Here is a 72089-nt window from a genome sequence, read left to right as displayed (position 1 = left end):
CTCTTGTTCTTGTTTCTTGGACCTAATTACTAGTTGGAATAAGACAAGGTTGTATTGTCTTGATTTAGTTCAATTAGTTCTGAAAGAACTTGAGTGGGAAAACTCTTGAGGTAAAAGGCAAGAGAGTGTGAGATCATTATCGGAAAAAAAAAAACCAATTAAGAGTAAAACACGAGTGGAGTGCTATTATTCGAGTGTAAACACGTAAGGGAGCGTGTGAGGTCTTTTCCACTAATAGTTTTTTTGTGTGCAGCGCGTACGATGTCTCATAAAAGTGATTCATCACCAAAGGGGATGGCAGATAACTCCTTTATGTTGCAGGCTATGCAACAACAGTTTGAACGATTGAACATGATGTTAGGGGAAATGAGAGATAGGATGGATCAACAAGATGAAGTAATTAAAAATTGAAAAACTCTAAATGCAGGCACACTGGGGAAGGCCCCGCGAACGACGTCCTACGTGGAGTTGAAATGCACCGTTTAGATTAAATGAAACGGTGCGTTTCACGTTTAGTCCGAATCCCTCCACTCCTTTAACAGTTTAAACGGCGCGTTTTTAATTCCTCTCTCATCCTCCACGGACTCAAACCCATTTCCATTCTCTCTTTCAGAAAAATCCGAAAAGGCGCTACCGCCTCCATTACTGTCGCCAGCTGCAGCAACACCACCATCACCAAACAACCCACCAACGGCACTCAAATTGGAGGAGCAGATCCACTTCTATACATGTTAAGCTCACGTTCGAGATCATCAGCATCTTACCGACTACGTTGCTCTCAGAGCAACAGTCCTATCTCCTTCTCGAACCATCCCCAATCGATCCTTCGTTACCTCCAAGTATCGGTCTCCTTCCCAATTCACCCAACATTCTCGAATCCTCAAATTGATGGGTTGTTTGGCGAAACTAAACATTACCCACGAAACTTTACCCTAAAACAATCCCAAAATCAAAAGTTTAACCACCGAAAGCTCCCCAAACAATTTACTTACAACTCCGTAATTCTCCCTTTCTCCCATCCTTTCAATTCTATCTTTATTTCTTCTTCTTCTTCTTTTGTTTTTTTTTTTCCTTCTCTACAAATTTTGGTCCAACTGGATCATTCTTAGAGAGATAGACTGTCTGTTTGTGTGCAGTGTAAGAAGACGTTTATTTAACCTGTTCGAAAGGTTTGGGTATGGCACGAGAGAGAGAGAGAGAGAATGGGATGGTGAAGAAAAGGTCTACTGCTGGGTTGCAAGTTTAGCGCAGGAGATTACTTTACTAGTTTGGAAGTTTGAACGATGATAAGATGGGAGTTGAAATTACCAATACATCCCATTACATATTTTTTGAAACAATAATAAAATAAATATACATTGCCACATCAGTCAGGGTGCGCGTACAGGCACAAAATTGTGCCTGTACGTAGCAGCACTGTTAAAAATTTACATGGTGGGAGAGATAGGAGGAGACGTGAACCTAGAAGAGAATATGAGTATGAAGATGAAGGAGATGGTGAGGATGAGGAAGATCTAATTTCTGAAGTTGGGATGGGTAGGCATAGAGGAGTCAGGCGTGAAAGAGGATTTAGGGGAAACCCACGGGGTCGTGATGGAGTAGATAGGGACCTTGAAAGCATCAAAATGAAAATATCATCTTTCCAAGGTAGAACTGACCCTGAAGCTTATTTAGAGTGGGAGAAGAAGATAGAGTTGATCTTTGAGTGTCATAACTATTCAGAGGAGAAGAAAGTGAAGTTGGCAGTAATTGAGTTCACTGATTATACTATTATTTGGTAAGATCAATTAGTGACCAATAGGAGGAGGAATTATGAGAGGTCTGTCGAGACATGGGGAGAGTTGAAAGCTCTCATGAGGCGGAGATTTGTACCTAGCCACTACTATAGGGACCTCTACCAGAAATTACAAAATCTTACACAAGGGTCTAGGAGTGTGGAGGACTACCATAAGGAGATAGAGGTGGCTATGATACGGGTGAATGTAGAGGAGGATAGGGAGGCCACTATGGCTAGATTTTTGTGTGGTTTGAATAGGGAGATAGCTAATGTGGTTGAGTTACAACATTATGTAGAAATAGAAGACATGGTGCACATGGCTATGAAGGTGGAGAGGTAATTAAAGATGAAAGGGACATCAAGGTACACTTCAGTTTCTAGCACTCCTTGGAAACCAAAGTGGGAGAAAGATGATCGAGCTGTAACAAAGACAAAGACAGAACCACCTAAAGGAAACAATGAAGAAACTAGCAACAAACCCAAGTTGGCATCCCAACCTTCTAGAAATAGAGATATTAAATGCTTTAAGTGTTTGGGTTCAGGGCACATCGCTTCTCAATGTCCAAACAAACGTGTGATGATTATGCGTGACAATGGGGAGGTGATGACTGCAAGTGAGGATGATCGTGATGAGATACCTGAGTTGGAGGATGCTAGTGATGATGATGGAGTAGAATACCCCGTAACAGGTGAGTCCCTTGTTGCCAGGCGTGCTCTCAACACACAAATTAAGATGGATGAAGCAGAGCAACAAAGGGAGAACATTTTCCATACTAGATGCCACATCAATGGCAAGGTATGTAGTATGATAATCGATGGGGGGAGTTGTACTAATGTTGCTAGCACTACATTAGTTGAAAAATTGAATTTACCTACCTTGAAACACTCTCGACCATACAAGCTGCAGTGGTTGAATGATTGTGGGGAGGTTAGGGTGGATAGACAAGTGTTAGTTACTTTTTCCATTGGGAAGTATCAAGATGAAGTGCTTTGTGATGTTGTGCCTATGCATGCTGGCCATATATTGTTGGGGAGACCATGGCAGTATGATAGGAGAGTGATACATGATGGATTCAAAAACATGTACAGCTTTGTAAAGGAGGGCAAAACAACCAAACTTGCTCCTTTAACTCCAAGACAGGTCTATGAGGACCAACTGAAACTGAAAAGTGAGGTTGCTCAAAAAAGAAAGAGTGAAAATGAGAGTGATAAAAAAAGAACGAGTGAAAAAGAGATTGAGCAAAAAAGAAAGAGTGAAAAAGAAAAAGAGTCTGCTGAGAGAAAAGGAAAGGCAAAAGTGAGTTTCTATGCAAGAGAGAGTGAGGTTAAGAGAGCTTTCTTAGCAGATCGCCCTATGATTTTTCTTGTCTATAAAGAGTCTTATCTTAATCTTGATGAAACTAACCAACCTCTTCCTAGTTTGGCTGTTTCTTTGTTGCAGGAGTTTGAGGATGTATTCCCAGAGGAAATGCCTAATGAGTTGCCACCCATTAGAAGCATTGAGCACCAGATTGATTTCGTGCCCGGGGCTGCTATTCCAAACCGACCAGCTTATAGAAGTAATCCAGATGAGACAAATGAGCTTCAGAGGCAAGTTCAGGATTTGATGAGCAAGGGGTACGTGAGGGAGAGCATGAGCCCATGTGCAGTACCAGTGCTTCTAGTGCCTAAGAAGGATGGGACGTGGCGGATGTGCATTGATTGCAGGGCGGTTAATAATATCACGGTAAAGTATCACCATCCCATTCCTAGATTAGATGATATGCTCGATGAATTGCATGGCTCATGTATTTTTAGTAAAATTGATCTTAAAAGTGGGTACCATCAAATTAGAATGAAAGAGGGTGATGAATGGAAAACTGTTTTTAAGACTAAGTATGGGCTTTATGAATGGTTAGTTATGCCATTTGGACTTACAAATGCGCCGAGTACTTTCATGAGATTAATGAATCATGTCCTACGTGCGTTCATAGGCAAGTTTGTGGTTGTATACTTTGATGATATCCTAGTGTACAGCAAGGACTTAAATGAGCATATTGAGCATTTGAGATATGTGTTTAATGTGTTGAGGTGTGAAAAGTTGTATGCTAATTTCAAGAAATGTACCTTTTGTATGGAGGAAGTTGTTTTTCTTGGTTATGTTGTTAGTACAAAGGGTATTGAAGTGGATGAAGAGAAAGTCAAGGCCATTAAGGAGTGGCCAACACCAAAGAGCGTCACTGAGGTAAGAAGCTTTCATGGTTTAGCTAGCTTTTATCGGCGTTTTGTTAAAGATTTTAGCACCATTGCTGCACCACTCACTGAAGTCATTAAAAAGAATGTTGGGTTTCATTGGGAGGCTAATTAAGATAATGCATTTGCCACTATTAAAGAAAGGTTGTGCTCTGCACCCGTGTTAGCATTACCAGATTTTAACAAAACTTTTGAGATTGAATGTGATGCCTCAGGAATAGGGATTGGAGCCGTTTTGATGCAGGATAGGCGGCCGATTGCCTTCTTCAGTGAGAAGCTAAGTGGGGCATCCCTAAAGTACCCTACTTATGACAAAGAACTTTATGCTCTTGTTCGTACATTAGAGACTTGGCAGCACTACTTGTGGCCTAGGGAATTTGTGATCCACACCGATCATGAATCGTTGAAGCATCTCAAGGGTCAAGGTAAGTTGAATATGAGGCATGCTAGATGGATGGAATACATTGAGGTCTTTCCATATGTCATCCGTTACAAGCAAGGTAAGGAGAATATTGTTGCTGATGCTTTATCACGGAGGTATGTACTTCTTACTTCTATGAGTGCTAAAATGCTTAGGTTTGAATATGTGAAAGATATGTATGCCGATGATGTTGACTTTTCTGATGTGTACATGGCATGTGATAAGGCGGCATTTGGTAAGTTTTACAAGTATGATGGTTACTTGTTTAAAGAAGACAAACTGTGTGTACCTAGTTGTTCTATGCGTGAGTTATTAGTGCATGAGGCACATGGCGGGGGATTAATGGGACACTTTGGTGTCAAGAAAACCTTAGACATATTGCATGAACATTTCTTTTGGCTTAAGATGAAAAGAGACATCAATCGCATTTGTAGCAGGTGCATCACATGTAGAAAGGCCAAATCTAAGGTTTTGCCACATGGGTTATATACACCCTTACCCATTCCTAGTGAGCCATGGGTAGACATATCTATGGACTTTGTTTTGGGGCTGCCTAGGACAAAAAGGGGTAGAGATTCTATTTTTGTAGTTGTGGATAGATTTAGCAAGATGGCACATTTCATTCCATGCCATAAAACAGATGATGCCACAAGCATAGCTGACTTGTTTTTCAAAGAGATAATGCGACTCCATGGTGTGCCCAAGAGCATTGTTTCTGATAGGGATGTTAAATTTCTTAGCTACTTTTGGAAGGTGTTGTGGGGAAAATTAGGTACTAAACTCTTATTTTCCACTACTTGTCACCCACAGACTGATGGTCAGACTGAAGTAGTTAATAGGACTTTAACTCAGCTTTTACGCACTGTTGTTCATAAGAATTTAAAGAATTGGGAGGATTGTTTGCCATTTATAGAGTTTGCATATAATAGGACCATGCATACTACTACTTCATACTCTCCTTTTGAAATTGTTTAAGGTTGTAATCCACTTACTCCTTTAGATTTGATGCCTTTGCCTATTGATGGTAGGAGTAGCTTAGATGGACAAAAGAAGGCAGAGTTGGTGAAGTCCCTTCATGAGAGGGTACGGCTTCAAATTGCCCAAAAGAATGAAAGGTTTGCTTCCCAAGCCAATAAAGGGCGATGGCGTGTCACCTTTGAACCAGGAGATTGGGTTTGGGTTCACATGCGCAAAGAAAGATTCCCAGCCCATAGACGGACTAAGTTGCATCCTCGAGGAGATGGACCTTTCCAAATTCTTGAGAAAATTAATGACAATGCATATAAAGTGGATCTTCCAAGTGAATATAATGTTTCTGCTACTTTCAATGTTTCTGATCTTTCTCCTTTTGATGTAGGTGAAGATTCGAGGTCGAATCCTTTTGAGGAGAGAGGGAATGATGGGAACCAAGGTGGAGCTATCCTTAAAGATCCCTTGCAAATTCCAGATGGGCCAATTACAAGATCAAGAGCCAAGAAGATTAAGGAAGCAATGCAAGGATTGGTGCAATCCATTTGGGATGAAGCTAGGAAGAGCCCAACACTCAAGATGGGTTTCAAGGAAAAAGAACCAGTTTTGATCCACTTGATACAAGCTATGGAAGACATGACTTAGAGATTGGGCCTATTGTTGTTAAGGCTTTGAATTTGTTTAACGGTATTTTATTATTAGTTTAGAAGAAGTGGGCTTGAGGATGCTTGGCCCACGTATATCTTATTTCTAATGGACTAGGGTTATTTTTGGGAAGGCCTTGTATTTTTGGCCAAGGGTTTATTTGGAAAGTTAAAATTTTATGTCTTACTATGGTTTCAGAAGTAACTGTAGCGCGGCGTATGGCACTGTTCACGCTACAGTACCCGACGCATTGTTTATTTAGGGTTTTTGGGGATTGTCTATTTAAACCACTTGTAACCTCATTTGAGAGGCAGACTATATGGAATTGTGATTGAGAGTTGAGTTATCTCCTCTTGTTCTTCTTGAACTTCTGAACTTATCAAAGGTAAATCAAAACCTTTGTGGCGTTCTTCCTTTGTAATCTAGGTTCTTGAGACGGGTTCTTCAATGGGTCTAGATTTTGATATAATATAGGTTCTTTGAACGAGTTCTCATCGGGTCTAGATTCTCCATCCATATACCTGAGTTTGGCTTTCTTGGGGGTTATTTTTCCAGTATTGTTGTTGGGTCTCAAAGCAAGTCTATTGGGGTTCACATCACACCTTGTCTCCATCATGGCCAATGTACACTACCCCAAAGCACTCTCATGTATAGAACCAGCTGTGAAACATAGTAACACCATGGAAGTTCTGCACCAAGGTTTCAAGAGGCGTCGTAAAGTTGTTAAGATTCTAATTATTTTCTATAACTATTTGTAGTGGATCTGTAATAGACTAGTAAAATGGTGAAGATGAGTGTAGAGAATATGAATGGAAATATGGAATATTCATACGTTTAGATGTGTTCGAGGCCACCCAAATTCCTCCAAGAAGATGACAATTTTCATATTTTCCAGAATAATCCCAAAACCTCACCCTTGCCGTGGGACTTAACAACAATAGTAAAAATACTAAAAAACCCTCTTACTACTTGCAGACTATCACATAAGACTACATCGTTTAATTGTTAAAGCATAAACCAAAATTAGATCATTTTCTTAATATTAAGCAGGAAAATCTGGTTGTAAGTGATTATGTACACCAATACGTGCACTCATCTAACATGATCGATTTAAAAGTCAAACTTTAATGAAAATGATGCCAATTTGAACTTTGTATATGAAGATAGTAGCATTGGTACGCAGATTGGTATGCAAATTATACATAGCAAAACTCATATCAAGCTAGCTATGTCATTTTCCTGCCACTACTAATGCATTATGAGCCCTACTTCTCTTCACTTTGCTTTCGTCTCTTTCTTTCACTTGGTATCTTGCTTTTGTCGCATCTTAAGCTTCCACCTTTAATCTTCTATGATATACCTTCATGAACCTCATAACAAAAGCCCAGTCCCATAGACAATGCCGATCACTCCCTCTCCTCCACCAAAACCACCTTGATTAATCCATCATAAGTAGCCTTATTCTCCTTTGTTTCGATCGTCACCATGCACTAACGGAAAGCTTGCCGTAACCCACATTGCCCAACTCCTTTATGTTCTCTTCAGCCTTAGTATGGTTGTCCACAAACTCTAGGAGCCTTGTCCAACAAGAACAGCAGCTAGCAGACGTGAACATCAAGAGTAGTTCTTGTGTCGAAACCTAGCCAAGTGCAAGCTTTCACTGCTGTGTATAAGCCAGTCCAAATCAGTTGGCACTACATGCCACTACTACCTCCATCACTAGCCATCATGCTTCCGAAACCAACTAGCCCCTATTTCCATGAACCTTCGCAACAACTTCCCACAGCACCTCCCTCAAGACCACCTTGATTGCAACCTAGTCCATATGGTGAAGCTCTTCCCCAAATAACCACATTTTGCACTATCTCATATGCAGCAACAGTTTCTTTAAAATTGATAGAATATTTATTTATCTTGATTTTATTTTATTTTTTTATGCTTAATACAGCTTCGATATATTACAACCTGAATAAGTTTTCAATGAATCTAATTTTACAAAATGGAAAGAGAGAGATGCCATTATTTTTTTATTGTATGGATCTAGAATAGGCAATTCAAGTTGATGAGCCTCCCTAGCCTACTAAGTAGAATTTTGTTGATCAAATGACAGCTAATGAAAAATGGAAGCACTCTAATCACATGAGTCTCATGATAATGATGCATTATATTCCTACGGTGCAATGATTGAAGAGAAAAATGATAAGAAGTACTTGAGCCAAACAACAAAGCGATTTATTGCATTAGAAAAAGTAGAGATAAGTACGCTTACTAGCAAACTTGTCTCAATGCAGTTGTATAATGCCAAATGGAATATAAGGGAGTATATTATGGAAGTGCTAAATCTTGTTACTAGGTTGAGGCCACTAAAGTTAGAGTTTTCTTATGAAATTCTTGTGTATCTCATTTTAATTTCTCTTCTTACATAATTTGCTCATTTTAAGATTAATTATAATCCTCAAAAAGAGAAATTGAATCTTAAGGAACTTATTACTCAATGTGTGCAAGATGAAGAGAGGTTGAAACAAGAAATGACAGAAAGTGCTCACTTGACAACTTTTCCTTATGAAAATCCAAACATTAAGAAAAGAAAGAAGAATAATAAAGGTAAAGCTATTGTGGAAGTTGGGACTTCACAAACAATTGTGCAATAGAGACAGGATAAGGTTTCTACCTCTTATTAGTCATTGTCTCTTGGCTTGCAAAGAAAAGTGATTTTTCTATTTTTGTTTGCACTGAAATTAATTTTGCTATTGTGCTGCTTAACACTTGGTGGATAGGCTCAAGAGTTACAATTCACATAAGTGTTACTATGAAGGGTTACCTAAAGTGTCAAACACTTAATGATGCTAAAAGGTCTAATTATAGTGTGGAGGCAATTGGAGTCTAAAGTTAGTCTGTATTTTAATCTATAGACTTTGTTTTTTTTTCCTCAACAAGCGTGCATTATATTATGAAATAGATTAAAGGATACATATGAGTTCAAGGTGGATCTTTCCCACTTTCAATATAGAAGAAACATCTTTGAATGCGATCAAGAGCTATGAGGCCAAAAAGTAAATTGGTAACTACCCATTATGCCATTGAGTGCGCGTACCAATTTTGAGACCTCTATATTTTGGCTATCCTCCAATCTTCTCCAGGTAAGAAATTTTGACAAATGTCTTTAATGATTGGAGTTAATTGCCACAAAGGTAATGGAACTTCCTTTATTATAGCGTCTATAACAATTTGAGTGTCACCTTCCAAGATTGCTAACCTATTTGAAAGGATTTTTTGCCATTTGCATTGCCAAAAGAGCCGCTGAAGCTTTTGCTAATATTGGGTTGGTGGTTTCAATCTTTTCTATCCATACCTCCACAATGTTACCTTTAGAGTCTCGACATATTGCGAAAGAGGTAGAGAACTGATCCCTTACTGCAACATCAAAAGAGAAGCTTCATTGGTTTGAAGGGGGAAGTGTCCAGCTTAATATTTTGATGAGCTTTTGGCTTTTGTTTCCATGCTTGAGAATGACTTTTCAAACTGGATTGCTACCTTCCTAAGTGAGAGAGTTGAGTGATTGTGAACAATATCATTTCTTTGCTTCCATATGAAGTCCATTACTATCATTGCAAAAAATTTAAAAGGGATGTATCTCTCGAGTTGTAAGACCTAGTAAAGGTACTAGGTTGATTATCAGTTGTATCCAATCATTCATAGAGTTAATCGACAACAATTCAATATTTAATGGCCATCTGCTTTGTCGCCATATAATGCGTGTTACGGGACATTGCATGAAGAGATGAATTGATGTTTCTTCTTCCCCATTGCACAGTGGACAATTCTCATCTTGAATGCTTTGGATGATATTGCTTAATCTTTCCCTCATGAGAAGTATATCCTAAATTATTTTTCAAAGTAGAAACTTATGTCGATCATGGATCCTTAAACCTCTAGAATTTTTTGAAGTTAGAAATTTGGAAGTTTTAGAGAGGAGAAATATTTGGATCATTTGCATCTAAGTGGTAAGCGGTTTCAAGTGTGAATTTGCCATTATGATTTGGGAGCCAAAGCATCATGTCGTTTCTTTGGCCATTTTGAGGAATGGGGATTTGTTGTATTTGTGCAATGCTCTCGTCCTCAAACAAAGTTTGCATTTGTTCTATGTTCCATGAGCAAGGATTTGTTGTGATGTTGTCAAAAAAAATTTAAAACAAATGCACCTCATCCATTTGCTAAATTGGTTTTGGCTTGTAAGAATCCATAGTCGGGTTCCATGGTTCTATCCATACATTTACCTTTGTTCTGTTGAAGAGTTAGTAGCATTAACCTTTTGAAAGTAGAGCTCTCATCTTTAGGAGTCCCTTCCATAGCCATGAGTTTGATGATTTTGGAGTTGCACTCATGAAGTCCATAGAGCTAAGGTATTTTTTTGATAGTATCTCATGCCATAGCCCATTGCTTGTTTGGCTTAATTCCCAACCTGTTTTTGCTAATAAAGCTAAGTTCATATTCTCCATTAATCTAAGACTCAATCCCCCTTATATTTTTGACTAGCATAACAATTTCCATGATTTTAGAGAGAGATTGTGGGTTTTTCCTTTGGAGAAGCCCCACTAGAAATTTTTGAAACTTATGTTCAGCAACTTACGCGCTGATTTCGGAAGCATGAATATTTGCATTTGATATGTGGGTATTGTACTTGCAACTGTTAGGATTAACATAGTTCTTCCAGCTTGTGAAAGTAATTTGACTTTCAGCTTTCAACTTTGTCATTGATTTTTTCCATTAAGACTTTGAAGTTCTCTTGTTTTGCTCTTGTGAAAGAGGTTGGAAGGGCCAAGTACTTCATTTTGGAAGTGAAAGGTTTGTATGGCAATATTTGGCTAATCAATGCTTTACTCGCTTAATTTGTATTCCTTGATAAAAAGATGAAAGACTTGTTGAGGTTGATTTTCTATCCTGACCATTCCATGTATTTCTCAAGATCTTCATAAATGATTTTTGCATTTTGTTCATTGGTTCTTCTAAACACAATGAGATCATCGGCAAAAAGAAGATGTGAAATTGAGGAACAAATTATGCTTAGTCGAATATGTTCGAACTTTCCTTGAGCTTCTAATCTAGTTATTAATCTTGACAACACCTTTGACCATAGAGTGAATAAAAAGGTGAAATGAGATTGCCTTGTCTGAGTCCTTGTTGAGCTTTAAAGAAACCTCTGGGAGATCCATTAATAATAATAGAAAATGATGTTGTCAAGATACATGCTCTAATGAGGTTTATCCAGGTAGTGCTATATCCAAGGACTTCCATCATTTTAAATAGGAATTCTCATTCTACATAGTCAAAAGCCTTTTTCCATTTCAAACTTGATTGCCATCATTCCTTTTTTCTCCGATTTGTTTTTAAATTGGAAACATCTTGTGGGCAATCATCGTATTTTCTTTTATGTTTCTTCTAGGGACAAAAGTTGTTTGGAGTAGGGATATGATGCGATGAAGGGTGGTTTTAAGCCTATTTGCCAAGATTTTGGTGATGATTTTATATATGACATTTGTCAGACTTATTGAGCGATAATGTTGAGGTTGAATAAGGGATTTTTGGAATGAGTGTAACATTGGTGGGGTTCATTTATTTAAGAAGTTTGTCACTTTGAAAAAAATTCTGTATTGTGTTGATGACTCCCCTCTTGATAATGTTCTAGTAGTGTTGGTAAAAGAGAGCAATCATTCTGTCCAAATTTGGGCTTTTTAATTCATAATTTGTTTTAGTGCTGCGAGGACTTCATCTTCACTGGGTATAGCAATGAGGAGTTCATTTTCTTTATCCAAAATTTTCCTTTCAAAAAGGTTTTCAAGATGACATGGGAAGGTTGGATTTGAGGTAGCATATTTGGTCTGAAAATAATCTATAAAAGTAAATTCAATTAAAGATTGGTCCATCAACTAGTTTCTTGGGCCCAATTAAATGGAGTCGATTGCATTTCTCTGTCTCTTGATGATTACTGATAGATGCTAAAATCTGGTGTTGAGGTTCATAGTTGTCAACCATGAGATGCACGATTTTTTATGCCAGAAGACTTCTTCATTTTTCAACTGCCTCTGGAGATCTTATTGAAGTTGTTGTTCCCTTATCTGATTTGGTATAGATGGTGCACAACATTGTATTTCAAGAAACTCACGTTTTATCTTTTGAATGTTGACTTGGATTTTTTCAAAGTGGACTTTGTTCCAATGTTTAAGAGCATCTTTGGTGGCCTTGATTTTTTTTCAAAAAATGTAACTAAAGGTTGCTTTGGATTGTTTGCTCCATATTTCTTGAATTATAATGTGACTGAGTGGCTCATGAGTCCAAAATTCCTCAAATTTAAAAGATGAGGCCGATTTTATTGAGCCATTGTGTTTAGTAGTAGTGGATTGTGGTTCGAAGCCGAGAATGTTAGGTGCTGGAGCGTGGCATCCTGGAATAGCAATCTCCATTATTGGTTTACAAGACCTTAATCCAATTACTCTCGAATGAGTGCTCTACCTTGTTAATTCTTGATCCACATAAAGGATGGACATATGTATCTGATGTTAGTTAGCTCTTGACTTTTCATTAAGTTTTTCAATCCAAATGTCGATGAGATTGCAAAAATACACCCTCCAAATTCTTCTAATTGATTTAGTAAGTCGTTGAAATCACCTATACACTATTATGGTCCCCAGAAAGCCTTGATTATTTTTTCCATGTGTTTCGAAAAATTTGCTTTGAATTGTCATTGAGATGGGGCATAAACATAAGTAATTAGCTATGGATGATATGAAGGATCAAAGTAAATTAAAATAGAGATAGCATTCATAGTAATATTGATCGATTCAATATCTATACCTGGTCGCCAGACAAGCAAAAGACCTCATTTGTTTCCCAAGGTTGAAAATTTTACAAAATGATGGAAACTAAAACTATTTATAATAGTTAGGGTGCGTTCTGCAGGCAACATGGTTTCTTACAAAAAGATAATATCTGGATTATATTTCCTAATATTGGCCCTTAAAGATCTAATTACTTTGGGTCAGGCTAGTCATCTACAATTCCAAACCAGTGTATTCATATGTGGGAGGCATTTTGAGCTTGCCTCATTAAAGTTTTTAGATTTTTGGGACACAAGTGATTGAGATCTAAGGTATGGGAATGCCCTGGACTGTTCTTTGTTTTTCTTAATTTTCCCCACAGAGTCGGTTTTAAATTCCAAAAGCAAGGTGGCTAACTCATAATCATCTGGGTTAAGCTCTGGTGTTGGTGATTTTTTTCTTTATAGGTAGCAGGTCTTCTTGGGCTTGCATTAGGGGGCTCATTCTTTTATTGGATTCAGATTTATTCAACAAAATAGGTGTGGCATCTATCACTCCTATTGGACTATCAATGCTAATGGGCTCTTTAGGATTTTGAATTTGTAGCTTTGTAGTGTCTAGGCTATTTAATTTAGAACCAAAGGCCAGCTAGGCTTGTTCACGCCTAAATGGGCCTTGCAATATAAAATGAGAAAAAGGGGGAGATGGGCTCTAGTGGAAGGGCTAAGTAAGGTCTGACCCTATGCTTCATTTGTTAGGCGTTAAAACCCTTTTTTTTTTTTTTTTTTAGAAGAGCCGGTAGCCACCCACATAGCAGCCCCGTCCCAAGTTTATTAATAAGCCCTCATTTGTGGCGGAGGAATACCGTGATTACAACCCGTGACCTGGGGGCTACAAATAAAACCAAAACCCAGGCCTAAAAAAAACCATGAAAAAAAAACCACAACCACAAAGCAAAAAAACATAAAAAAAAAAGACGCAGAACCACAACCTGCAAGAAACAACCTGCACAGACAAAAAGTAAGATAGAAAAAAAATTGAGTGTAAAGAGAAGGACAAACCTGAAGATAAAAACCATCGATCGAAGCCCATTAACATCGTCTTTGGATTTTCCTAATGTAGGGAAGACCCCTTTTGTCCAGCCGAATATTGCCTCTTATGGTAGCGGGTAGATCAGATAAAGAGAACCATGAGAGGGTATGGCCCTTAGCACCCATTTTAGCAAGCCCATCCGCAACCGAGTTACATTCTCTATAGCAGTGAACAAGAGAAACATTAAGCCCGGCAAGACGACTCTGAATCTCATCCCAATAATCTTCCATGTACCACAGGCCACATCTCTGAGTCCTCAACCAGTTAAGCACAAGCATGGAGTCAAGTTCGATTTCCACAGATGAGACACCCAGCAGGCCTATATGTCGAAGCCCATGAAGTAAACCCATCAGTTCTGCATGGTTGTTGGAATTATGCCCAGTGGCAGCTGCAAACCCGCAGAGAAAATTGCCATTATCATCACGAATGATGCCTCCTGCACCCGAAGGGCCTGGATTGCCTAGAGAAGAGCCATCAACATTCAGTTTGACCCAACCTGGCTTAGGGAGCTTCCACTTGACTGGAATCATAAACTCTTTCCTCGTAACATTTAAAGGCATATTAAAGCAGTGCAAGACATCTTCGTCACGTCGAGAGAGCAAGTTGACATCCTTAAGCTTTAACCTGATCCAAGAGACCCAATATTTAATAGAACACCAAACCTGTTGAACCGATTCCATCAAGCCTTCCATACGGGCTTTATAGCGACGTCTCCATAAACGCCAAGTAATGATAGCCGGAAGAAGACCCAGCAATTGACCCGGGCGATTAGAATTTTTAGCCCGCCTATACCAGCACTCCACCCTCTGTTTCCAAGAACTACCTTCCATCCAAGGAATTCCAAGAACAACAGAACAAATACGCCAAATTTTTTCAGCAAATTCGCCTTTAGCAAGACAATGATTGAGATCTTCATACTTGGAATTAGAGCAGCAATCGCAACGAGAAACAATAGAAATACCAAGATTACGGATTCTGTCATCGACAGGAAGACAATTATGAATGGCCTTCCACATAGTAATCGAAATATTCTTGGGAAGAGCGGAATGCCAGACCCAATTAGCCCAAGGGAAGACAGGAGCTCTTATATGAATACAATTCCACGCGCTTTTAGTAGAGAAGAGCCCATCTGCTTTAGGAAGCCAAATCAATAAGTCCTTCCCGTTTTTAAGGCGTTAAAACCCTAAATGGCCAATTGGATCTGTCTCCACTGGGAGCAGTACAGTAGGGAGCCTTCCTCTACTAGTTCTCTGCAATTGAGGGGAAATGCTCTTTATTATGCGCCTTATCTATCAGTGCCTTGAGAGAGTAACTACCCCTTATTGATGGGAGTTGCATCCTTGTCCTAACTGATGATGGGATTGCATTAATAGTGTAGTATTTTAAGCCCTCACTATTTGATTAGGTTGGGGTAGGTGCTGACTAGTTAATGCTAGGAGAATGGAAGCCTAGCCACTATAGATCTTTGCCATGGGTAGCTGAAAAAGGAGTCGTCATCCCTCTGTCTGGTAGATTTTTCGATTGATTTGGGGTTCTCATGGAACCGAAAAGATCAAGGATTCCTTCATAGGTGAGATTCACCATTTCAAACTCTTTGTTTTTCTTCCTTTGTGTTTCAAAAAATTCTTCTACCATTATCCCTTTACCCTTGTTGTTTCTTTCAAAATGCTAGAGATCCAACACTTTTGCACTTTCATCTTTAGAAAAAGTACTCTAAAGTTCCCAGGTTAAAGGGATGAATTGGATCTGTAATGGTATTGTGGTTCGAGGGATGGGGGGGTTGGATTGTGTTTTTGTTTCTTGGCTGTGGATTAATGGGTTTACGGGTTGGATTATCTAAGAGTGGTTTAGGTTTGAGTTTTCAGCTCGCATCCATGTTCCGTATGGGAGATTGTTTGGGATGGATTTGAGTAATGTGCAGAATAATTGCGAGTGACCCAATCTTCCACAAGCGTAGTAGAAATATGATAGTCTTTCGTATTTGAACGCCACCTACGTATCTATGTTGTAATCTCTAGGAAGATTAAACCTTTGCTACAAGGGATTTGTAATATCTATGTCCACTTTGATCCTAATGTATTTCCTGCATGTGATTTCGAAGGCAGTGTCTTTTTCCACTTCAATTAGATTCCCCAATGCATTTCCAATCTGAGTAGCATTTTCTATTGGCATATGGCCTAAAGGGAGGCCATGAATTTGAATGTAGAAGGCTTAGTGGTTCAAATGAATCTATTACAATGTGGATCTTGAGGTTCATGGTTTAAGAATTAGCAAGTGTCCTTTAAAATTCCATGGACCTTGGTTGAGGATAAGTTGTTTAGCTTATGGGGATTGAAAGGTGAATTGGAATTGGTTAGCTTCTAGATCTTCAATTAGAAATTTCTGTATAAAGCTCTAAGCAACTTTTATGCTTGCATGAATGGCAAACTTGTTCAATGGATGTGTAGCTACTAGACAACCGACCAAAGCTGAAAAATACTTACGGCGTTATAAAATATTTTTTGAATGATCAAGAAGCTACAAAAAGTGACGGAAAAGCAACGTAAAAGTGTAAAATACATTGTAGCCGTGGGTCATAAAATACACACTTTTGAATGGGAACAAACCAAGATTTGGAATTGATAGGGAATGCTTAAAGGTATTAGTGAAGCTAGTGGAAGTGGTGGTTGGCCGTGGATGGCGGCAAAAACGGTGGTGGAAGTGAAAAATGGCCAAAACAGAGTTGAACTCGTGGTGGTTGCTCCGATGAAGGATCGCAGCTGGAAATGGGTGGGTTAAGTCGGCAAGGGATTGGCGATGAAGTGACGAAGAAGTGGTGGATGGAAGTTGCGCGACAGCGGTGTGGAGCACTTCAACGCCGTGGCTTGTAGGAACTCATGGGGCTTAATGGTGGGTCGGTTGGGATGAGATTTGGTGGGGAGGTGCACCGGTAGGTGGGAAGAGGATGGTGGGGGCGGTGCACGTCACTGCAGCGGTGCAGTGGCTGAACGAAAAAAACAAACGGAAGCGAAGAGAGAGAGTGTGTCACGCAGGGAGAGAGAGATCGGAAGAGAAAATAGGGAGAAAGAAAAGAAAAAGGAAAAAAAAAAAGAAAGAGGAAGAAGAAAAAAGAAAAAGAAAAAAAGAAAAAATGGAAAAAGAAATGAAATCAAATCCTCACATCTTGGGTCAAGAAACTAATCCAAAGAAAATAATTTTAAAAGCAATAAATTAAATAAAATAATTTAAACACAATATCTAGCTAAAATAAAATAAATAATTGGTAAAAACTAACAACAAAATTTAAAATCCAAAAAAATAGACTAAATTAAATTAAAAAGCAATTTAAACACAAAACAATAATTAATATTAAGAAAGCACCTTAAAATAAATTTTACAACTAAATAAATCCAATTAAAATTCGCTAAATTTAAAACAAAAAATCAATATTTTAATTAAATTAAAATACTCATTCAATAAAAATACACGTAAAAATGGGATATCACACTTTTACCTATTGCAATGGTTCATGATCGCACGTCAATAAGTGGCTGGCACCAGCACCTTGGCCATTCCTCTCCCAAAGTAGTTGCAAGACTAATAAAGTCATTTTCACTTCCTATTGTCAGAAACTCTTCTCTTTCTCATGCTTGTAACGCCTGCTCTATCAATAAATCTCTTAGATTACATTTTCATAAACATGGTTTCACAAGCTCGGCTCTCTTTGATCTAATATACACATATGTTTAGGGTCTATCCCCACAAACTAGAATTCAAGGTCACAAATATTATGTGATCTTTATTGATCATTTCATCAAATATGCTTGATTTTTCCCTCTACAAAATAAATCTGATGTGAGAATTACTTTTCCTCAATTTCACAAAATGGTTGAAAATCGGTTCAATGCTAAAATCAAGAATCTATATTCTGACAACGGAGGAAAATTCATTGCACTTCAATCTTTTCTCATACTTCATGGCATCACCCATTATGCCATAGCACCTCACACTTCTCAACAAAATAGAGTCTCAGAGCGATGCCATAGACACATTGTTGAACAGGAAAAACTCTCCTCAGTCAGGTAGGTCTTCATTCTAAATTCTGGTCTTATGCCTTTGCTGCAGCCACGTACCTCATAAATAGGTTGCCATCTCCTATTCTTAACCATAAATCTCCTTTTCAAAGCTTGTTCAATGGAACACCAAATTATCTCAAACTAAGATCCTTTGGTTGTTTATGTTTCCCGTGGCACAAGCCTTACAACAACAAGAAGCTTGGACCCAAATTTGTCCCGTGTGTGTTTATGGGTTACTCGACTACACAAAGTGCCTACCTTTGTTTTCATACACCAACTTAGCGTCTATATGTCTCTTGACATGTAACCTTCGATGAGAATTTATATCCTGCATCTCAAAAACAGGCAACTCCAGAGTCCCAAGTACCCGAATCAACTTTCTACTTTTTTGGAACTCTACTGCAACTTAAACTACCAGACACCCAACTTCCACCAGTGCCAAGTATCACACCACCTCAAGAAGAGAGATCTTCTCATCCTCTGATTCTAGACAATCTAGCAACCACCTCAACACATCAGGTAAATTCTCCACCCTATGTTGTTTCTCAAAGGACTCATAGCATGACTACTAAGTCCATGAACAACATTTTCTATCCAAAACAAATTCATATCGCCACCAAACACCCATTACCTAAATCGACTGAACCCACTTGCATTAGTCAAGGTCTAAAAAATCCACTTTGGTGCAGAGCCATGTCTGAAGAAATTACAGCATTGCTTAATCATGGAACTTGGGATCTTGTTCCACCTGTGTCTAGACAAAACCTTGTAGGCTGCAAGTTTGTGTTTCAGATCAATAGGAATCTAGATGGAACCATCAGTAGACACAAAGCACACTTAGTTGCTAAAGGGTTCCACCAAAGACCAGGCATAGATTACTCCCAGACATTCAGTCCAGTTGTAAAACCAGCAACAATTAGGCTGATACTCTGGATTTTTGTAATGAATGGATGGTCACTTCGGCAACTCGACATCAATAATGCATTTCTTCATGGCAGGCTTGATAAAATAGTGTTTATGCATCAACCTCCAGGCTTTGAAGACAAATCCAAGTCACATTTTGTTTGAAAATTATAAAAAAAAAAAAAAGAAAAGAAAAAAGAAGCATCTATGGCTTGAAAGAGGCCCCTCAACAATGGTACAAGGCACTTCGAGATGCACTACTCAGCTTCGACTTTGTGCACTCAACTATAGACATATCTCTATTCATTTTTTTTCATCTAACAATGTCTTATGCTATTGTCTTGTGTATGTTGATGACATAATTATAATAGAAAATACATCGACGTTTGTTACAAGCATTAAAAAAAAAAAAAAAAAAAAAAAAAAAAGAAAGAAAAAATCAGCAGCAAATTCTCTATTAAAGACATGGGAAATCTACACTTTTTTCTGGGTATTGAAGTTGTTCCTATCCCAAAAGATGTCTTTATTTCACACCACAAATACATTTGAGATTTTCTCAACAAGACTTCAATGGATGGGGCAAAAGAAATTCAAACACCTATGTTAACAAGCAAGTAGCTTTCTCTAAATGATGAATCCGAACCTGCAGATAGCAGTGAATATCGAAGAATAATTAGAGCAATGCAATATCTATGCCTAACCAGGCCTAACATTGCTTTTACAGTCAACTGGCTATCACAATTCATGCACAAATCGACAGATTTTCATTGGATTGTAGCCAAAAGACTCTTAAGATACCTCAAGAACACATTGTTCCATCGTAACCTCATCCAGCAGAACAATCTCTTAAAACTAGTCACATATGTTGATGTTGACTAGGTTGCCAACACTAATACAAGAGTCTCAACAACAACATTCATCACATTTCTTGGATCAAACCCAATTTCATGGTCTGCTCGCAAACAAAAAGCTATATCAAGATCATCAATAGAAGTTGAATTTTGAGCATTAGCTACAGCAACATCTGAACAGTTTGGCTTTATTCCCTCCTCAATGAACTCTATATAAAACTCATGCAATCCCCATAAGTCTTATGGGAAAACATTGGAGCTACTCAATTCAGCTTAAATCCTGTTCAACATACATGCATGAAGCACATTGAAATTGATCTCTTATTTGTCTATGATCTTGTCAAGAAGGGTTGTATAACTATCAATCATGTTTACACCTTAGACCAGCTTGCAAATCTACTAACGAAGCCCCTGTCATGGCAAAGATTTCAGAATTTACGTTCCAAGATTAGAGTTACTGATGGCACCTCCATCTTGCGGGGGAATATAAGGAAAGCTACAATTCCTCCCAAAATCAAGCAATCTAGCACAGCAACTCAAGCTACAAATTCCTGCAAATTTGACTCTGCAATATCAAATACTTAAAGTGTAAATTGTACAGCTCATAGTTGTAGATGTATTCTTATTGGGTAGTTATAGGATAGCTTTTTTTTTTTGCTTAACCCAAGCCTTTCAAACGTATATATATATATATACTTGCCTTGTAAATGAGATGTGTGTGAGTCACTACATTCAAATCAGTCACTCTTGGCTTTCTTGTTTCTCTATAGAAAGATACAATCGTTATACATTCTCTTATAAGGTTTATCTAGATGGTGTTGTATCCTATAACTTCCATCACTTTGAACAAAAGTCTTCATCCTACATAATCGAAAGCCTTTTCCATGTCAAACTTTATTGCCATCAGTCCTTTTTTCCCTATTTTTTTTCAGGTTGTGAAATGGCTCACGGGCAATCATCATGTTTCCTTTTACGTTTCTGCAAGGGACAAAAGTCATATGAAGTGGGGAAGGGTAGTCTTGAGCCTGTTTACCAGAATTTTGATGATGATTTTGTAGATGACACTTGCTAAGCTAATTGGGCGATAATGCTAGTTTTGACTAGGGATGTGAATTTTTGGGATGACTACAATATTTGTGTGGTTCATTTGTTTAAGTAATTTACCACTTTGGAAGAAATTGTGCACTGCTTTGATGACTTCACTCTTGATATTGTTCCAATAGTGTCTGTAAAAAAGAGTGGTCATTCCATCTGGGCCTAGGGCTTTTTGATTCAAAATTTGTTATAGTGCTGCAAAAATTTTGTCTTCACTAGGTAGAGCACTAAGAAGTTCATTATCTTGATTTGGAATTTTCCTTTCAAAAAGATTTTAAAGATGGCCCAAGGCAATTGGATTTGAGGTAGCAAATATGGTCTGGAAATAATTTTTTTTTTTTTAAGTATGGTCTAGAAATAATAAATAAAAGTGGATTTTGTTAAGATTGGTCCATCGACCAATTACCTAGGCCTAGTTTCATGGAGTCGATCGCACTTCTACGTCTTCTGATTACTGTTGATAAATGATAGAATTTGGTGTTAAGATCCGTGGTTGTTAACCAAGAGATTTGGGTTTTGGACACCATAAGGCTTCTTCATTTTTCAGTAGTATCTAGAGGTTGTGATGGAACTGTTGTTCCCTTATCTGGTTCTAAGAGTGAGACATTGTATTTCAAGGATCTCACTTTCTATTTTTTGAATGTTGACCTGGGTTTTCCTAAAGTAGACTTTGTTCCAATGTTTAAGAGTATATTTGGTGGCCTTGATTTTTTTGCATAAAATGTAAGCAGGGGTTTCTCTAAATTGCCTGCTCCATGCTTCTTGGATTATCATTTGACTAAGTGGCTCATGGATCTAGAATTCTTCAAATTTAAAAGAATGAGGCCAATTTTGTTGAACTCTTGTGTTTAGTAGTAGAGGATGATGATTCGAAGTGGAGGAGGTTAGATGTTGGAGTGAGGCATCAGGGAATATCAGTCTTCATTATTGATTTACAATGCCCTGATCCAATCTCTCTCAGATGAGTGCTCTACCTTATCTGTTATTTGTCCACGTAAATGATGGGCCTGTGTATCTGATGTCAATTAGGACTATGTTTGCATCATTGACTACTCTCAACTCATTTCAGTTGAGTTCAATTTTAAACCTCTCCTAACCAAATACGCAAAACTCACCTAGATGGACATAACTCAACTACTTTTACATTGTTCCATGATAGAACATGTCACTACCAAATTAGTAAGAGATTCCTCACATTGTCTCTTTCTTTCTCATGGTTTCCCTACAACACCTCTCTCAACATCTCTCTCTCTCTCTCTCTCTCTCTCTCTCTCTCTCTCATCCTTCTTCTTCTCCAATGAGTCTATAATGCTAATAGACTTTCTATGCCATCTTTATGCCATTTGGAATGGTAATGTCAGTGGAATTAAAAAAAAATCGTGTCACAACTAACAGCCAACACAAATATTGGGATAAAATGTGAGCATGATTTTGTTGTGTTTTTATTGATAATTATTTTAAAATATTTTTATAAATTTTGAGTAAGAAAAAATTTACCAAAAAATAGTGGAAAATTATTTTTTACATGCATTGGGGGAATTTATGTTTATTTTTGTTATTTATTACTAACAGATTTAAATTAATTAATTATTCAATCATTACAACAACTTTTCAATCATTGGTGGGACCCATACCTTTTTCAATTTTCCATAAACACACCTAAACTCATCTTAACATCCAACACATCTAAACTCATTTTAAATAAGATCCACAAAGTTACTTTACCATCTCAACTTGCTAGTATTCACAATGAACTCAACTCGTCTCAGTTTATCTCAGCATCTAAATGCAACCTAAGTCTTCACTTTCCATTAAAATTTTCAACCCTCCACCATCTCTACACCTGGTCACCATACAAGTAAAAGGTCTCCTTTGTTCCCTAAGGTTAGAAAATTTACAAAATCGTGAAAACTAATACTATTTACAATGAGGTGTGTTCTGTAAGCACCATGCTTTTCAATAGAAAGATAATATCCTGATTATATTTCCTAATATTGGACCTTAGAGATCTGATAACTCTGGGTCAGGTCAATCCCTTGTAATTCCAAACCAGTTCTTCATATGGCTAGGGGAGGCAATTTTTAGCTTGCCTTATTAGCTTTTTTTGATATTTTGGACACAGGTGAATGGGATTTGAAGTACAAGGTGGCCCTTGATTGCTCTTTGTATTTCTTTATTTTCTCCTTAGAGTTAGCTTCCAGTTCCAAAAGCATAATGGCCATATCTGAGTCATCTAGTTGGGTTCTAGAGACTCTGATTTTTCTCCACACAAAAGGGTGGCTTTTTTGTATTTTTTTTTTCAATGGTTGCTGGTCATGAGAGGCTTGCATTGGTGGGCTTAGACTTTTAATTGTTTCGGAATTTGTCAAGAGTTGGGGGGTGGACTCTATCACTTATGTTGGGCTATCAGCGTTGATGGGGGCATCAGTAGTGGGAGTGGTTAGGATCTATAGATTTATGATTTATGGGACACTTAATTTAGTACTCGAGGCTAATTGGGCTTGATTACTCCTAAATGCGCCTCACAATATAAAATGAGAGAAGGGGTAGTTAGGCTCACTCTAAAGGGCTAAGTATTGTTTGGCTTAATTTGCTGTGCATTGAAGCCCTGCATTGCTGACTAGAGTTGTCTCCACTGAGAGTGATAAGGGGCTTTCTTCATTTGATTTTCTGCTATTGAAGGGAGGGATCCCTCCTGATACGCCACTTCTGTCAGAGCCTTGAGGGAATAATTTCCCCTGGTGATAGGAGTTGCAATCTTGTCTTAGCTGATGATGGGATTGCATTAATAGTAAAATTATTGATTCCCTCTCTAATCGGTTTGGGTGGGGTAGGTGTCGACAGGTTAATGCTTGGAGGATTGAAGCCATGCCACTATAGATCTTGGCCTCAGATTGAAGAAAATTAATCTACATCCTTCTGTCTTGTGGGCTTCCTTGTTGCATTGAGGTTTCCATGGTGTCGAAAATTTTAGGGCTTCTTTCACAAGTAAGTTCCAACCTTTGGGGTTCTTTGTTGTTCTTCCTCTGAGTTTTAGTTAACTCTTCCACCAGTATCCTTTCCCCTTTTCATTTCGTGTAGAGTGATGGTGATTCATCAATTGCAAGGTTTTTTTTTTTATAGGAGACATACTCTGAGTTGTGGATGATTGGAACAAGTATGATATGTGGTGTTAGTGGGAGTCGAGGGATGGGGGGTGGGTGTAGTTCTGCTTCTTGCCTCAGGAATAGAGGGGTTGTTGGGATTGCTTGAGAGTGGTTCAAGTTGGGATTTTCAGCTCCTATCCATGGTTTGTATGATATATTAGTTGAGATTGATTTGAGGAATGTGTAGAGTATTTGAGAACAACCCAATCTGTCGCAAGCATAGTAGAAATCCTATAGTCTTTCATATTTGAACGCCACCCACGTATCAATGTTGTAATCGCTAGGAAGAGCGAAAACTTGCTGCAATGGATTGGTAATATCAATTTCCACTTTGATCCTAATGAATTTCCTACAAATGATTCCGAATCGGAGTCTTTTTCAACCTCAATTAGATTACCCAGGGCCTTTCCAATCTTTGTTGCTTTTTCTTGTATCACGTAGTCTAGTGGGAGGCCATGAATGTGTATGTAGAAAGATTGATGGTTCAATCAAATCTCTTGCAAAGTGGAGCTTGGAGGCCACGATTTGAGTATTAGCAAATGTTCTTTGAAATTCCATGGGACTTGGTTGAGAAGTCGTTACTTATCTTGTAAAGATTGAAAGGTGAATAGGAATAAGTTAGCTTCTAGGTCTTCAATTAGGAATTTCTGTATAAAGCTCCGTGCGGCTTTGATCCTTGCATGGATGCAAAGTTTTGAAATCTTTTCTAGTGGAGGAACTAGAACAGAATATTTTGGTACCAATACATTTCTATGTACTGTTTTGGGATAGACATTAAATGGATAAATTGTATATATAAACTATATTCCAAAACAACATCAATACAAGTCTTAAAAACATACATACTTAAGAAACTCAAAATTTCATAACACCAAGCTAAATGGAATTGAATAAAGTGTGAAGTTTGTTAACCAGAACACAAAGCTGATATTGCTTCCCAACTCAACATGAGAACAAAATGTTACATACACATTTTTAGAAATTTGCACGAAAGAGAATGTTAGAAATTTGCACAAAAGAAAAAAAAAAAATTGCACAAATGTTAAGGAGAACAAATAAAAAACATGAAAGAGATGCATGCTTACATTGCTTCAAGGCTTTTAGCCTTTTGGGAATTTTTAGAAGGAGATTTTACATGGTAAGGGGGAGAAAAAATAAATGATATTTGTAGTCGTAGAATGTGCAAGCACCATGCAATCTCTTTGAAAAAAGTAAGTAAATATGGAGACCCACATGATAAAAAATTAATTTTTTTTAATAATGAACCACACTTTTTTTCAAAAGGATTGTGCAATGCTTATGTACTCCACGACTGCATGTAGTATTACTCAGGAGAAAATAGGGTAGTTGACTAGGGCATAAAAATATCATTTTGTCCCTGATTTTTCAGCTGATTTACAAAAGGACCATTGATTCATCTTCATTCAGGCGTTCATATTAATTGGACCGAAATAACCATTCTGACCAAAATGTTGGAATCCGGCCGGGATTTAACCTAGTGCGAAACACAAACCTACCCCATGTCGGTTAGTATTTTGGTACGAAAAGCTTCGACCGTTCCGATTGGAACAAAACAGATTTTAAAACTTTGGTGTAGAGAGACTCTAGCTAGCCTTTAAATTTATTGAAGTTTTGTGTAATTATCAATACTTCCCTCGTTTAAACCCTAAAGCGTTTCTCGTTTACGTTAAAAAATCTTGAGGTTAGAGCAACTTGGGCCCTATTTTGAAATTTTTGTGTAATTTGTACCTCTTGGTAAAAATAAAATAAAATTAAGCACACATTAACTTAATTGGATATATATCTTTATTTGTATAGAGGAAATGTAATATTAATATTAGAATTTGACTACTTCATATCTTAAACCATTAATTTTTTTTATAATATATATTTCTATTTTTCAGAGATATTAATTTTCTTGTATATTATTCGTTTGGATATTGATCATAAAATACTTTATGATAAACTTAGTTGTAATTGTGAATAATTTACGTAGTTATTATCGTCTTATACATGAAATTATGTTAACTTGTTTAAATAAATATACGAGTCAGCTTAATCCGTTTATATGAAACAAGTCATGTCTGATTAACTCAAAAAGAGTTGATCATTAAATAGCTTATGTGAGTTATGTTGTATCACCCGTTATTTATATGAATCATGTTAGATTTGAAGGGTTTGACCCGTTTGGTTAAATGAGTTAGGATGGGCTAACTCATTTCGAATACTCATAACTTATTACGACAGACACGCACAAGCCCTTAACACAGCGCCTAAACTTGAATTGCCACTTCTACATCTAGGTGATGAATAATAACTATGATGCAGAGAGATTCGAGTTTGATAATGTCGAGTTGATAGATTCCACATTAATAGTGGTGGACTACTTTGAGAAGATAGACCAACGCAAATATGGCAGGAAAATATAAAGATTCTGGATGTTGGCCACTTCAAAATGGCTCCTACCATGGACTGATTTGCATGAACACCATCTATAGAAAGAATAAATAGTAAAAAATAACACTTTTTCTAATTAACAAATAGGCACTCCCTTGATAACATCTCAAAGATATTGGCAGTATACCCAAAGAACTCCATATGGCAGCAACGCCCGACTCCTCTAATTATTAGTGTTGTCTAAGTACACTAAATAGAACCACATAAGGGAAACGATATTTTCCTATAAAAGTTAACCCAAATGATAACTCAAGTCAAGCTTTATGGTAACCAATTGCTCAATATAATTAACGACAAAATAGCTATATTTGTAATGGAGTGTATCCAAACTAGATCTTTTTCTGGTCTGGTCTGAAACTCGGCAATCTTGGAGGTTATCCGCTCAGATTCAATTACGGATACTAGCTATTGACTTAGGTGTAACAACCCGCTAAAAATTCAATGGTGAAATTTCTATAGACTTTAGAAATCTCGTGAAAACTCTGTAAGTTTTCTGAATCAACTAATCGCATAGGTTTTAGTCTGTCTACATAGTTGGTGTTATCACTCACTATGGTGGCATAAATGCGATTTTAATTATTTGAAGTAATTAGAAGTGTTAAAATATGTTATGGTCTGCGCCACTAGACTCAGTTGGTTATTTAGGATTTTATGGTACAATAACTCATTTTCTTAATTCAGATGAAATACCTATTCGAAACTGTGAATTTAGTTTTAGGGGCACTTCTAGGTTGAGTTTTGGTAAACAATTTTCACTGTAGGTTAATATGAATATTTAGAATTTTTCAATACTAAGTTTATTATGCATTTCTTTGGAGTGAATAGTAACTTGGATAAGCGTACTAAGTGCAATATTTTCAAAATTACAGTGTGAAATATCCAAATTAAGTTAGAGAAGTTTTATTTGGACACTTTGTAAGATCTTAGCCACACATAGTGTATAGTATTAGACACTTGGTACAAAAATGAACCATTAGATAGATTTGTGAAGGAAATCAATGAGTGAGATCATGCCACCTAAGCAAAATTTTTTTTCATCTGATCAACCAAATTGAGCCAGATCAAAGAGAGTTTCAATCCTAATGAAATCCTAAATGGTTAGAATCCAATTGAAACTCCAAAAACTTGGTTAAAACCCAAATCCTAAACGGTTTCCCTAAACTTTGGCCTTCAGACCCTTTTTGATCCAATTTCTGACATTGTATTTAATTACTTGATTAAATCACTTCCACATGATATTAATTTCTCAAATTCTTGTTATGACATCATTATCCAACCTTTTAAACCTTGTAAATTTGATTGGGTCAAGAAAAATTGGATTTGGACTTGATAGTATCTCAAGCCCTAACTAAACCCCATTTAAACCCCAAATTGAAGCCCACTTGGTTGAGGCCCACCAAGGCCCATGAATTTGGCCACCTTGGCAAAAAGTTTTGAAAAAGTTTGCTCCCCCACATAGCAGACCATCCATTGCCCTTGGCTGCTCTCAATAGTGCCTTGATGAGATGAAGAAACCCACATCATCAACCTCCATTCCTCACAGCTTTTGCAGGTAGTCCTTTGCCCCTCACTATTCTCCACTTTATGTCACATAGGCACCTCCAATCAAGGGTCATTCAAATCCATATCTTCCCCCTACAGAAGTCTTGAGTCGTGCAAGACACACTTCCTTTCATTTCATCACTTCTTCACCCTGTTCTTAGAGAGAAACCCAAAAGAGCTCTCTCGGGCAGATTTTTGGGTCTTTTTTCGTAGAGCATTTTGACCCTTTGTAAGTATTTTCACATGATAAATCCTTCATAACAGTTGTTCCTCTTTGCGTATAGTTTCTGTAGATATATTATTCGTATCATTATATGGTCATTTGGTTGGTCAAAAGTATTTTTAACCATGGAAAGGTCATTTTGGGCGTGAAACTGGAGAGTATGTTATGTTTTGGAGTTTTTGACCAAGCTAATGGACATATCTTGGTCCAAAAATTGCATGGAGTGTTTTTAGAATGTGTTTAAGAGTGGTCATTGAGGTTTTGTTGTATGAATAAATCTTTTGATGATAGATTTTCTTAGATCTAGAAACTTGAAAACTGGAAATGGAAAAACAGTTTTTATTTAGAGAAAATTTGAATATTTCGAGGTTTGATCTTACTCTAAAGGTTTTGATATTTTTATATGATAATCCTAAGTCTCTTATTTTCATGTTAGAATATTATTTAGAAGATATTTAATATTAGTTTCAAAGATATGATTTTTCTATGTAAGAGGATTTTGGTTGGAGAGGCCTTTCAAAGAAGGCAAGGTGCTTGGCGTGCTAAAAGGTATGCACAAATATAAAGCACCGAGACTACATGGCTTTCCAATGGCTTTTTTTAAAGCTTGTTGGGACATTGTCAAGGAGGATCTAATGAAAGTTTTTATTGAATTTCACTCTTTTATGAAATTTGAGAAGAGCCTTAATGTCTCTTTCATTGCTCTTATTCCCAAGAGGGCGAGGTCGATGGAAGTGCATGATTCCCATCCCATAAGCTTGGTGAGTGGGGGGTATAAGATCATTTCTTAAGTGCTAGCGAAGCGGTTGAGTGAAGTCATGTGAAAGATCATATTGAAGTCCCAAAATGCCTTTGTGAAAGGAAGACAAATAATAGACTTAGTCCTCATTGCCAATAAATGCCTAGAGAGTAGAGTCAAAGCTGGTATTCTAGGTATCTTGTGTAAATTGGATATGGAAAAGGCATTTGATCATGTGAATTGGGATTTCTTGTTGTATATACTTGATAGGTACAACTTTGGTGAAAGATAGTGTCAGTGGATAAAGCATTGTATTACAATCATCAGATTCTCTATCTTGGTCAATGGCACTCCCGAAGGCTTCTTCAACAGTTCTTGGGGTTTGAGACAAGAGGATCCACTTTTTCCCCTTTTATTTATTCTAGTCATGGATGTGCTTAATAGAATGTTGGAAGGGGTGGTGGATAGAGGTTTCATCTCAGGTTTCTTGGTGAGTAGCTCCTGGCATGGAAGCTTGACAGTCTCCCATCTTCTTTTCACTAATGATACGTTGATTTTTTGTGATCTGGATCTAGATCAAATTTTCTCTCTAATAGCACTTCTACTTTGCATTGAAGTTGTATTTGGCCTTAAGGTGAATTTATCAAAGTCGGAAGCAGTTCCTGTTGGTTCGATCAATAACTTAAGTGAAATGGCTACCATCTTGGACTGCAAAGTTTCATCCTTACCTATGAAATACCTTGGACTTCCTTTGAGGGCCCATTATAAATCTAAGGTAATGTGGGAAGGAATTGTTGAGAAAATTGAAGGCAAGCTGGCGGGTTGGAAGAAAATTTACTTCTCTAAGGGCTAGAATATCACACTTATTAAAAGTATGTTATCTAATCTCCCAACGTACTTCATTTCTTTATTTCCTGTGTCTGCAGGGGTGACAAATAGACTGAAGAAGATGTTTCATGATTTCTTATGGGATGGGATAGAGGATGCAAAAAAATTTCACTTGATTAAATGGGATAAAGTATGCACCCCTTTGTCTTGCAATGGGTTAGGCGTAAGAAAATTGAAAACCTTCAACAAAACACTTCTTGGAAAATGGTTATGGCATTATCATCAAGAGGGAGATGCTCTTTGGAGGAATATTCTAGATGTCAAATATGGGAGCGTTTGGGGAGGTTGGTGCTCTAAGGAAGTAAGAGGGGCTTATGGCGTGAGAGTTTGTAAACTTATCTGGAATGGTTGGGATGATTTTCTCGGTAACTATAGGCTTAAGGTGGAAAGGGGCACACAAATCAAGTTTTGGCACAATATTTGGTGTGGGGATATTGCTTTGAAAAATGATTTCCCCTCTCTTTATAGGATTGCATCATATCAAGGTTCCTCAGTGGCTGACAATATGTACAATACTATTGATTCCATTCATTGGTCTATGAGATTTACTAAAGCTGTCCAGGATTGAAAGGTGGGAAAATTACTTATTTCTACAGTGTGTTATATGTGCTGAAACAAAGGGCATGAGGGGAGGACAAATTAGTCTTGACACATACAGGAAACAAGAAATTTTTAATTCGATCATGCTACAAGGCCTTGACACCTCACACCTTCAATGCCTTCCCTTGGAAGAGCATTTGGAGGAGCAATCTCCCATCAAAATTGCTTTCTTCGGCTGGCTGGCATCCCAAGGTAAAGTACTGACTATAGATAAGTTAAAAAAGTGTGGACTCTATGTAATAGATTGGTGCTTCATATGCAAATACAACAGTGAATCAGCAGATCACCTTCTTCTTCATTGCGAAGTAGTTAAGGTATTATGGGATGAAATCTTCACTAAGCTTGGTATTGCATGGGCTATGTCTAGGAGGGTGATAGATTTATTGTCTTGTTGGCAAGGGATTCATGGCAATCGCCAGATCACAGCTATATGGAAGATGGTGCCTTTATATTTAATGTGGTGCACATAAAATGAAAGAAATAGCCGCTATTTCGACAATAGGGAACGCCCTCTAGATGGTTTTAGGGCTTTTTTCTTTTATAGATTGTTGCTTTGGGTCTCTTCTATTGTATTGAATGAAATGAGTCTTAATGACTTTTACGCTACTTTCTATAGTATGTAGTTTTTGTAATTAGACTCTTTCTTGTATACTTTATGTATACTTAGACTTTGCCTATTTATGTGAATTAATAAAATCTATTTTTACCTATCAAAAAATAAATAAATGATTTATTAACTCATAACTTAAAACTTTAAAATTAAAGCCCTAACTGAAACCCTAAACTCTCTCTTCAAAATTATCACTTCAATTCTTCATCAATTCAACTCCAAACATCTCAAATATTATCCCACCTTCATGATACACTAACTACACAAAATAAATTAACCCAAGTTTTACATAGCAAAACCAAGATCCCTAACCGCTTGTTCCCAAAACTTTTTACCATTCAATCACACATATAATATCTATAATCACAACTAACATGAGTACTATAAATTAAAAAGTTACATAAATTTAGAAAAATAGAAAACTTACCAGTTTAAGTCCTCAAAGCTTGCAAAATATGCTAATAGTTTTTAGGTTGATGGATTTTGTCGACGGTTTTTCTTTGGAAAATGCTTGGGTTACATAGAGTTGGTCCCGAGATATTTTTCTGATTCATATTTTTTATTTATTGACTAAAAAATTATTTTTTAATAATATTGCATTAAAAATATTGAAAAATAGAAAATAAAATAAAAAGGGATGGCCTTGGAGAATTTCTTAAGCTACACCTAGGCGGCTGTAGAACAATCTTTTGGTGGGATATGGAGGTAATAATAATCAAGAGATCAACACAAAAATATATGAAATTTATGGCAGATTGGGAAGAAAAGAGAGCTTCGATTTTTTGGTCCTAGAAAATATATTTTTGCGCTCAACCCTAATTTTATTGATTTATATGTTTATATTATTTGAATAATTTTATTTTAAATATAATTTAATTTAAAAGATAATTTTAAAAATTATCTTTTAAATTAAATTAAATTATTTGAATAGTATATGATGTAGAGATTTTAAAATAAAATATTTCGTATTATTTAATCCGATTTGATTATTACATTTATTATTATTGTTTGTGGGACATTGCCTAAGATTTTTATTTTTTGAAATCAAAGATATTTTTGGCTGGTGTATGCTTCAACAGTTCGAACTCTGCTCCTAAACAGCCCGGTCTGTGTCTTATGGCCTCACAATATATGCAGCCACAGTTGAAATTTTTCTCATCCATTCCCTGACAGTTCGGCCTCCCATTCCGAGCATACGGTTCGTCAATTCCAACCAGAAGCCAAGCAAGAGGACATGGTCTCCATCCTTCTCCCGGAACCTCTACCCGTCTGTAACCCCCGCGCCGCTGCCGTGGTTCACCGTTCATTCAGTTACCACTTGCCATGCCCTCTCCTATTGCCTCCCGGAAGGAGACTTGTATCGGTGCCCACCCATCGTTTACTGGGTTTCCGGAGGTCCTTGGCTCTCGCCGCCACTCGCACCTTGATGTCTAATTCCGTACCCGTACGTTATCTTCTTCCTTGTTCGCCTCTCTGTTTTTTTTTTTTTTTTTTTTTTTTTTTTTTGGGTATTTATTAACGAGTCTTTATGAATAATAGTATTCGCCTCGTAATCTTTTTTTTAATCTCGGGTTTTTTTTAATGCTTATTTGTAGAGCTGTATGAAATGGGTTACGGTTTTATCTACAAAATTCCACTCTTAGGCTGCATTTGGACGTTCAGCTCAGCTGAACTAAGTTAGTTCTTTATGAATAGTAGTAGATTAATACGGTAAAGTGAGTTCTGTGAGGTTTATCTAAGATGAGTTTATATGTGTTTGGATGTTAAGATGAATTTAGTATTATTTGTGGAAAGTTAAAAAAGGTCGTGGATCTGTAAATAGGTATTGAGTTGAAAAAATTTATAGATCTCATGTGTAAAGAAATTTTGAATTAAGATGAGTTTAGTGATTTGAGAATGTGTGTTTGGATATTAGACTCGGTTTAAAATTAAATCAAACTGAATTGATCTCAATGTGGTCCAACAACCAAACAGGGCTAAGAGACCCAAAAATACATTGTAAATTGTAAGAAGGGCATTAAGTAGAAGTTGCGGTACATTATGATTCATATTGTTTGCAACAGATTTTCAGTCGCAAGTTAGCACAAATTAATGGCGAGGAGGCTAGTAGTCGTCTAGTCAAAAGTTTTGAATAAGAAGTATATAATAAGTTATGTATTTGCATGCTCAACCTTTTTACTAATGGTGGAACAGAAGAACAAGTATGATTTGGATGAGTATATGATGATTTCCATGAGCTTATCCTTCTTGTACATTAACTTGTTAACATTCAGCCAAGAAGTGGAGTATACACCGTTGGTGAGTTTATGACAGGAAGAGAAGAATTGAATGTGGTAAAGCCTACGACAACAGTGGATGAAGGTAGTTTGTTATCCCTGGATTTACAACTCGTCCTATGAAAAGGATTTAATCTTCTAATTTATGAGCCTTCATGCCAACAGCACTGAACGCTCTTGTAGAAAACCGAATCACTGGCTTTCCTGTCATTGATGATGACTGGAAATTGGTAAGATGTGCTGACCCCTTCACAAATCATTTGTATATTTTGGTCTTTGGATATACTGGCTTAACTTTATGGGTTTTGGATGTATTTTAAGGTCCAGTATCAGACATTGCAAATGCTTTCTAATTCCATATGACCGTATATTCGAATTATTGAGGACATTTTGAGTTCAGTAGAAGAACTAGATATTCCAACTGTGCCCTCAGGTTCCCAAATCCAGGTGTCACTTCCCTTCTCATCTCTTTAAAAGAAAAAATGAATTGTTGAAAATAGAAATTTCACCTGCTTCCCTGAGATAGAGAACTTTCCTTCAATTTGTTCAACATAATGTCAAAACCTCTTGCTACGCTCAAACAAATATCCAGATTCCAAATCAAATTTTCTCATGCTGTTTTGTCTGTACTCATGCATCCGTAGTTAATTTCAGTTTCTTGACTTCTCTATGTTTTCTTTTGCAAATGCACATTGTATGAATGACGTGATGTGGGTTGGTAAAACATATCCGGGAATGATTTTTGAATGTTCTCTTAAAACGCAGGTCGGTCTTGTTTCAGATTATGACTTACTGGCATTGGACTCCATATTAGGTTAATTTCCATCCTATATTCTGCCTTTTTAATGTTTCTAAGAAAATATTTGTTGGTGTTATTCATTTGTATAAAAGCACTCCTTAAGAGGCTTTTAGTTGCTAGCCTTGAACTAATTATCCTGTAAGAGGGAAACTGTTGGCTTTAAATCAAGATATCCGATTTGGTGGGATAATATTTACTATTTTTTCATCTTTTTATTTTTTATGGTTTTGTTAATTGCAAGAAGAGAGAAGCTTTTTCTGTTTTACAATGCTTAAATTAAATGCTTCAATGGTTTTGGAAGTGATATCTCCTTGTGCCCCACACAAATGATGGGACATTGGTTGAAACTAGTACAAACGAGTTAATATTTCTCATCAGTAGATGATCATAAGAAGAGTTGTCATAACATTGCTATTTGTTCTTTGTTGGCACTTAGAACTTGTTTTTCATACTCACTAATTAAAGCCACAAAAGTATAAACCATGTTGAGTATATTACTTTTCTGAATGAAACTCTTTTTTGAAGAATCATTTGAACTTCTAGACTTCAATTTATGTGGTGCGAGAGGAAAATGATGTGAATGCATGATTTGAATTGTCTTCTTTGAACAATCTGTACTGTTAGTTTCTTACATGATGGGTTTGATATTTTAAATTAGGTGGCACGCCAAATGACACCAGCTTGTTTCCTGAAGTTGACAGCTCTTGGAAAGTATGGAGAGCCTTCTCTCTCTTAAAATGAATTTATATATTCATGGTTACCCTTTTCTCACCTTTATTTTACATATGTGGTCTGATGAAGATTCTGTTTTCAAAACCATTATTGTTTATAGTATATCCCAATACAGTGAATAAAAGGAATTTCTCAAGATTTTCTTTTGTTGAGTAGAATAACAAGGACAGAAGAAAATAGGGGCAATACCTATAAATAAAAAATAAAAGAAGAAAATTAGGGGCAAAATGATTATTAACTTGCAGAAGAGATTGTTTTTCCTCGTCTCTTTGATGGACACAGTGCCTCAGAGCTGCAACCATACGCATAAAGAACTGTCCAGTGGATTATTTGGGGCTGATTCTTTGGCTGAGTAAAAATTGTCACCCCTTGCCTCAACCATTGTAGCTGGGCATATTTATATAGGAGTAGCTATGTATTACACTCCTATCCCACTTTTATCCCACTTTGTAGATGTGACACTTTTCACAACCCTTGGTTCATCTCTTATTTTGAAAAAGAAATTCAAAGGTTGATGGATAATGTACCTCATCATAGTGGGATAAGAGTGGGATATTTTTCATTTATATAGTGACTGCAAACTGATTGAATTATGCCCCAAGGATTCCATGGCCCCAAGATGATCATTTGTGGGGCACAGATTATCCGCCTTTTTCTGTATGTTATTTTGGCTTTCACATCTAGCGGCTTTACCCTATACTTAGAAAGTGATTTTTTGTTTAGGTTCTTTTTTGGTCTTCTTTCGGCACATTTTACATTTAACTTCTAGACAAAGGGGGGTTGATTCACTCGTGTGGATCATAACATGATAGACGTTAAAAAAAGAAGAAGAGAGTGAATCTGCTATTCAACTCAACCAAACCCTAACTTGGTAGTTCCTTATATTTTAACTATTTAGGCTTTACCTTCAAGATCGGTAACTTTCATTTATCTGTCATATTCAAGTGTTATCTGGCCATGTTGACCACCATATTTTTGGGTTTTCTTGAATCTTTTTACACTTAATTGAAATAATTCTTCCCTATTGCTGTGCATCTTTTGGATTCAGTATATGAGTTCCATCAGTCATTTTCCCCTCAACTCATCGTCATTGCTCAATTGCTTTTATACTTACAACACTTCTAGGCCCATGAGCTGGAGTCCCAATCCAAAGTACTTTAGCTCTTTCTGTGCCCACTTTGTTTAGTACTTCTACTGCTGTGATTCGTCTTGTCTGTATTTTGAGTCCCTTGTCCGTGCCTTACGGGTTCAGAGCAATGTGGTGAAGCATTATGATACAATGACCTTATTAAAGAAGTGCAAGATGCAATCAAGATGTGGATAAATTGGGAAAGCAGCATGTTTTGTGTCTGTCATTTCTATTTGCTAAGTGGTTAATAAAGCATCTCTGGAATACTGGTTAAAAGATTTTTCAATTTCTTTCCTTTTAATAGTTAGATTGTCCAACCTATTGATTCTCTAATTGCATATATATCACTGCAGACTTTTAATGAGATACAGAAATTGCTCAGTAAAACCAATGGTAAGTTGGTTGGTGATTTGATGACACCAGCCCCAGTTGTAGTTCGTGAAACCACTAATCTTGAGGACGCTGCCAGGTTCTTTTCTCTGTTTGCACTTTCTCCACTTCCTTTACTACTGCTTCTTCCAGCTTTCTGAATGGCTGCAACTAGAATGACAATTCTGAGACGGTTTATCAAATTTAGGATATTGCTCGAGACAAAATATCGTCGGCTTCCAGTTGTAGATGTTGATGGTAAGCTGGTAAGTAATTTCCCTTCGAATATCACCCTTATATCTTTGCCATGCTGTTTACCGCTTCTTAATTACCCACCTTGTATAACCTACAGGTTGGGATTATCACAAGAGGAAATGTAGTTAGAGCTGCCCTTAAGATAAAACGTGCTAGTGAAATGAAGGCATAAAATTTAGCTCTGTGGTATGAATCTGAGGCTGTCCGATTTGGGAAGCAGGAATGAGTCTATTCATTCAAGCTCTTGAGACTGTTGAGAGGGAGGTCAGAGGATCTCTCAGCTTCATTCTATATACAATTTTTGGCTTGTATATGTATAAGACCACTGATGTGATTGTTATACGTAATTACCAAGACCAAGGTTGTTGAGGTACCAACAATTGTTCTGAATTTCTCCTTCCAAACACTGATGAGAGATAGGTCAGAGGATCTCAGCATCTTTCTATGTACAATTTTGGCTTGTATGTGTATAAAAACACTGATGTGATTGTTACTCTGAGGTACCTACAATTGTCACCAGTAAAATAACCTTAAAATATCGATGCTATTGGATGTGTTCACACGTGTAAAGCCCGCGTACCTATAACAAGGTTGATGATATTTAAAAAAAGTGACGTAGTCAATCACATTAGTGAAGTATATAAAAATTATGTAAAAATTATTATATAAAATTTTTGCGTAAATAAAAATATCAACTCGATGAGAGTTTAACTCGATTCTCTTATTTAAATTATGATCAATTATTAAACAATACAATTTGAATAGAACTTGGCTCAACTCATATAAAATTTGAATAACTTTATATTTATTATTTTTATAATATTATCTTTATATTTTTAATATTTAAAGAGATCAGAGAAAATTATGTCCTAATAACTAAACAGGATATTTCATTTCTTATAAATATAAATTATTGATATATATACGTATACAGTTTATAAAGAAAATTAGCTAAAAAGAAGTCCGAATTTGTTTGTAAATATTTGCTGATAAATTTATAAAAAGAAATATAAGTAATCTATTTTATTAAAATGAAGCAACTTTGAACATGCTTGAAATCGCTTAAGATTAAAATGGGCTGTTCGTAAATATCGATAAAAAGTTGAAACTAACTCGTGTTCGAATAAAAATTAAAAGAGACTTGACCACCCACCATTCGCTCGAACTTCATTCATTAATACCCTCATCTAACAAGCCGTACTATGATTTGGAATCATTATTTCCAGAATTTAATGGTAAAAGAAAGACCTTTTTTTTTTCTTTTTTTTTTTCTCGCTTTGAAAAGGATAATATGCATAAAAAGTACGGGATATTTTAGTCATTACACATTATAATGCCAAAATGCATCATGTTACTATCCATTTTATTTAAAGTTAAGAGATGTGTCATATAGGGTGAGTTATAGAATATTTATTAAACATTTTATAATGCTTGGAAAATTCACAAGGATATTTCTAAAGTGGGTTAATTTCTGTATCTTTTAGAAATTTAAAAAAAAATATTTTTTGATAAGTATTTGGTATGAAACTTCTGAAGTTTGAGTTTATTTAAAATTATCCTTAATTAATAAAATATTAAAAATTCTATATACAATCGTTTTTATGCAATTCATTGATGTGATAGGCTACATATTAAAAAAAATTGACGTAATCAATCACATCAATAAATCGTATAAAAAATACACAAAAGTAACTTAATATAGTATTACTCATAAAATATAGGAGAGGGTGTGTATCCACCAATAAAACCAAACCCGCACAACAGTTTTTGGACTGATGATCGTCCTTCTATAGCAAATACATATTATAGATCTGCAGCCCCCACAGTTTCCTATGGGGAGAGAATCTTGTTAAATAATTTGATAATATCTCAAAAAGCAGGTATTAGCCGCTAATTAGGGAGCAATCCTCTTGTCCTCTAGTGAAAAAGGCATAGAAAGCATCGACTAAACATGGATTAACAGCCAAATCAGTCGAGTCAAATAACCTTTTCATGGGAACTGGGATCTGGGTGTAACCCTCCTTAAGCAAGCAGCTTGCCAATTTCCCATTGTTAAAAGCACATATTTTTTGGTCATTTTCACAGCCATCTACATGTATACCATCTGAGAGATGACTAGAAATAAACCCCACCGACCAAAGGTCGCAGGGCATCATCATATCTCTCTCTCTCTAGGGTACCCCACATAGCAGAAAATACCTAACTCTGCAAAAATCTTTATCACTTTTAGTACTTGTCAACTTTAGTGGTTAGCAGCAATTAGCATGGCTCTTTGCGCCCAACTGCTGTCTCTGCACTCTGCAGTGTAGTGGAGGCCACTCCTGTTTTGCCTCTCCTCACTCATACACACACTCCTTTTACCTTCTTCCCAAGTATCCATTTTTTGAACTTTCCTAATTCCCACCAACACGTTCTATCTCACTCAACTCCATTCATAAACTACAAATAAGACTCCAAAAATAAAATAAAATAACTCCAAACATGCTAATAATTAAGAAGGTAAAGCTAATATATATTTCCCACTTTTTACAAAGGCCAAAATTTCTTTTGATTAGAAAATAATAATGCTAACAAAAGTTAAAGGGATAAGAAAATAGAAGCCAAGACAAAATGTACAGAGAAGTACTAAGTACTAACAGTAGCAGAGGCCTTCACATTAAGGAAGAGATGGACATTCTCCTCTAGTTCCTCTCCCAATCCCCGTCCGAATCATCCGGGTCGGGCACCTTATTCAAGTCGACTCGTTCCACAAACCCACCACAAGAATTAAACTTGGTCGTCGCCGCCACCGCCGCTGCCGCCGCCGCCGATGCATGCTGATGATGAAGACGATGATGCAGAGCCGTCTCCAGCGCGTCGACTTGAGCTCCGACCTCGGTCGCCTTCTTCCTTATCGAAGCCGCAGACAAGTCACCGCTCCCCAGCGTTTCACCGGTGGCCAGGAACTCGGGGAAATTGAGGCGAGCGGAGGGTCCCCTGAGATAAAATACGGCGGTGTCGTAGGCTCGAGCAGCAGCGACGGGGGTGGAGTAGGAGCCGAGCCAGATCCTGGAGCGTTTATTGGGCTCCCTAATCTCGGCCACCCACTTGCCCCACTTCCTCATCCTTATCCCCTTGTACCGTTTCTCGCACATCTCGACAACCCCTCTCTTTCTCCTCGTCTCCCCTCTCTCACCTCCAACACCACCTTCCATCTCTGAACTCTCTTCCGAAGCACCTCTGTCTTTCTATCAAAATCGACTCGTGAATTATAGAGGGAGAAGGTGAATCTTCATGAAAATATAAAAACTAAACGAGTAAAAGACACGGCAGTGCCATTTCTTGAGGAGGACACAACGAAAGGGAGAGGAGCTTTTATTTCATGCGACGGAAGTTGTCATCTGGGTAAGCCTCCACGTTCGTTTTAATTCTTCCAAAGGGGAAAAAACAAAATAAATAAGTGAGGGTCCAAAATTCACCGACAAATGCTCTGTGCCTTTTTCTTTTTTAAAATTATATTTACAAAACGAATAGTTGCGGAGGATACACCTTCCACCGATCATGAATCATGATACGGGATTATTTAACGAGTAATATCATATATATATATATATATATAGTCGTAGATTATAAAATATCATATAATTATTTTAAAAAAAAATGATATTTATTATTAAAAAATTAACTCTTTTTTTTATGTAAATATAGTATTTATTTATTTTTTTAAATAATTATATGATATTTGAATACTCACGACTGTAACTATTATTTCTTTTTTTAAAATTTATAAATATAGTTATTATATTTTCAAATTGATCCATCATTCAAATTATTTAAATAATAAGATTTGATTTAAAATATTTAAATTTTAAAATTTATTTTTTAAATCAAATTACCTCATATTAACACTTTATTAGGTGTGTTCGAGAATAGAATTTTTCTTATAAATATAATTTAAAAGTTAAAATTTTGTAAATTAAATATTATTAAGTCAGTAGTGTAACATTGTAGATGGTGTATCTTCCAAGCGACTTGTAAGTATATAATTTTTTTCTCTCTCTTTTCTCCTATGATTGGAAGAAGAATCTTGCTTGAAAGTGGGTTTGAGAGCATACCTTCCACAACTCTGACGTGAAATAACTTAATTTGCAAAATAAATTTAGAAATTAAATTTTTTGCAACTCAAATTTTATTGTGTTAAGGCATGGAAGATTGGAATGCATTTTTTAATTTTAAGAGAAATGATAGCTGCAATCCTGAATGCATAAGTGTCATGCAATCATTTTGAAAATAAATTGATTAATTTTTTAATAGTAGCCGACTCAACTCTATTTTCAAATGACTGCAATGTGATTGTGCATGCGCACTCTATAACTATATGTACCATTATCCTACTCAAATTATAATATGTTTAGTGGTGGATAACGAAGACTTTGTTGTATAATAATAATTATTTTTAGAATTTAATTGATTACATTAAAGCGCTAATATTAAATTTTATTGAGAAGAATTTGGCATTTGTGGAAGAAAAGGATTTGGTTTTTGATATATTTTAGTAAAACAAAAAAGAATAACAAAGTATCCATATGATGGGGTTTCCGTTTATCTAATAAAGTGTTTACATAATATAATTTAATTTAAAAAATTAATTTTAAAATTTAAATCTTATAAATTAAATCTTACAATTTAAGAGATGTTGACGGTGTGTTTTATACAGCCACTTAAAAATAGAATAATTATAAATGCTACTTTGTCACTCATTTTGACTGCTTGTGTATTTAATTTTTAAAAAAAAATATTTTTTTACTTACTGATTAAGAAAGTGACTAATAATATATTAATATTTTTTCTATGTTTTAATTATATTTAAAAAGTGTTAAAAATATGAATAAAAAATTAAAAAATTAAATTTTGCCTAGAGTCACGCCAGCTATCATTGATGGGTGGCACCCTAACAGCACTCATTATAATTTATGTCATCCCAAGTATATAACGTTGTTTATAATCTAGGGATATTAAAATTAAAAAAAAAAAAACTATTTATCATATTTTTATTATTATTATTTCTACATTCCTTAGACATTAATCATTATATATAAATAATAAATAATAAATAAATTTCACTCATTTTAAAACACAACGAGGTAATGAAAGGATTATTAAAATAATATATAATATATAATAAATAAATAACACATCCATCAGCCTATGTCACTTTGAAATGATCAAAAGAGAAAGTGGTAGGTTGTTGGTCGGTGGATGGATTCCGTTAGGAATTGACTTTCCCTCTACGCACGCAAATCGCAATTACCGATTTGAAGGGCATATATAAATATATATTTTTTTATTGCCTATTATATAATATATATTGAGTGGAGCTCGGAAGCCTAATTTCTTCTTTTATAATCATAATTAATTTTTTTTATTTAGAGTTTTCTTACGTATAACTAAAGTTACATATTAATCTGTATATAAATAGTTATTTTTTTATATTTAAAATTTAAATTAGTATTATTTTCAATAAAATTTACTTTTTAACTAATCATATTAAGTTGATATACATATTAATATACAGTTATACTTGTAACTAGATTTTTCTTTTATTATGCTCGAAAATGCATGTCTTTTACATAGAAGTGAGGTTGAAAGTTTTTTTATTTTTTGGGTCTTTTCATCCATTTATAAAAATTTTAGGTTTAAAGTCATCCCTATAGCCTACCTACTTTATTTTTGTAACGGATCGATATTAAAGTTAAAAATTGAATATAATATTATTAAAATAAATTTTGTTAATAGCATTTTTATTTTAAAATTTAAAAAAATTAAACTGTTTATTTTATTTTATATAAAAATTTTAAAAAAATTATAATAATTAAATGAGATGAGTTTAATGAAATTGTAAAAACAAACTAGAGTTGTCAACTTCTGGTTTAATTCAACACAATACAAAATATATAAATATAACCATATATATCATGAAAAAGTATGAAAAACTCATTTTTTCTTAATAGGATCTATATTAAGACAACAAAAAATGTTAATATAAATTGAGTTGGTGGCCGCAGATTCCGCATTTTATGAAAAAGGCTAGGGAGTTACTTAATTATTGTGAATTTGGGTTTATAAAAAATAATGTCTTTAGGGATATAGGCAAGCTTTTTAGCTTATATATATATATATATATATATATTAACAACGAATTGATTAATGTTACTTTTCACGAGTAGATCGATCACATTAATCGTGGTTGCATGCAGGAAACAGTGAAGAGTGAAATATTATATATCTCCTTTATGTCGGACTGCTTGTTGTTTTTCATGAGAAAATATTATTTAAATTCACCACAGATTAATGCATGGACATTCACTTGCTTTACGCGCGTTGCATGAAATTGGGGAGCAGAACAAACGAAGGGACATCATGGTAGTACAGATGTTCATGTGTTGTGTGTGTGTGTATATATATATATATATGCATGCATGCAGCTAGCATGTGGAGAAGACTCCCAAGTCCCAACACTAACAACAAAGGCATGCATGCAAGAACTAAATGGTTACATATATACGTGCGTACAATTCAATAACGAAGATCTCAGACCGTACGTGCATCCTGGCTTCTTTGAAGAGATAAGCTGTCCACCACTCAACTGCCACGATGCCGAGATCCCGTCACATGATTTTCTTCCATAATTTTCTCTCACTGTCTTTTGTATATGCATTACTTTCCATGTATAGGATAATAGACAGCCATGATCTTATCATTTATAGCATAATAGACAGCTATGATGTTAGTCGTTGTACATAGTTGTATATATTCGTTAATCACTCTTGTAATCTCTATTTAAGATGAATATAATATCAAAGAACAAGCAGGTTAGCTTTTTTACATTCTTTACCTTTTTTAATAAGAGTAATGTTACGTATAGTTTTAGAATATGTAAATTTACTATAATCATTTTGAAAAAGTATAATGTTTACTATTAAAAAAAGTTTTATTTTTTTATATGAGCCTCGTATTCTTTTTTAAAAAAGATTACATAATATTTACATACTTAACGACTATAAATATTATTTCTCTTTTAATAATAATAACAATAAGTAAACAAATAACTTGAGAAGCAAGCAGTAGTGGATCGATGCATATTTGATGATGAGCTTCTTTTTTTTTTTTTTTCTTTTTAATTTTTTTATTTTATGATACATTTGGGGAGGAGAGGTTTTGAACTCCAGATCTCATTTTGGAGGCTGGGGCAATACCAGTCAAGCCACTTACCTTTGGCAATGATGATGAGCTTGTTTCGATATGCATGCAACATAGGTGTGCAAATCATATTAACAGGTCGTGTTCGTGTTGTATCAAGGCATGTATATTATACCATATGGATAAATCCGAACTCGACCTGTTAAGTTTATTGGATCAAAATATCAAACCTTAACACGACCCATTAATATAACGAGTCATGTCGTATCAATTCGTTTATGTAAATAGATTGAATAGACTATAAATTAACTAGTTTGATTTGGTTAAATTTAGTATAGTTTTATATAAATATTAAAATAACAATATCTATAAAAATTATAAAATTAACTATAAGTCCAAAATTACATTCTAAACAATAAAAATATCAAAATTAAAATTCTAAAAATGTTACTTTTAGGTATAAGGGTATATAATTATAACTTTAATTTTTTTAATGCATCATAACGTGTCAAAACAGATTGAACTGTTATCAACCTGTTCAAACAATCGTGTCTTAACGAATCAACCTGTTTTGATCCAAATCGGTTAAGACTAAAGTTAAACTTGTTATTATCGTATCGTATCGTGTTTATATTAAATTAACAGATCGTATCACATATTGTTATCTTTAATGTAGCACAGTTTTATTATTATGAGATGACAAGAGGTCACTTCTTGAATCATGACTATAAATAATGTACGAAGTGAGCAGTCTTTGGGGAAGCTTAATTACTGGACTTTATTAAATCAATATTTAATTGGACCATTAATTAAAAGAAGTTTTGACTATATATGTACATGCACCTTTCAAAAGGTTGAAACAATTGACAATATTTTATATATAAATATATATACACAGAGAGAGAGAGAGATCAAAGATATGCACCGAATGATGAGGCGACAAGCTAGCTAGCTAGGCTAATTGTAGAGGCCTTGTGACTGCAAAGAAGTCATAGCTACGCGTGGAAAATTTAGGATGGAAGCCATGAGCTTATATGGATACATTAATTTTAAGATAGTTTGAAATCGAGAGAGGGAGTGAAAAGGGGTGCATGCATGCATGGTCGTCCGATTAATGATTTAAAAGTCAATTTTTAGGTGAGTACGTACTTGGAATTCGTTGAGGTTTGATTCTCATCTTCTCCATAACGTTACTGCTTTTGCATACTCATACATTGAATGAATCGACATGCTTAAGGACTTAGGGTTGTGGATATTTTTGTTGCCGGGAGCAACAGCTAGATTTGCTCAGATTATTCTGGAAATGTAGACTTCTTAATTCAAGTTTTTCTGTACGAACTCCACGGGAAAGTTAAAAAGAACATAACATGTGCGGTATTACACTTCTTAATGTTGTTGATCCAAACAATAGTAATGAATTCTTTTAGATCTAAATAATGAACTCTTTTAGAAGAGATGAGATTGTATGTGAATAATAGTTAAATAATTTATGAATAGTGGTAAAATATTTGAGTTAAGATATTTTGGAAAATGATAGAAAACGTTTAATAAAAATATTAGTAGAATATAATTTTTGTTTTGTAATTTAAAAAAATTGAATTGTTTTTTGTGTTTTGTGTGAAAGTTTGAAAAAATTGTAATGATTAAATGAAAAAGTTGAATATTTGAAATTGAAAAGTGTTTGTGTTTATAATGTTTGTTTGTTTGTTTTTTTTATTATTTTATACATTTGTTTGTTTGTTTGTTTTTTTCTTTCTTTCTTCTTTTTTTATTTTTTGTTTTTTTTTTGCTACATTTGGAGGAGAGGGTTTTGAACTCTAAACCTCCATTTTAAAGGTTAGGGATTATGCCAATCACGCTTCAAGCCTTTAGTTAGTATTTGAATATTGGGATAAGGTAGAATAAGATAAGATTAGATAAGAGGCTTTAACATCCAACTAAGACCGGAAAAACGTGTTGGCAGAAGACAATACTTTTTATGAGATAGAAAGTGGTATTGGCACAACCCAAATTCACGTTATGGCCAAACACGCAAATCAGGCTTTTGATGCTTAAAAGGGACAAGTCCGCTAGCCAAACGACAATACCTTTTGTCTTGCACCACGTTGTAAGAATAAAGACTCATTTTCTTACTTTTTGGGTTGGAAGGGGTACTCCACTGTAAAGCTAACCTTCAAAGACGGAAGGGGTACTCCTCTTTATTCTATGCCTGAACAAAAGCTAACCTTCAAAGAGTGTCGTTCAGTTCAGTCAAAACTACTACTACAACTAGCACCTGCATATATGCACTCTCCGAAGACCACCACCAAGGTTGACGGAGGAGCTCTCTAGCTCTTCCATTCTTCCCCTTCTCACAGCCAATACCCTTCATTCTAGTCAACCCCTCCCCCTTTTTTATAACCATTTTCCTACATTTTTAGGTATTTTATTTTCCACTTTTGTAGAGAACTTTGTACTTTCATGTAGTCCCGGTCGACAACCTGCCTCCGGTTGCCACTACCCAACACGTGCCCCATTGACTTCTCTCTCCTTTTGTTTTCAGCAAGGGAATCATTGCCTCCAAATGGTCAAGGTGTAGGCCACACGCATGTGGACCTCATCAGCCCCTTGCTAACCGAAGTTTACACAACCCTTTGGTCCCAAACACCTTTCACGCAAACCTTAGAAAATAATCCTTTTGATCACTAAAGTTTGGTCACAAAAACCCACTTCTCTTGTAGTGAGTAGTCTTACATCACTACCTCCAAATGGTCAAGGTGTAGCCACACGCATGTGGACCTCATCAGCCCCTTGCTAACCGAAGTTTACACAACCCTTTGGTCCCAAACACCTTACACGCACTTGTCTTACATGATCTTCCAGCTTGGTTGCCTCCCTAACCAGCTGCATGGCATGGCACCCACCATGCACGGATCATCACCCGATCTCCACTAGAAAAATGCACAACGACCCCACTCTCTCCCCTAAAACACCTCACCTCTATATAATATGATCATCAGCCAATCTATGATGTTGCTCGATCTCTTTTTTATTTTTATTTGTAGCTGCTTAAAGTTAATCTATCATGTCTCTTTGGCGTCTAGCTCTCTTTCCAGCTTTTGAAATGTCAAGAAGTGATTTTTGTCCACCTACTCTATCAAGAGTGTAGAGGATATGGGATTAGGGATTTTCAAACAATGTCTTGACAGTCGAACACAACGGTACGCTTCCTGTCACGGATTTTACCTGCAATAGATATTTCGGAGACCGTTAACGCGTTTTTATTTTTTTATTGTTTCATCATCATTCTGGATGTCACAAAGAGGTGCGTGGTTTCTAAATAACAGAACTCATCCCGCTGGTAGATCCAGAAGTTCAGGATGATGTGATCGAAGTTTTTAATAGGCATAGCATTAGCCTATTTCCGCGAGTCAGACAGCCTATTAGAAGTTTTTTTTTTTTTTTTTTTAAACATAGTGATTAAAAAAATGTTATTTAATAATATTGTGAATTTTATTATTTTTTTAAATATTTAAAAGTGTTAAAAAAATAATATGAAAATAAAATTTTCAAATCATTTTTTTTAACACTAAAATATTTTTAAAAAATGAAAAATATTTACAATATTATTAAACAAATTTTCTTAATCACTACATAAAATAATATATATATATATAGATATAATAAAAAAAAGGAGGATCGGAGTGGGAGAAATGAACGGGGATCCCCCAGCGAGATCCCTATCATTTTGCAAGATGTTTTATACACTGACTCGTTAATAGCAGAATAAAACCTAACGAGTCACCCTTTAATTGCAATATTTTTAGACTCACTTCATTTCCAGTAATTTATATATGGCAATTAATTATTTAAAAGTCTCAAATAGACAAGTATTATACAAATCCTTGTAAAAAAATAGACCCCACTTAAAAAAAGTGAAAACAAAAAAAAATTCTTTATTAGTAGAATCAGCTTTATTACAAATGACTTGTATAGAAGTTGTCTATTTGAGGCTTGTAACTAGCATTACTCTTTATTTATAGCCGGAAAATATAACATCAACTTTTGCTTACATTCATATATCTACTACCCCCACCAATTTATGGCACCATTCACCACGTGCAAGAACAAAAAGGGAGCATCACACGGAATTGCATCTCATCCATTACCAATATGAAAAAGTAAGCGAATAACAATAGGAAATTCCACCAAGGGAAATAATACAAACTGCGATAAGATATGCATACGGTTCAACAACCAAATGGCCATATGTCTCCTTGTCGTGTGCAATTTTACCTCGACTTCTTACGCATCCCCATCCGTGATTTGGCATACCTGGATTTCTTGTTAAGTGAAACCTTGGGAGCCATAAAAATCGTAAATAAATACTATAAATGAAGTTATTATCAAAGGATACTGTAACCGCATGCCCTCGCCGGCTGGAGATGAGTACAAAATTGTGCCCTGCAGATGATTCAGAGCTCCAGTTGAACAGGCCGTATCCTTCAGATGGGTTGACAAAGCAAGGTGAGAATTGCAAAACCGAAAGCACAAAATGGAAATAACAAAATGTTCACAGCGATAATGCTGATAAGATGGGAAGCGCCAAAACCACAACCAAAACCGCAAAAATTTGGAGCACAAGATACAATGTGAAAGCAATGAAGAAAAATTTACATTGAAAATTTTTCATTAAAGATACATGAATGGCAAAGGATATTTTGCACCCTCAAACTATATGAGGTTTTGCATTTTGCTCCCCAAACTACAGAACATACACTTAGCATCCTCATCCAATTCCGACCGTAGAGGTGGAGGTAAAAAGTAGTCAACCTGGACTATTTTTCTAGACGAATATCTTTACAATGAAGTATTGTGAAGTCAAGAGAGTATCATAGTTGTAGTTGTTGCAATGATTCATGTTACTTAGTAGGATGGTACCTTTTTTTTTTTTTTTTTTTTTTTCTTTACATAGAATCTAGAATGAGATTACTTTTATGGGAGAAAAACATTTTGCATGCTCAAACTATCCGAGGTTTTGCTTTCTGCGACCTAAACTAGCAAAACTGACACCTATTTTTAATAAGTACAAACAATAATTAATTACATGAAAATTTTAAAATAATGTCGTATTCCAACTCGTCACTTTTTGCATGCTTTTGAACATGAACAGTAATTTAGGAACATCCAAAATTAAAATCTAGACTATAGATATGGGAAAAGAGAGTAAGTGATGGAACATTTCCAGACGTTGAACATGCCATCAGCAGTGACCAAATTGATTAACTGCGATAGCTATTTTTTTCCTTTTAAAAAAAAATTGATGACTTGATTAGAAATTGCAAAAGGCATAGTCCAAGTAGAAAGAAGTATACAAAAGAAAACCCGTAAACAGAAATAGAAAAAAAGACATGAAAATCATTAATATGGCATAAACCCAAACAACAGAGCTAGCTACACTCTTGAAAGTGCATCAAGAGTGGGTAACTGCAACATAAATTTGGCTGTCCCCTCATGATCTAACAAAGCAACCAAAAGAGAGAGAATTTCTAAATGATGAGTAACAAAAATAACCTTCAATCTCCAACTAATCAAACCATGCATACGGACATAGCCCATGCGAGGTCCGTATATACAAGTATATAATACAGATAGGTTAATGGCTTCAACGGCCCACTTTTGAAAATTTCCCTCCAATCTCCTTAACTGACTTCAACCACCCACTATTCAACTTCTCCCTCCCATCTCCACCTTGATCCTTTTTCGACAACTCTCTTACAGCTTAGCCTTTCTTGTCATTCAAAATCTCACTATCCTTTCTATTTTAGCATGCACATGCCAAGATGCTAGTATATAGATGTGTGTGTGTGTGTGAGAGAGAGAGAGAGAGAGAGAGAGAGAGAGAGAGAGAGAGAGAGAGAATGCTTCATTTCATTAAAAGAGTATATGCATCAAACAGTAAATATGCAATATAAGTTTGCAATTTTAAGACAAATTATAAAAAAGATAGCTACTAGTGCATTTTCGCTCAAAAAACATCTCTATGCATGGTAGAAATTTACTACATAAACATAAAAACAAAGGAAAAAATAAAGTCAACATTCTTGCCTTTGTTGAAGAAAATCTACTATAGTTTCCTTGAAATTATAACTCAAACCACGAAGGACAGCAAAAAAGTACCTTGAAATCAACAAAGGCAACTGGAGCACCATATGAGTTCTGCATCTTCAATTTTAAAAATCCAGGACATCTGATAGAAACAATGTATTAGAAATTTATTCCCAAGTTCTATAGACATCACAAATAGAAAATAAATGATAATACTTTTTTTTTTTAAATATCCGTGGGTGTCCGGGCCAACTTGCGTGCACCTCGACTAATCCCAAGGGGCCCAAAAGTTAACGGCCAGGTAAACCTCTAGTGGTTTTGAAGGGACTCGAACTTGTGACCATTAGGGAGTAAACCCAACGCCTAACCAACTGAGCTACCCCTCAGGATTATAAATGATAATACAAACTACTACAAACCTTGAAAATACTTGAATTAGCTCTTGCTCTGTACAGGTTGGTCCCAAATTAGCCACAAAAAGTGTTGGACATGAGGCGGCATTTTGTGGATTTTGTGGAACACCAGGTGGCGGAGGGTTATGCTGTTGTAAGAAATACCACCAGAACTATAAAAATTACAGAATAGTGAAAGTACTAATCATATGGTTTTGAATTTAAAATGAATCCAAATATCCACAAGTGATACGCTGTATAAAATATATGCAATGACCCCATGGGTAAGTGTTGCTTAAGGCCTGGTTTGGATAGAGAGATGCTTCCATCTCATCTCATCACATCACATCTCAATATCCAAACACCACAAACACAAACACTTTCCAATTTCAAAACTGCAACTTTTTCATCTAATTATTACCTAATTATTACAACTTTCCCAAACTTCCAAACAAAACACAAAAATCAATTCAACCTTTTCAAATTCCAAAACAAAAATAATATTCTAACAGTATTTTAATTTTATAACATTTTTATTCAACTTTTTCTCTCTCATTTTCCAAAATCCTATAAAACATTTTAACTCGAACAATTTCTAACGTATCTCATCTCAACTCAAATATCTCAGTACTATTCACAAATCATTTCAACTTATCTCATTTCAACTCACTATCCAAACTAGGCCTTAGTGATCCATTCATTGCATAGCAACCCACGTCACAACTCTTTTAAACAGATAATAGGGATGCCTACTTTAGTCGTCTCCAGAATAACTTGATGGACATGGAATTTGTTTTTCACATGGACCAATGTCTAAAAGCATATTCAGACATCTTATATATGGATGATAAAATTGTTCAAATGTTCAGGCTTGTTTCCCAAAATAAAATCATTTTTCACAGAAACTTATGGGCCATTTGCTAGTTAGTTGGCAGTGAACTGTGCCTGGGGAGGAAAGAAGAAAGTGGCCCCTGGGCTTGGCACTCATGCCTTATGTTTTGGCTACAATCATGAAATGCGGAAAATCATATTCCTGCTTCAAAAATTTTTTTTGCTTATGTTTTTCTGTAACTGTCAATGAGCAATCAGTAATGTCCTAAAGAAGGGCCACTTTATTACATAACTATACACACTAATACAGGTGTCAGTGAAGAAACGCTTGTTCAGATCCAGAATACAAAGTATGCAAGAAAAAAACAGATTAAAAACAAACTCCAGAAGAAAGAAGTGAAAAATATTTTTCAAAACAAAAGAAAGAGCGGTTTTTATTTGACTGATGAAATGAAACAAAGAAGGATTACTAGGTCACGGAGTACACATCAGACATGAAACAATGCATATATTATTATGTCATCCGAATTGATAATCTAAGAAAGCTGAATATAACCTAAAAATTAAAAAAGTTGAAAAATAACCTTACCAAATTTGCAGCTGTCTCATTTACAGTTCTGCCATCAAAATTTCCAGGACTGAAAGATGAAAGTATATTTAGATGAGCTAGAAATGATGACTTAAATGGGGGAAAAACTATATACCCAACTTCAGGGAACAGGGCTGATTTTCACTAAGCCCTCGAACTCGTCTAGAAGTAATTATGACCAATAAAAAATGTGCTTATTATTGAGCTAGAAGTAATCACTTAGACATAATAGAGATGTGCTTAAGCAGTGCATATGACCTTTGTGCAGATGGATAACCAATCGTGTTGTAAGCAGAATTACTCATTCCAGGCATGTGAATGCTGCCAAGACCTGCTAGTGCCCAAGCGTGCAAAACATGTGCAATGTGAGCTTTTAGAAGTATGTGTCCTCCATGTGACTAAGCAATTAATTTGCACTCCAAGTAAGATGCCAGATAAAACTACAACTAACAAACAAGTATAGAGAGAGATGGCATAAAGTATGCCATGAAACTGAGATAAGATTTTGCAAAATAGGAAAAAAGGAAACCTTTAGGAAGTATTCCATGATCTCAAAGCAATTTTAGTAAATAATCTTTACCAGAATCAGGAGTGCCCCTTGGAAAAGCAGATCCTCTAGCTTTTTTATCTGAGCCAAATCTTTCATCATCTAATTGTCATAGTCAACAAATCCACAAAATTCAGTTTTGAAACAGTTAAGCTGTACAATAAAATTATAGTCAAATTAAAGAGAATCAATCAATGAGTGGTTGACCTGTTCTTGGGCGCTTGGATCTAGAATTAGATTTTGCTAGATCAATATATAGGGTTGAACCCTTCTCAAGATCAAACACCATGCCCTGCAAACAAGATTATGAATAAAAAAGTAATGAATGTTACCATATCTAAAAACTACAGCACCATAATGCCTTGCCTCCACCCAATATTTTTCCTATAGCAACAAACTCGCCAAAGCACAAACAAGATTGAAAAACGTGCAATTAATCAATCTCAACAAGAGAGACAACTAAAGACTACTATGACTTGAAACATACAAGAAGCCTACAAGAGAGCCATATAAGGCAAATATTGTCATATATTGTTTACAGCCACAAGGAATAAAGCTTCAGTAATAACTACTGTTCAAAAGATATTGAAGATTGCCCATAGGCAATGTCTCCATAGATCTGCTTTTGGTCAGTTAACTTGCCTTAAGAGTTAGCTTTGATCCAATGTTGCTATGAAGAAAGCACATTGCCTAATTGTTTTTGGCACAGCAGCCATAGTTATATTCGCACTTTAATATAAATACCTTTGTGTTAATATGTAGAAATTATCTATACCGTAGTGCTTATGTGTAGGAGGTGTTCCAACGATTCTCTCCATACACTCTCACATCCTACACTACATCGATTGTTCTATGGCTGGTGATTCTCTAGCATTTTCTGGTCGATATTAGGTTTATTATTGTAAGGATGGAATGCTCGAAGGTAGTCCTGATTGAGACAAAGACATTTGAGATTTCAAGGGTAGGAAGTTGAGCATTGTGCATCATAGAGAGGAAGAAAGGTGACTGACTACAGACCTAGTACTCAATACTCCAACAGTGAACTGGGTTGTGCAGACTTTGGATGAATGCTCTCATTTGGAAAGTAAAAAGGAATTTATCAGAACATCCAGCCTAGGCAGTAGTGCTTACATAGCACAAAGGTCCTTTAATGAATATGGTCAATATCTGACCATAGTACAGTACAGAGGTGGAGGAAGAAGAAGCCTCATCATCATCCCTGAAGACGGGGATGGTAAAGGTTGGAGGAAGATGGCAAAGGAGCTTCATGCGATGTATGAAAGTGCGGGAAAAAAATGGTGATAAGGATCAGAGGGGATTTGTCACTCAAACAAAAACTATGCACAAAAGCTCCAAGTGGAGGAGTTGCCCCCAAATCATACGCCGATGCAGTCACTTGTTCAGCACCTGCCATTAGAGGAGTTGACAGGAAAACAGAGGAGATGAGAGCCAAACAAGGGAACAAAGGGCAGTATGGGTATTTCGAAGAGATAGAAGATAACGTTAAGAAGAAGAGTAGAGAGATGATGGCTGCTGCGCCGAAAGCCAGAGGTACTTACACAGGAAAGAATGAGGTACTTACACAGGAAAGAATGGAGGCTCTCTGTAATCTGAGTATCAGAGATGAACCATTTGAACTGAGGGAGTGACTTGACGTTTTAATCCACAAAATAAACCAGAATATGGGCCTGGGCTCGAGACAGGGAAGACAATCCCATTATGCTGGGTCCAAGGGGGCTTAGGACAGTAAGTTGAGCACAGAAGAAAGGTGGGCTACGTGGGCCGAGAAAGGGAAAATGAAGATTAAGGACCCAACAGGCCATCCGGTCCAGCAATAGCAGGTCAAAATGCCGGGTCACCCGATCTTCGAAATCGGGTCTACATCTGGAGCTGCAACCACACCTTTGGAGACGACATCAATCCGGTTGGGGACATCACAGACAAGGTCAACCGAGGAAGGTGAATCGGTGGTCAACATCCAGGCAGCTGTGGTGGCAGCACCGGCGACAAGAACAACATTTACGGATCTCGTTTCTGAAACAGAAAAATCCATCCGGCATGTAGGAATCGACGGGACTGATCTCATCACAGACAATGCCGATCATGGAAATCTAAGGGATAAGGAACCCAGGTTTTGTTCAATGAGTGGAGTGGAACTATGAAGAGTGTATTACGAGGGAGGAACAAATTTCAGACCACATGTTGGTAGTGGTTGACTCGGCCGTGGCTTAGGGAGAGTATTTGAAGATGGTACATCATGACTCAGACCAGTTGAAGGAGGCACAAGCAAGTCCTCTGGTCAATGCAGTTGCTCACTGGGGAGAACCTGCTCCACTGTTTTCTATCCACCCAAGCAACAACAGCAACAACATTCAGGCCTCAGATTGGGTGTTACACAAGGCAGAGGAGATCCAATGTTGTGTGGGAATCTTGTGTGAAGACTTTGAGGACCAATTCATAGCTCTCCTTGCAGCAATTGAGGCCAGACAGTCTCATCTCAGATCGCCCAGGGAGCTCAATTCTTCTAAGAAGAAAGCTAGAGAATTAAAAAGGCCTAATTGGACAGTCAATGATGAAGTGAGAGGAGCTCTAACCATAGATGACCAAAGGGAAGGGCAATGGAGGTTGTTTTATGAATCTAAAAATTGTTTCATAGAATGTAAGGGGGCTGAATGAGAAGAGAAAGTGCCTCAAACTTAGAAACATGCTACGTAAATGGAGAGTGGACATCGTATGTTTGCAATAAACGAAATTGGAATTTTCCCCTTTGCATTATAAGGAGTTTGTGGGGTTTTCATCAAGTGGGGTGGCATTACTTACCATCCCAAGGGGCCTCAGGTGGCATCTTAGTGATGTGGGATAAAAGGGTGGTGTAAATGATGGAGGAATGTTTGGGGGATTTTATGGTGTCTTGTTCGTTTAAGAATGTTGTAGATGGATTTCGGTGGGCTTTTGCTGGAATTTATGGCCCAAATATATATATATATATATATTTTATAAGTAAGAAAAGATTTTATTCCCAAGAAATAGGCATAAGCCCAAGTACACAGGACGTCTACAAAGGAAATACCCACCACTTTCCAAGAACGAAAGGAAAACTATAACAGATTCTGGAAAATATCTTCCATTACAAGAGCTTTAGCCCACAAACTCAAAGTACTAAAAAAAAAATCCCTAAGTTCTCCCAATTCCTTTGTCTTTGAAGCATCTCCCATTCCTTTCAAGCTATTGACACCACATAAGATAAGAAGGAATCATCTTCCAAACATAAGCAGCATTCTTACTACCCTTCCACCCTACCAATAAATCCACTTCCTTGGGCATTACCCAAAGTAAACCAGTCCGATTCAAAACCTCATTCCACAAGAACCTGGCCACTTCACAACGAAGAAAGAGGTGATTTACAGATTTCCCATCCTTCTTGCACACGATACACCAATCAGCAATATACATACCTCTCCTTCTAAGATTGGAGGTAGTCAACACTTTGCCCAAGGATACCACCCAACAGAAAAAAGCAACCTTGGAAGGAACTTTCACTTTCCATATGTTTTTCCAGGGAAATTCACAACTCTTGTGATGGGTTAATATTCTGTAAACAGAGGAGAATTACAGATCATTTCGCCAAATCAGGAGCTGCAGGGATTTCAGATGCTTATTTTCTTACTTCTCAGTTTCCTAAAATGGCTTTGGGGAAATTACAGATGCATCCTACTAAATTACAAAGATTTAAATAAATTTAAATACCTACATAGATAGTGAACTTTATTTTTTCTCTTAATCTTTAGAGTTAATGGTTTAGCTTTGTAGTCATTTCATATAGTTGTATTGTTTCAATGTATTTTGCAGGTGGTATAGTTGGTTATATAGGATCCATGTTTCTTGTCTTTTACAAAAAGTTTTTCTTGTAACCACAGCATTCATCTGCCATAAGTGAAGGTTTCTAATAAAATTGGGGTATAGTCCTCTTCACTAAAAATATATAATATTGTATTAATGTTTTGAACATCCACATTGGGTTCTGAGTGTTTCTTCACTTGAATGTAATATAAATTTTGCATAACCTTTCAATATGCATTTGTAACCCTGAAATATCAGGACAGCATTACATCATACAAAGATATCAAATGATGCTATAACATAATGATCCACTTTGTATGCCAATTTCCAACTATTAAATGGACAAGTCAATGTGGTGTGATAGTCTTACATTCAGTGCATGCATAGCCACAATTGCAGACTGCTGATCTGAGAATACGGCAAAAGCGAATGGCTGTCACATCCCAAAATCATGTCAGAACACGACACATGAGGAGTCCAATACAATTAAGAAACAGATCAGCATGACTAGAAGAGATTAATGAAACATCCACATCTTCAATTTTTTTTAATAAGTTGAAACAGCCATGACATGGATAGATGAGGTGAAAAATGATGTTCCATGAGCACGACAACTAACAATTATTTTGATGACAAGCTACCTGCTGAACACTAATAGTCAACTCTCACCTAACCCAAAAAACAGTCAAGAGAGAAAAGTCACTTCAAAAGCTTACTCAATTCTTATCATGTTAGCCCTACTTTATATTATCCGCCAACTTATGTTCTGAGTTTCTTATGTTGAAGCAGATTCTCGTCTTAACGATTTCTAAGGTGATATTGCTCATTATTTATCCCAAAAAAAAAAAAAGGTGATATTGCTCTGATTATATATATATATATAAGATGAATTTATTAATGATCAAGAAATTTAAGAGAGGCATAATTGAAGTACATGGGTATATAACAAATTCACCTATTGAGAAAAGGAGAGAGAAAAGAGCAAGAAAATCCTAGAAAGTAAATCTCGAGAGACCAAAAAAGAGAGCCTTGAGGTCTTCAATGTTTCTTGCTATGCATTTGAAAGTTTGGTCCTTAATGTTCCTCCACATGCACCAGATCAAGTAACTCGGAATGAATAACCTTCCACAAGCTAGAACAAGTTGAGAACAACTCATGTGCTGTCTACATCACAATGCAATAAAACATATTCAGAGACTCCCCATCTTGCTTACACACAACACATTCTACCACCCTGACTTGTCGCTTCCTTTTTTATAAGTATGACGTGTCACTTCCTTTGCCTGTTATCATAGTTATGGAGGCACTCAGCAGGATGTTATTAATGTCTACTGGAGGGGATTTATTTCAGGTTTTTCTGTGAGGAATATAAATGTTGGGGAGCTTCACCTAAATCATCTTCAATATGCAAATGAAACAATGGTGCTCTGTGAGGTAAATCCACATTACCTTCGGGGCTTGTGAGCTATATTCTTATGTTTTTGAAGCTGTCTTGGGATTGAAGATAAATTTAGCTAAATCGGAGTTAGTTCTGGTGGGCCATGTTGACAGTGTGGAGAGATTGGCGGATACTTTGGAGAGCAGGGCATCTTTCTTACCCATGAAGTATCTTGGCCTTCCCTTGGCAGTTACGTTCAAAGCAAAGAAAATTTGGGATGAAGTTTTAGAGAAGATACTTATCAAAAAAAGTTTGAGAGAAGATTGAGCATCAGCTGGCTGACTGGAAGAGGATGTATCTATCCAATGGAGGCAGAATTACATTGATAAAAGTACTCTGAAGAATTTGCCTACATATTGCATATCTTTCCCTCCACTTCACAGCGGAATTTCATTTGGGGAGGGGTTCAGGGGAAGTGGCAAAACAGCATTTAGTGAGCTAGGCCAAGATTTTCTCTCCAATTACTGAGCGTGGTTTGGGGTTTCAGACTATGCTCATGTTTAACCATCCATTATTGGAAAAGTGTCTTTGGCACTAACAGAACGAGAGAGAAGTGGTGGAGAGTGGTAGTGGATTAAAAATGAATGCATGTGGAGTGGGCGTTGTTCAAATGAGGTCCACAAGGACCCTATGAGGTTAGACTATGGAATAATATAAGGAAAAAATGAGGGAAGCTTGCCCACAATATCAGACTTGAGGTGGAGATGGCTCCAGGATCAGATTTTGCCAAAATCTGCTCGCTCTAAGGAGGCTTCAATAGCAGATAATTTGTAGCAGTGACTCTCTTCAATAGAATATAAGCTTCATCAGAGCAGCACAAGATAAAGAGGTGGATGCATTTAGCAAGTATTTTAATATGTTGTATTCCGCTAGATTAAGAAGAGAAAGTGAAGACACGATTCTCTGGGTCCTGTCCAAAAATGGGATGTTTAGCGTTCAATAGGAAAGATTATTACCACGGAAAATTTAAGAGACATATGGTCATAATCAATTCTTGTATGAGTAAGAGAAGTGCAGAGTCAGTTGCTTATCTTTTACTTCATTATGAAACTGTAAGTGCCATGTGGAGTAACATTTTAAGTTGGATTGGTTTAGCTTGGGTCATGCCCAACAGAGTTGTAGATCAATTTTCTTCCTGGAGAGGATTAGGGGGCAGCCCAAAAATTGCAGATGTGCGGAAGGTGGTTCCTACTTGCCTTGGCGCATTTGGAAGAAAAGGAATTGAGAACTAAGAAAGGATGATGCAGGAGCTCATAAATTTATTTTATCAATACTCTTCTATCTAGGACTGCCTCCATAGGCTTTAATGGCCTAGACTAGATGATTTTATGGCATCTTTAGCCTCTAAGCTAGGCATTTCTTTTGTCTACTTCCCACGTGTCTAAATTTCGCTTTTGCGCTTATTAATTAATAATTAATACTTATAAAAAAAATCCCAAAGAAAGGATCTTCCCAAGTACAGCCATCCAATCAGAGAACTGCACTTCAAGCACTAGTGCTTCATAAAAGGACTTCACTTGAGACACCCCTTTCTTCAATATGCTCCAACACATCTTGTATTCCCCACCCAATCTTAATTGGAGAAAATATAGCCTAACATAAATAAGGTGAAGTAATAACAATCCTAAGTTGCTTGAACAGACTCTACTTCCCATTGAGGAATTGAGAGTTTAAATAAATGGAAAAGGCAACGTTTAAGATATTTGGCAAAAATTCTCTCCGTACATTTCCCATGCATGCAACCTACTCTCACTCCGGCGCCCCTCGCCGGAGCTGATCTCTCTTCCTCCACCCCCTTACTCCCTCATCATCTCTCCATCCTTTCTTTCCCTTTCCTCTCTCCCCATCTCTCTATCTCCCCTGTTTTTCTGCGATGGACAATGTTAGGCATTTTTCAGTGGAGTCCAAATCTTTTGCTTTCTCAAAGGTGGGTGCAAACTGTTTTCGTATTCTTGAGAAAAGCAGGCGCATGGCTACCTTTCTTTTAGTCAATGAGGCAGTGGCTGCATGGGTCGTGAAAATGGTGGTGGAAGCCACCGAGACCAGGTGGCGCGAGAATTTCTTCAGGAATATGAGGGTCGGTAATGGGTTTCTCACGCTTCAGCTACTCAGAAACACTAGGGGCTGCTATCTCCATCTGGAGGAGTTCATCAATGGGAGAAGAAGAGGCTCTCTGATCATCCCCGAGGGCGTCAAGAGCTGTGGTTGGGAGGGTTTCGCTTATAATCTCAAAAAGGTGGCTGAACGTGAGTCTCCAAGACGGGTTGAGGAGCTCGGTTTAAGGCCGTCTGCCTCGCCGCCGGTTTCCTACGCTGCGGTCTTGTCTGGTGCAGCGGCAGAGTGCAGCTCTGCCATGGAAAAGTTGGGAGACAAGGCTGGTTTTTGCTCAGTGGGCTCGAAAGGGACTTCTGACAGTGGTACTAATCTAGGTGATATAGAAGGGGTGTTCTGGGATGTAAAAGCCAAGCTTACCGGTGTACTCCAAGATTTTGCCTTTTTGATGAATAAAGTTGATATGGGACTCGGCATGTTGATGGGACGGGGTATGGGGTTCACGTCTACCTCTCACCAGTTAGTTCCAGAAGACAGTCTTCCCATTATGGGAAAGAAGGACCCTGCAGGCGCAGAGAAGTATAAGGACTCGGGGGCCTTAGTCATCTCTCGGCCACTTGGGCCGTTGGCAGGTTCTAGGCCCAAGCCTCAGAGCCCTCTGAAGTTACCGAGCTCTCAGCCCCCCCCCCCCCCCAACGCGGGCTTCGAGCCCACGGCCTCAGGCCTTAGGCCCACAGTCGCGAGCCTCCTCACAGGCCGACCCCCTCTCTCGTGTTGGGTCTGGGACCTGGCAGGAAGGCCTCCAGCCTCCCCTCACACGGGCTTCAAGCCCACGGTCTCGGGCCCCTCAGGCCGGACCTCCCACCCGGGTCGAGCCCGTGACCCGACAGCCTTCATCACACGGGCCCTCCTTGTGTCAGTCCCGAGACCCTTCTTCCAGCACCATCGTCCACACTCTGCCGGCACCCACGCCGGCATCACAGAAGCGGCCGACGGACTCCGGCGTACCTACCAGCGTAGTCGACGCACGGTGTAGGGCCACGACGGCGGTGGTTTCGACCCCGGCAGTGTCGCCTGAGGTGGAAAATGACGTCCCAGTCGTTCCTCAAGCCTCCGGGAGCCCGACGCCGGCACAGATAATCCCGATCTGCCCCTTGGAGTCTTCTGGGCTTTCTTTCAGTGGCAATCTGCCCCCAGAGGTGGGGACCACCCCTTCCCAGCAACCTGCGCAGCTTCTTCCTTGGTGGTTTCAGGGCTTACTTCCAGGGTCCCTTGTACTCTTGAAGAAGAGGTAAATCAAGGTTCTGGAGGGGAGGTAGAAGAAGGGGTAGAGCTTGGCAATCTGTCCCCAACCTGCGCAGCCTCTTTCTTGGTGGGAACTTTAGAGTTTTCTTCCAGGGTCCTTTGTACTCTTGAAGAAGAGGCAAATCACGGTTTAGAAGAGGAGGGAGAAGAAGTGGTAGAGCTTGGATCAGGTTCTTTGGTCCCTTTCACTGTTATGGGCAACGAAGGGGATGATCCTAGTCCACTTTGCTCGTTGCCCCCAGCACTTCCATGGTCTGACCCACAAACAGATTGGGTGCTGAAGAAGGTAGAGGACATTCGGCTTTGTGCGGGGATTTCTTGCGCCGGCTTTGAGGATCAACTGACAGCACTGTTCACGGCCATTGCAGCAGAGCAGTCTCCCAACCTCCGATCCGCCAGCAAAAGGGAGAGGGAATTAAAGAGACTCTCATGCTCCGTAAATTATGGTAGAGAAGGGAGCACTAGCAGGGAAAGATTTACTGATAGGGCGAACTTGGGTGATCCATGAAACCCAAGATCCTTTCATGGAACGTTCGGGGTTTAAACAACCCGAGCAAACGCCTTAGAGTGAAGAACCTAATCCGGGATTGGAAGGCGGACATCCTTTGCTTACAGGAGACTAAGTTGAAGTACGTAGACAAGAAAATTATCAGAAGTTTGTGGAATTGCGCTTATGCGGGATGGACCAGCTTGGCCTCCAAGGGCGCATCAGGGGGCATTATTGTGATGTGGGATAAGAGAGTTGTTGATTTGGTGGAAGAATTCATTGGCGAGTTTGTGGTTGCATGTTCCTTTAAATCTTTGGAAGACGGATTTGGGTGGGGTTTTGCAGGTGTTTATGGTCCGAATAATGATAATAACAGGAGGCTCCTTTGGGACGAGATTGCGGGTTTGTGTAGCTGGAGGGAGGGTCCTTGGTGTATTGGAGGCGATTTCAACATCACTCGTTTCTCGAGTGAAAGGTCGGGGGACTCCAACTCGGGATCAGCCATGGCTGATTTTTCAGCCCTAATCTTCGAGCTAGACTTGATTGATCTTCCCCTAGGGGGGGGCAACTATACTTGGTCAAATGGGAGGGCATGGTCTCGTTTGGATAGATTTATTGTCTCTCCTTCCTGGGAGACACATTTCCCCACTCTTTGTCGGAAGCGCCTCCCCAGGCTTTGCTCAGATCATTTTCCACTTTTGCTGGATTGTGGAGGTATTTAAGAGGGACGGAGATATTTCAAATTCGAGAATATGTGGCTGAAGGTGGAGGGTTTTATGGACAAAATTAGAGCTTGGCGGTCCTCCTACCAGATCTCGGGCACCCCCAGTTTTGTTTTAGCCGGAAAACTTAAAGCCTTGAAAAATGATCTGAGAACATGGAATTTGGAAACCTTTGGAAAACTAAATGACCAAAGATATACTTTTTTTTCAGGAATTGCAGCTTTTCGAGGATAAGGAAGCGACTTTGGCCCTCACGGCTGAGGAGAAGGAAAGGAAAACGAGGGTGATAGCTGAGCTGGAAAAAATCACGCTTATGGAGGAGATATCCTGGAGACAAAAATCACGAGCCCTTTGGTTGAAAGAAGGGGACATTTGCACTAAATTCTTCCATCGTGTCGCCAACTCCCATAGACGAAGCAACGCCATTGAGGTTCTACATTCCGATGGGCGGATTATCTCCAACAGGGCAGCCATCAAGGAACACATTGTTCACTTTTACGATCATCTGCTTAAAGAGCAACATTCCTGGCGTCCTAAGGTAGATGGTTTGACATTTGACTCTATTGATGCATCAAGTGCAGCGTGGTTAGAAAGGCGGTTTGAAGAGGAGGAAGTTCTCAATGTTTTAAAAGGGATGGTAAAAGACAAGGCTCCAGGCCCCGACGGTTTCACTATGGCTTTCTTTCAAGCTAGTTGGGACATTGTTAAGGAGGACATTATGAAGGTATTCCTCGAATTTCACGCTTTCTTGAAATTTGAGAAAAGTCTCAATGCCTCCTTTATCGCCCTTATTTCGAAAAGGGTAGGCTTGGTAGAGGTGCAGGACTTTCGCCCCATTAGCTTGGTGAGTGGAGTTTACAAAATTATTTCCAAGGTGCTAGCCCAGCGGATGAGCATAGTTATGGGGAAGATCATATCGAAGTCCCAAAATGCCTTCGTGAAAGGGAGGCAAATTCTTGACTCCGTCCTTATTGCTAATGAATGTCTGGAAAGTCGGGTCAAAACTGGCATTCCCGGTATCTTGTGCAAGTTAGACATGGAGAAAGCTTTTGATCATGTTAACTGGGACTTCTTGATACACATAATTGGCAGGTACGGTTTTGGAGAAAGGTGGTGCCAATGGATAAAACATTGTATCACAACCGTCCGTTTTTCCGTTTTGGTGAATGGCACTCCCGAAGGCTTCTTTAATAGTTCCCGGGGCCTGCGACAAGGAGATCCCCTATCACCTCTCCTTTTCATTTTAGTGATGGATGTTTTAAGCAGAATGTTGCATAGAATGGTGGAGGGTGGTCACATCTCGGGTTTCTCGGTGGGCGGCTCCACCCACGGTAATTTCTCAATCTCTCACCTTCTCTTTGCTGATGATACTTTGGTCTTTTGCGAGCCAGATCCTGATCAGATCCGCTCTCTAAGGGCTCTATTGCTCTGTTTCGAAGCTGTCTCCGGTCTCAAGGTCAATCTTGCAAAATCTGAAGTGGTTCAAGTCGGAGAGGTCGGTAATCTAAGTGAATTGGCTGGTTTGCTGGGCTGCAAGATATCATCCTTACCTATGAAATATTTAGGTCTCCCTTTAGGGGCCCCTCATAAATCCAAAACAATGTGGGATGGGGTGGTCGAGAAAATCGAATGTAAACTTGCAGGTTGGAAATGACTTTACCTATCCAAAGGTGGTAGAGTCACTCTTATTAAGAGCACTCTATCCAATCTTCCCACATATTTTCTCTCCCTTTTCCCCTTGCCTGCAGGTGTGGCGCATAGACTCGAAAAAACCTTCCATGATTTCCTATGGGGTAGCCTGGAGGACGTGAAAAAGTTCCATTTGATCAAATGGGAAAAAGTATGCACACCCATAGCCAATGGCGGATTGGGGCTCCACAACTTGAGAACTCACAACAGAGCATTACTTGGCAAATGGCTATGGAGATACCACAGGGAACGAGACGCCTTTTGGAGAGAAGTTATCGATAGTAAATATGGAAGCATGCGAGGTGGTTGGTGTTCCAACCCAGTAAGAGGGGCTCATGGTGTAGGTTTGTGGAAATTCATACGCAACGGTTGGGAAGCTTTTTTTGCTAATTGCAGACTGGCGGTGGGAAGGGGCAATCAAGTTAGCTTCTGGCACGACTCTTGGTGTGGCGAGTTTGCTTTGAAGACCACTTTTCCCTCCTTGTACAGGATTGCATCTGATAAGGAGGCCACAGTTGCTGATAATTTCGACAGTTCTTCTACCTCCACCCACTGGTCAGTAAGATTCTCTCGAGCGGCACAAGACTGGGAACTGGGAGTCATTGCTGATTTTTACAGCGCGTTACAAGCATCAACTTTACATGCCGATAGAGAAGATCATCTCTTTTGGTCGCCCACAGGAAATAAGCGTTTCTCAGTACATTCTTTTAACAAGGTACTCTCGGCACATCCCTCCTTTGTATTCCCTTGGAAGTGCATTTGGAGGACTAAGGCTCCCTTAAAAGTGGCTTTCTTCGTATGGCTAGCATCTCATGCGAATATTCTGACTATTGATAAATTGAGAAGACGTGGCCTCTACTTAACGGATTGGTGTTTTATGTGCAAACACAATGGTGAGACAGCAGACCACCTTCTCCTCCATTATGAAGCTGTCACGGCTTTATGGGATGACATCTTCACAAGACTAGACTTGGCGTGGGTAATGCCTAGAAAGGTGATTGATCTTTTGGCTTGTTGGAGAGGAATCCGAGGTAAGGGCCAGATTGCAGATATTTGGAAAATGGTGCCACTTTGCCTAATGTGGTGCACATGGAACGAAAGGAACAGTCGCTGTTTTGAGGACAAGGAGCGATCTCCGGAAGGCTTTAGGGATTTTTTTTATCACACTTTAGTTCTATGGGCATCCTCTATTGTAATGAATGGCACTTCTTTTATTGAACTTTACGCTGCCCTTCGCAGCTCTTAGCCTGTAGCAAGGCTCTTTGTATACCCCCTGTGTACTCGGGCCTTGCCCTTTCCTTGTTCTAATATATCTCTTTTTACTTATAAAAAAATAATAATAATAAATGGAAAAGAAAGAATAAATTAAGATGAAAAGGAATGAAATGGAAAGGATTAGAGCGTTGACATTCTAATGTGTTTGGGAGCTTATAAAGGAAGGAGAGGAATATGTAATTTTATATTTTTATTTACATTCGCTCTCATTTGATAGGGTTCGTTTTTATTTTTATTTTTTGATAAGTAGGACAAATTTTGTTAATAAGAAAGGGGTATTATCCTATTATTATACATGAATTATACATTAACTTACTTGGCCAACAAAGTGGGAAGGAGCTATATAGTCCTGAAAACTAGGAATAAAAAAGAGAACATCATAATGGGTTTCTTTCCACTAATCCAAAGTGCTTGAAACATAATACTTTAACTCCGACACTGATCTTTGCCACCCTCAAATTTACAATGGTTTCTTTCTCTCCATATGCACCATAGCATGCACGATAGGACCGTCATGCACAATGAAACATACAGATGGTGGCCAAACTATCTGTTCCAACATGTTAACAACTTCACCACCTTTAAAGGCAATTGCAACATAATCCCAAAGAGATTGAAGAACATGCTACATAAAATGTTCACAACCTCACAGTGTTTTTTTTTTTTTTTTATAAGTAATTAAGAAGTTTTATTAAGGCAAGCAAATAGGCATAGCCCAAAGTACATAGGGAGTATACAAGCGGAAACACCTAAATACAAGCTACAAACTAGGAACTAGGAAAATATAAAAGAAAATCATGTAGATTATCCCCATTCAATACAAGAACATTTGCCCAAAGACAGAGTTCGAAAGAAAAACTCTCTAAATTCTCCCAACGGTTCTCTCGGGCGCAAGATCTCATCCCTCCCTATGAGATATCTAGGACTTCCCTTGGGCACTACTTATAAATCTTCATTGATTTGGGATGGAGTGATCAAGAAAATAGAGAGGAGGTTGGCTGGTTGGAAAAGGATTTATTTGTCTAAAGAGGGAAGAATTACTTTGATTAAAAGTACATTATCTAATATTCCTTTTTTCCATTGCTCATTGGGGGTGGCTTGTAGAATTGAGAAAATCTTCCATAATTTTTTGTGGGGAGGTCTTGGGGAAGATGGGATGTTCCATTTAGTATGTTGGGATAAAGTTTGTTTATCGGATGCTTGTGGAGGATTGGGGATTTGCAATTTGAGGCTTTTTAACAAAGCTCTTGGGAAATGGATTTGGAGGTATCATTTAGAAAGAGATGCGTTATGGAGAAATATTATCGATGCTAAATACGGGAGGGCTTGGGGGAGTTGGTGTTCTAAAAAAGTAAGGAGTGTGTATGGTGTGGATTTGTGGAAATACATTCGGAATGGCTGAGGGGCATTTCTCAACCATGTTTCATTTAAGGCGGATGGAGGAGATAGGAGTCGGTTTTGGCATGATCTTTGGTGTGGGGACTTGGCTCTTAAGAATGCTTTCCCTTCCCTCTTTAGGATTGCAAGGGACAGATGAAGCTACAGTGGCTGATACCTCCTTGATTCCGTCTACAAGAGCTTTTTAAAATTCCATGGCCTGGCCGGGTCGGTACCTCGACAGGGTCTTTTTTTTTTTTTTTTTTTTTTTTGATGATCATGATTGGGAAGTGCCAGTTGTTTCAGCTTTTTTCAGTAGGTTGTATAATATGAAAATTGTGCAGGGAAGGGAGGACAGATTGCCGTGAAAACATGCTGAAAATTCCATTTTTACTGTCAGCTCTTATTATAAAACACTAACTTGCAATTGTGTCAACCAATTCCCTTGGAAGTGTATTTGGAGATCCAAGTTGCCTAGTAAAGTTTCTTTTTTCTGCCGGTTGGTGTCCCTTGGGAAGATATTGACAATGGATAATTTGAGAAAGCACGGTCAATCTGCTGAGACTGGTATTATTTGTGTAAAAAAGATGGCGAATCAGGTGATCATTTGTTTTTGCATTGTGAGGTGGCCAAGATTTTTTGGGATGAGATTTTCAGCAGGTCAGGTACTGCTTGGGTGATGCCTAAGAGGCTGGTGGATCTTTTGCCTGTTGGAAAGAATTTATGGGTAGTCACCGAATTGCTGCTATTTGTAATATGATGCCTTTATGTTTGATGCGGTGCCTATGGCTGGCAACGAATGGGCAGTGTTAAATTAGTTGATCCCTGGTCTCCTCATTTCTTCTACACGTGCAGCACCGGTTGACCACTATCATACCCCTGCTCTTAATGTTATCCAGGGTAAGGATTTTCCTTAGAGCTGCTGTCCACATGAAGAAATCCACCCTTGGAGGGCCCTTATTCTTCCAAATAAGCTTCCATGGGAAAGGTTCCTTGGCATGATTACATAGCATCTTATAGAAAGACCACTTCAAAAACACCTCTTAGCTGGGGTCCAAAGTAACATATCAACACCTTTTGTTCCAGCATACATGCATACAATTTTTCATAGAATGATGAATCGTACCAAAGATAATAAATTTCCGCCACATATGACTCCTTCATGCAAGTGATTCTATAAAGAATTGGGAAAATACTTCTCAAGGATTGATCCCCACACCAAACATCATGCCAAAATTGTATCTTAGAGCCATCCCCAACCATGAATTACTCTGGTTGATGATAGGAATGAGATGTTTTGCAGAAGGAATGTAAAACTTTGATTCACCCCCCCCCCCCCCCTTTTATTCTTTTCATCTTTCCAGAAATCCACCATTCCATTCCTTTCCTTTCCCCTTGCAATTCCTCTCTCCCAGATGAACTGTTAACCTTATTTTCAATGGCTCATACTCAACAATGAAGGAATGAGCTTCTCAAGCTAGAAAATAAGCAACGCTAAAATTCATTAGATGCAGCTTGTAATAGCAAAAACATAAGTTTTTCATGATCATTATTTGTTCAACACTGTAATGCGCAATGTCAATCTTCTTTCTCAGCTTATTGCAAACCAACTGATCCTAGTTTTCTTGCATGGAAGCAGCAAGAAAACTACACGTCCATCAGCCTATGCTGCATTATCAGATTTGTGACAAGTAACTCCCAGAGTGCCCTGTAGGCCAGCTAAGAAAATAAACCCTCAGAAATACAAGCTACTCACTCCCATAGCAACCCAATAATGCACTCATTAAGCTGAGACAACATAGCTCCATTCATCAAATACCTTCAACTTAGCTTCTGATAGACCCCAAAGCTTCCGGGATTGTGTTGAAATGGAGAATAGCAGTTATTATGTAATGGAGAGCAGTTACTTGCATGTTTCAGATCATGGGCAGCAGTTATTAAGTAGATCAGTAATTACTATGCAACTATTAAATCTGTGCGACCATTTATATACATGTCAACTAGATAATAGTGTAACAGTTATGTAGTGATGTAGGTGGTGGTTCGGTAGGATTGTAGTATAAGTTAACAGGGTGTTTAGAAATCTAAACTGTTCCTACCTTTGTTTTCACCGCGCCCCTAGTGGAGAATTATCTCTTTTCTATCTTTTTATTCCATCCATATTTATTTCATACCTTTGTTTCCACCGCGCCCCTAGTGGAGAATTATCTCTTTTCTATCTTTTTATTCCATCCATATTTATTTCATACCGGGACCTATAAGATTCCCCCCATCTTTAGGTTATAAAAATTTGACACAAGCCATTCACCAAATTAGCAAAATATATGATGCATTAAACTCATGAATAGAAACGAGAATTAACTTGAAATTCAAATTACAAAAAAAATAAAAGATGTGCAGCTAAATCAAATACCTGAGACGTTTCGGTCGGGGTCCGAAGATGCGAAGACTCATAACCCGGGAACTCCCGAAACAGATTGTAGATTTCGCGGGCCTTCACATCCTCCGGAAGCCCAGCGACGAAAAGGGTTCTGACCTCGTCGTGCGAAGCCTGAAGGACAAGAGGAGGCGCGTAGGAACCGTAAGGTGGCTGCGGGTGAGTGAGATATGGCTGAGGCAGATGGTGGTGATGTGGCGGTGGCGCCTCCGCCGTATGAGGATGTATCGGTGGCGCGCCGAGTTGAGTAGGAGGAGCCGGTGGCGGTGGTTGGTAGTAGGGGTAATGGGTATGTTGGTAGTAGGCGGCCATTTCGTCCATTTTGGGAGCTTGGGACGCGATTGGAAGATCGTGCCCTAGATTTTGTTGGTCTATTCGCTCTATTATCTACCGATCTATTCTTCTGTGCTATGGCTACAAAGGGTATTTTTGTAGGGATAATTTATTAATTTCCAATCTAACATATACCTTATTGGATGTTTATAAGGAAAATAAAATGAGAATTTTGTAAATAATAAAAAAATAATTGGTAAATAGTAATGAGAATTATAAGATAATTTGAGTTAGGTTATATTTAGATAGTGAGTTGATTTCAAATTATCTGTGAATAGTATTGAAAATGTGATAAAAATGCGATGATAAAATATTAGATAATAGTGAATAGTAGTAAAAAAATATGTGAAAAGTAATGATAAAATATTGAATAGTAAAGTGATCTTACTATTCAAACCCAATTATATTTTATGAGATTTTGGAAAATAAGAAAAAAAGTTAAAATAAAAAATATTATAAAATTAAAATATAATTTTTTAATACAATTTTTATTTTGATATTTGAAAAAGTTGAATTATTTTTTATTTTTTTGCTAATCTAGAGTCTTGCAATTAGCTTTGCAATTTTGGTTGGTTAGTAAGTGGGTAATTTATATTTAATTTTCTGTTTGCCTTATTAGTTGGTTAATATTTGATTAGTTAACTTTCTTTACAATTTGGTATTTAATTAGTTTCAGATTTAATATTAAATGTGCTGTTAATTAAATTAGTATAGTGAGTTGCTTCTTGGTTAATTAATTTCAGCAAGTTTAGTTATTAGTTTATTGTTTTGCGTCTTGGTTTTTTACTTTTTCTTATAATACTAAAAAATCTAAGAATATGAATCTGGTCTATGACCAATGTCTCTTTTATTTTCGTTAGACCTTCCATTCATTACACATATCACCACTTTTATTTTCTCTTTGTGATTATTTTCAGCATTTTACATGAGTTTGATTTTAAATAATTTTCTTTGAGGAGACGATTTAGAAACTTTATTCCTAATTATTACGCGACATCCACTTGCAATTGAGATAGCTTTTATGTTACTTATTTTTTAGTGAGTCAGCAATGATCTCTGTCTCTGACATAGAAGAGATGGTGGCGGTCTCAACTTCTTGCTCAAGAGTGCTTTGGATTGAAGTGGTGTCGAGGCTTCCTTCCTCTCTACTCCCATCTTCTCCATCCCCTTCTACCACCTGGTCTTTTCTTAACGACTCCCTTTCATTATTCGTTGATGAGGTCACACCCCCAGAAACAGTAACAAGTAAGGAGCTTAGGTTGATAACTTGGTCCCCACAAGCAGTAGCGATCGTCACATCAGATGTCACAACCACATCCACTCCTATGGAAAAGGCGTTGAATATATTAGATGTAGAGTCACTGCCACTGGACATAGAGACAAGAAGAGAGAGAAATTCGAAGGGTGGAGTACCCATTGAGTCCAACCCCTTGGCGGGTAGTTCGAAGTCAAAGGTTATAGTCAAATCAACAAGGGCTTGTCTCATAAGCCCATCAAGATCATCCAGCCTGGGAGAGGTAGGCGGTGATGTGGGGGATGTAGACACCTCCCTCCCTAAATTGGGTCCAGCCCTTCCATTTTTGGAAGAGGTCATCTTCACAACCTTTAGTTTACGCTCCTTTACATGGGACGGTTGGGTACAACAAGAAACTTGTTAATATTAGCAGGGCTTAACAATTTCTCTATCCATAAGACACCTTCTTTGCCTTTACTATCATTTTCTTGAGTCTAATTACAATTGCATCGATGCATTCTTGTTCGTGACCAGTAAGGTCAATAAGAATCTTCTTGTCATCAGGAACATTTCTCCAATTGGCCTGAATGGGAAATCTAGAATATCTTTCCTAGAGGCTAGGAATTTCCAGCCATTCCAGGAAGAATTTTTTTTTTCCTTTGCCAAGTCTTTGCATTAGAGTAGTGGGGTTCAAGGGCAGCAAAACTTTGAGAATGAATACAAAAGTTACAAATGTTACCTGGCAGTCAGCTTACGAAGTAAAAAGAGAAGAATTTGTGAGCTGTCAAATCCGGGTATTTCTCCCCCAAGGGTTCTAGAACCATGTGGAGCACCACACATGAGCTTAAGAGCACGTGCCAAGCATGCGAATGAAGTTGGGCGGGGGATATTTGGAGAAGATCAAGAATGTCATGGATGGGCAACAAAAGGGGAGCCACAAGCCATAAGTCAGGACACAAGCTGTAAGGGCAACTCTTCCTGAGAAGCCTTCCTCATCCATAGTGCCCTTAGAGGGGATGATGAGTTCCACAAAATCGAGAATATAGCACGAGGTACTCAACTTTGTCAACTCCTAGGCAGTGATGGTGGAACACTAGGTAAACCACGCAAAGGAAGGGGTAGTTTTGCCTTCAGAGGATTCAACCACAAAATGGGTGGAAACCCTAGAAGGGGAGAAGAACCACGGTGAACCATTTGGTGATTGGATTGGAGAAAATAGACTTGAAGAAATGAGGGAGTGTGAGTTTTCAAAAGATTCAAAGAAGAGGATGCAAGGTGGAAATGAAAGAGCTTGAAAAATGAAAATGATCCAAATAAATGGAAAATGCAGCTGAAAGAGGGCAATGATGAAGGATTTTGAAGGATTCTTGGGAAGCTGAACGATTATCTATGCACCGTCGGTTATCATTCTTGGAAATAAGAAGGATTACAAATGTGTGTCACGTTTATCATTCTTGGAAATAAAAGTGCAGGAACAGTTACAAACATGTGTCACATCTGGGGCGTGCAAGGAATTCACTACTTGCACAAGCCTGTACCTTAGTTAGCATAAATCCTGAGCGGGGTAAGATCCTTAGGGTCGCCACCTATCCAAAGCTAGCAGGGTGGAAGGGAAACATGAAATATTTAATTTCCCATATGTTGACATGAAGAAA

General features: G+C 37.4%; 4 protein-coding genes across 5 annotated transcripts; 2 read left to right on the top strand and 2 right to left on the bottom strand.

The window, feature by feature from the left end:
* Positions 1-29389: 29389 nt before the first annotated feature.
* Positions 29390-30418, top strand: LOC122306358. Its single transcript, XM_043118787.1, has 2 exons — positions 29390-29771; positions 29889-30418. Exons 1-2 carry the CDS (start codon positions 29390-29392, stop codon positions 30416-30418), a joined length of 912 nt encoding a protein of 303 aa, XP_042974721.1.
* Positions 30419-32112: 1694 nt separating this feature from the next.
* LOC122307651 (CBS domain-containing protein CBSX1, chloroplastic-like) lies at positions 32113-37123 on the top strand. Its single transcript, XM_043120670.1, has 8 exons — positions 32113-32504; positions 33334-33421; positions 33502-33566; positions 34102-34150; positions 34794-34846; positions 36350-36465; positions 36574-36631; positions 36718-37123. Exons 1-8 carry the CDS (start codon positions 32295-32297, stop codon positions 36790-36792), a joined length of 714 nt encoding a protein of 237 aa, XP_042976604.1. The 5' UTR covers positions 32113-32294; the 3' UTR covers positions 36793-37123.
* A 1985-nt stretch (positions 37124-39108) lies between these two features.
* On the bottom strand, positions 39109-40028 carry LOC122307554 (ethylene-responsive transcription factor RAP2-10-like). The gene has a single exon (XM_043120480.1). It carries the CDS (start codon positions 39812-39814, stop codon positions 39302-39304), a length of 513 nt encoding a protein of 170 aa, XP_042976414.1. The 5' UTR covers positions 39815-40028; the 3' UTR covers positions 39109-39301.
* A 7803-nt stretch (positions 40029-47831) lies between these two features.
* On the bottom strand, positions 47832-69285 carry LOC122307553 (RNA-binding protein L). Of its 2 annotated transcripts, none has more exons than XM_043120478.1 (10): positions 68844-69285; positions 56456-56518; positions 52453-52537; positions 52279-52347; positions 51957-52032; positions 51699-51747; positions 50306-50427; positions 49959-50028; positions 48196-48281; positions 47832-48113 (listed from the first exon to the last, which is right to left on the bottom strand). In XM_043120478.1, exons 1-10 carry the CDS (start codon positions 69186-69188, stop codon positions 48071-48073), a joined length of 1008 nt encoding a protein of 335 aa, XP_042976412.1. In that variant the 5' UTR covers positions 69189-69285; the 3' UTR covers positions 47832-48070. The 2 variants fall into 2 exon arrangements, with proteins under 2 accessions (XP_042976412.1, XP_042976413.1); XM_043120479.1 differs by having other exon boundaries at positions 51957-52029; positions 68844-69284.
* Between the last annotated feature and the right edge of the window lie 2804 nt (positions 69286-72089).

Source organism: Carya illinoinensis, chromosome 4 (assembly GCF_018687715.1).
Source record: "Carya illinoinensis cultivar Pawnee chromosome 4, C.illinoinensisPawnee_v1, whole genome shotgun sequence".
Lineage (NCBI taxonomy): Eukaryota > Viridiplantae > Streptophyta > Magnoliopsida > Fagales > Juglandaceae > Carya > Carya illinoinensis.
The sequence above is the reverse complement of the archived record's forward strand: the minus strand, read 5'-3'. Positions and strand labels throughout refer to the sequence as shown.

Bases quoted from the DNA above. Each gene is read 5' to 3' on its own strand.
- LOC122307554 (XM_043120480.1), bottom strand. From the start codon at position 39,814: ATGGAAGGTGGTGTTGGAGGTGAGAGAGGGGAGACGAGGAGAAAGAGA.
- LOC122307651 (XM_043120670.1), top strand. From the start codon at position 32,295: ATGGTCTCCATCCTTCTCCCGGAACCTCTACCCGTCTGTAACCCCCGC. The intron at 34,151-34,793 runs GTTAATTTCCAT...ATTTTAAATTAG, and splicing joins GGCATTGGACTCCATATTAG to GTGGCACGCCAAATGACACC. The intron at 36,466-36,573 runs GTTCTTTTCTCT...TATCAAATTTAG, and splicing joins AATCTTGAGGACGCTGCCAG to GATATTGCTCGAGACAAAAT.
- LOC122306358 (XM_043118787.1), top strand. From the start codon at position 29,390: ATGGATGTGCTTAATAGAATGTTGGAAGGGGTGGTGGATAGAGGTTTC. The intron at 29,772-29,888 runs GCAAGCTGGCGG...CTGTGTCTGCAG, and splicing joins AATTGTTGAGAAAATTGAAG to GGGTGACAAATAGACTGAAG.
- LOC122307553 (XM_043120478.1), bottom strand. From the start codon at position 69,188: ATGGACGAAATGGCCGCCTACTACCAACATACCCATTACCCCTACTAC. The intron at 50,428-51,698 runs GTAAGGTTATTT...TTCTTACAACAG, and splicing joins ATGAGACAGCTGCAAATTTG to CATAACCCTCCGCCACCTGG. The intron at 48,114-48,195 runs GTATCCTTTGAT...CAAGAAATCCAG, and splicing joins GGCGAGGGCATGCGGTTACA to GTATGCCAAATCACGGATGG.